General features: G+C 47.4%; 12 protein-coding genes and 1 pseudogene across 12 annotated transcripts; 4 read left to right on the top strand and 9 right to left on the bottom strand.

The window, feature by feature from the left end:
- Positions 1-330: 330 nt before the first annotated feature.
- On the top strand, positions 331-711 carry LOC117364988 (annotated as a pseudogene).
- Positions 712-2,746: 2,035 nt separating this feature from the next.
- LOC117364990 (histone H4) lies at positions 2,747-3,138 on the bottom strand. The gene has a single exon (XM_033954764.1). The coding sequence runs from the start codon at positions 3,111-3,113 to the stop codon at positions 2,802-2,804; it is 312 nt and encodes a 103-aa protein (XP_033810655.1). The 5' UTR covers positions 3,114-3,138; the 3' UTR covers positions 2,747-2,801.
- Positions 3,139-4,294: 1,156 nt separating this feature from the next.
- On the bottom strand, positions 4,295-5,062 carry LOC117364979 (histone H1.01-like). The gene has a single exon (XM_033954755.1). The coding sequence runs from the start codon at positions 5,004-5,006 to the stop codon at positions 4,392-4,394; it is 615 nt and encodes a 204-aa protein (XP_033810646.1). The 5' UTR covers positions 5,007-5,062; the 3' UTR covers positions 4,295-4,391.
- A 10,322-nt stretch (positions 5,063-15,384) lies between these two features.
- LOC117364984 (histone H2A type 1-like) lies at positions 15,385-15,859 on the bottom strand. Its single transcript, XM_033954759.1, has one exon. The coding sequence runs from the start codon at positions 15,818-15,820 to the stop codon at positions 15,428-15,430; it is 393 nt and encodes a 130-aa protein (XP_033810650.1). The 5' UTR covers positions 15,821-15,859; the 3' UTR covers positions 15,385-15,427.
- Positions 15,860-16,083: 224 nt separating this feature from the next.
- LOC117364986 (histone H2B 1.2-like) lies at positions 16,084-16,571 on the top strand. Its single transcript, XM_033954761.1, has one exon. It carries the CDS (start codon positions 16,133-16,135, stop codon positions 16,511-16,513), a length of 381 nt encoding a protein of 126 aa, XP_033810652.1. The 5' UTR covers positions 16,084-16,132; the 3' UTR covers positions 16,514-16,571.
- Positions 16,572-17,396: 825 nt separating this feature from the next.
- Positions 17,397-17,783, bottom strand: LOC117364993 (histone H4). The gene has a single exon (XM_033954766.1). The coding sequence runs from the start codon at positions 17,760-17,762 to the stop codon at positions 17,451-17,453; it is 312 nt and encodes a 103-aa protein (XP_033810657.1). The 5' UTR covers positions 17,763-17,783; the 3' UTR covers positions 17,397-17,450.
- A 24,399-nt stretch (positions 17,784-42,182) lies between these two features.
- On the bottom strand, positions 42,183-42,645 carry LOC117364983 (histone H2A type 1). The gene has a single exon (XM_033954758.1). It carries the CDS (start codon positions 42,632-42,634, stop codon positions 42,242-42,244), a length of 393 nt encoding a protein of 130 aa, XP_033810649.1. The 5' UTR covers positions 42,635-42,645; the 3' UTR covers positions 42,183-42,241.
- Positions 42,646-42,931: 286 nt separating this feature from the next.
- LOC117364987 (histone H2B 1.2-like) lies at positions 42,932-43,397 on the top strand. Its single transcript, XM_033954762.1, has one exon. The coding sequence runs from the start codon at positions 42,959-42,961 to the stop codon at positions 43,337-43,339; it is 381 nt and encodes a 126-aa protein (XP_033810653.1). The 5' UTR covers positions 42,932-42,958; the 3' UTR covers positions 43,340-43,397.
- An 848-nt stretch (positions 43,398-44,245) lies between these two features.
- LOC117364989 (histone H4) lies at positions 44,246-44,627 on the bottom strand. The gene has a single exon (XM_033954763.1). The coding sequence runs from the start codon at positions 44,610-44,612 to the stop codon at positions 44,301-44,303; it is 312 nt and encodes a 103-aa protein (XP_033810654.1). The 5' UTR covers positions 44,613-44,627; the 3' UTR covers positions 44,246-44,300.
- Positions 44,628-45,747: 1,120 nt separating this feature from the next.
- Positions 45,748-46,472, bottom strand: LOC117364981 (histone H1.01-like). Its single transcript, XM_033954756.1, has one exon. The coding sequence runs from the start codon at positions 46,414-46,416 to the stop codon at positions 45,817-45,819; it is 600 nt and encodes a 199-aa protein (XP_033810647.1). The 5' UTR covers positions 46,417-46,472; the 3' UTR covers positions 45,748-45,816.
- A 16,168-nt stretch (positions 46,473-62,640) lies between these two features.
- On the bottom strand, positions 62,641-63,119 carry LOC117364982 (histone H2A type 1). Its single transcript, XM_033954757.1, has one exon. It carries the CDS (start codon positions 63,082-63,084, stop codon positions 62,692-62,694), a length of 393 nt encoding a protein of 130 aa, XP_033810648.1. The 5' UTR covers positions 63,085-63,119; the 3' UTR covers positions 62,641-62,691.
- A 226-nt stretch (positions 63,120-63,345) lies between these two features.
- Positions 63,346-63,835, top strand: LOC117364985 (histone H2B 1.2-like). Its single transcript, XM_033954760.1, has one exon. It carries the CDS (start codon positions 63,397-63,399, stop codon positions 63,775-63,777), a length of 381 nt encoding a protein of 126 aa, XP_033810651.1. The 5' UTR covers positions 63,346-63,396; the 3' UTR covers positions 63,778-63,835.
- An 824-nt stretch (positions 63,836-64,659) lies between these two features.
- LOC117364992 (histone H4) lies at positions 64,660-65,046 on the bottom strand. Its single transcript, XM_033954765.1, has one exon. It carries the CDS (start codon positions 65,022-65,024, stop codon positions 64,713-64,715), a length of 312 nt encoding a protein of 103 aa, XP_033810656.1. The 5' UTR covers positions 65,025-65,046; the 3' UTR covers positions 64,660-64,712.
- Between the last annotated feature and the right edge of the window lie 3,851 nt (positions 65,047-68,897).

Genomic DNA, 68,897 nt, shown 5'->3' with positions numbered 1-68,897 from the left:
TTTCAAAATGGTTTTGTGAGAACAAAAGAATTTCAATCTCTTCAGTCCCGGAACTTTTATACGTTCCTAAAGCTTCACTACCTCGTTTTTGATTGGATAAACGAGTTCAGCCCCGCCTATGAGGCTAATTATCATCCAAGGTTTGCTCGCGGTCCAATCCCACTCTAGAAAGTAACCCGAGTATATCGCCAACAGTTAGCTAGATCTAAAAGCAAGGAAAGGCGCGCAGCAACACAAATTTGCATAAGTATACTATAAATAAAGTCTTCCGCCATTCTTCAGCATACTCTGTTTGCTTACTTTTGGAAAGCACTTAGGAACTATACTGAGATGCCCGAGCCAGCCAAATCAGCTCCCGCAGCCAAGAAAGGCTCCAAGAAAGCGGTGAGCAAGACTCAGAAAAAAGATGGGAAAAAACGCAAGCGACAAAGGAAGGAGAGCTACGCTATCTATGTGTACAAGGTATTGAAGCAAGCTCATCCCAACACCGGCATTTCCTCCAAGGCTATGGGCATCATGAACTCCTTCGTGAGTGACATCTTTGAGCGCATCGCCTGAGAAGCCTCCCGCCTCGCTCATTACAACAAGCGCTCCACCATCACCTCCAGGGAGATCCAGACCGCAGTGCGCCTCCTGCTGCCCGGTGAACTGGCCAAGCACGCCGTGTCCGAGGGCACCAAGGCAGTCACCAAGTACACTAGCTCCAAGTAATTGCGAGCTTAGCCTACAGCTCTACAAACCGAACCCAAAGGCTCTTTTCAGAGCCATCAAAGTAGTATAAGGCAAGAGAACAGATTAACCACTATTAACAAGATCCCCAAAAGGTTAATCTACCGAAAACTATAGACCATTAAATATAATGGTAGTTTTACAAATGAAGGAAAGATCTCAGAGTTGCCACTCCCAGGATAATATTGTTATTGTCCAGAAGGGAATTGTGGCTTGTGGTATCTTTCATTGATCAACCTTCATTGTTAATATGTAATAATATAATTATTCTTTAAATCTACTTTAAAAATTATTAAATGCTACCACTCTAAACTATTTTCTCATTTTCTTTATGGAGTATTTATCCTATATATTTTTTCTTAATTTTTTCTTATTTTTTTGTGCAAAAATGCAAATATTTCCTGAAGTGACTAGTGCAAATCTAGCTTAATATAAGGCAAACGGGTTATATCACAACAACAGCCCGGATTGCTATGTGATATAACCCGTTTGCCTTATATTACCCTGAGGAAGCCGCTCGAGTGCGGCGAAACGGGTTCCCGTTGGTTGGGATACACGGGTTTCTTACGGCTAGATGAATGTGCCGTTTTTCTGATACATCATGTTTAACAGATAAGTGCCAGTTTTAGGCCTCTCTCATGATGCTTTATCTTTGCTATTTTGCACAGCATATTTAGATAAATAAGCTAGATTTGCACTAGTCACTTCAGGAAATATTTGCATTTTTGCACAAAAAATAAGAAAAAATTAAGAAAAAATATATAGGATAAATACTCCCTAAAGAAAATGAGAAAATAGTTTAGAGTGGTAGCATTTAATAATTTTTAAAGTAGATTTAAAGAATAATTATATTATTACATATTAACAATGAAGGTTGATCAATGAAAGATACAAGCCACAATTCCCTTCTGGACAATAACAATATTATCCTGAGAGTGGCAACTCTGAGATCTTTCCTTCATTTGTAAAACTACCATTATATTTAATGGTCTATAGTTTTCGGTAGATTAACCTTTTGGGGATCTTTTCAGAGCCACCCATGTGCTACACATAAAGAGATGGATTTCTAGCTTATAGAGCTTCTCTTCAAAGTTCTGAGCGGTGTTTTCCTTTTCTCCTAGATGCCATGTTTCTTTTTCCCTCCCCTGTTTTTAAAACCTCGTTGCTGCTAGCCCCAATGTCCCGCATACCCTAAATAAGATAGCATAAAACATCCAGGAGCGCGCCTCCCCAGGAAGAGGTAAAACGCGGATTTCAGCCGCATGTCCTTAAAAATGTTCCGTTATTAAAAATTGTTTCAGGTTTCATGTCTGCATGCCCCTTATTCCAGCGCTGTAACTGTTGCCGTTTCTAACAATAAGGAAACACTTCAGCCAAGGGAGGTCCGGGCATGAAAAAGTATTTTTGCATGGTTCAACCTGGTCTTGAACCCAAATCAGCAGTGCCCAAGACAACTACTCTGCCACTTTTAGTCTCAGCATAGGGAGGGTGAAGCACTAGGGTCCATCTGAATCATGACCTACTAGTCATTAAGCCCATTACATTAACGGGTGCTAGAATACTGTTCACCCTCTATGTTGCCCCTTCCATTCACTGCCCTCTCTTCTCTTTCCATCCAGTGTCCGCCCCCTCTCTCTCTGTCCCATATGGCCTCTCTCCATCTCCTCTTTCCTTTTCCCTTGGTCTGGCATACCTTCCTCCTTCCCTCCATGCCCTGCCATCTGTTCTTCCCTCCAAGCCATTCTCTCCCCCTCTGCTCACTTTCCTCTTTCAACTACTTCACCGGGCAACAGCAGCATTCACAATTCATTGCTGTTGCTGGCTTCAGGTCTTCCTCTCTGGCCGGTCCTGTGTTCATGAGTGGAATGAGGGGCTAAAATGCAGTCCTGAAAGCATGAAATCTAAGTTGTGAATTAACATATTTAAGAAGGTGCGGTTGAGATCCCCGTGTCTAAGACAATTAGTTACAACAGATAGCTAAAAGGACACAGATTACAGCTCTGTTCTTGAAAGCGTGGGTGGCTCTTAAAAGAGCCTTTTGGTTTTGTGAACTGAAAAGTCAATGACACTCTTTAACCTCCAAAGCCGTACAGAGTGCGGCCCTGGCGTTTCAAGGCATATACCACATCCATAGCGGTTACGGTCTTTCGCTTGGCGTGCTCGGTGTAGGTGACGGCATCTCGGATGACATTCTCTAGGAAAACCTTCAGCACCCCACGAGTCTCTTCATAGATGAGGCCAGAAATACGCTTTACGCCACCTCTGCGCGCCAGGCGTCGGATTGCAGGCTTCGTGATGCCCTGGATGTTATCGCGCAGAACCTTCCTGTGCCGCTTAGCGCCCCCTTTACCCAGACCCTTTCCGCCTTTGCCACGTCCTGACATCTCGATCTAATAAAACTGAAAACACTCCAGTGACAAATCCGTTTATAAACATCCTTTAATATACAAGAGGAACCGACCTGAAGGAGAACTGAGTTTTCTCCAAACGCGGGAAAATCAAGGTACAATAAATGCCTCCATCAATCACCAACGACCATTGTTCTCGCAGAGAGAAAAGGACCAATCCCGGCAAAGGGCGGGCTTTTCATTTAGCGGAGGACAAGGCACAGCCTATAAAAGGAGGCGAGCAAGAGAGTTGATTTCTATCGTTATTTTTTTTTCTATGGTATAAGAAGAAAGGAGTTGTGTGTTCGATATGGCACGTACGAAGCAGACCGCCCGTAAGTCCACCGGAGGAAAAGCTCCTCGCAAGCAGCTAGCGACCAAGGCTGCCCGCAAAAGCGCCCCAGCCACAGGGGGTGTGAAGAAACCTCATCGCTACCGACCGGGCACTGTAGCGCTTAGAGAAATCCGCCGCTATCAGAAGTCCACCGAGCTGCTTATTCGCAAGCTGCCCTTCCAACGCCTGGTGCGAGAGATCGCGCAAGATTTCAAGACCGACTTGCGCTTCCAGAGCTCGGCTGTCATGGCCCTGCAGGAGGCTAGCGAGGCTTATCTGGTGGGGCTCTTCGAGGACACCAATCTCTGCGCTATCCACGCCAAGAGAGTCACCATCATGCCCAAAGATATCCAACTGGCCCGCCGCATTCGTGGGGAGAGGGCTTAGAAAGCGCCCTTGGTCAACAGGCATTTAACCCAAAGGCTCTTTTAAGAGCCACCAAATTCCCACGTGAAAGGGCTTAAATGAGTCTGTTTGTGGTGTAGTGAAGACAGCAGTTAGTGCTTGACACCTACTGCAAAAGGTTTACTCTAAACGGCTTCTAATAAAACACAATAAAATACTGCTCTCATGACTTCAGCTGTTCTCACGCATGGCTACTGGCCTGGAGCAAAGGGATGCCTTGCCCCAACGTCTAGTGTCCACTGGGTTAATCATATATCAAACGGGCTGAATTAATGTGTGCGGGGGTAGTTTTTCTATGAAGTAGAGGATAAAACACTTTCTTGGAAATTATTGCAGAACAAATAGGCTGAATTACTGACCCATCTTTTCTATGTAAATTATTGCAGAACAAATAGGCTGAATTACTGACCCATCTTTTCTATGTACTGTACCAGAGAATATTTTCTTTGAAACCATTTGCTCTTTCATTGATGTGTGAGGTGGCTCTGAAAAGAGCCTTTGGGTTTAATAAGCGTCGCCGGTTGTCGAGCAGAGCTTCACTTTTTCTTTGCGGCTTTTGCTGCCTTGGGCTTGGCAGCCTTGGCCGGGCTTTTCTTCACCTTCGCTTTCACCGCTTTGGCTTTAGCCGGGCTCTTCGCCGCTTTCTTGGCTTTAACCGCTTTGGCCTTTTTGGGGCTCTTGGCTGCTTTCTTGGTGGCGGTTGCCGACGGCTTCTTGGCCCTCTTCGGACTCTTTTTCACTCCGGCCCCTGCCGCCTTTTTCGCTTTCTTCACTGCCGCTTTCTTGCTTTTCGGAGGGCTCTTCTTCTTCGCCTCCGGCTGCTTCTTGTTCAGCTTGAAAGAGCCCGAAGCTCCGCTGCCCTTAGTCTGCAGCAGGCTGCCTTTACTCACCAGACTCTTGACGGCTAGCTTCACGCGACTGTTGTTCCTCTCTACATCGTAGCCGGCTGCCGCCAGAGCCTTCTTCAGGCCAGCCAAGGACACGCCGTTGCGCTCCTTTGAAGCCGAGACCGCCTGCACGATCAGCTCGGAGACGCTGGGGCCCGATGCCTTGCGCGCTTTCGCCGCTCCCGCCGGCTTCTTCGCCTTCTTCTTGGCCGCGCCTGGAGCAGGAGGCGGCGCAGCTGCTGCTGCTGGAGCGGTTTCGGCCATGCTCTGCTGTGTCGCACTCGCACCAAAGCCAAAAATTAAACCGATGAAGTTGCTTCTCGGCCCCAGCCGCTCCCACTATTTATAGCAGATGCTGCCCACTGATTGGCTGCGGGCTCAGCGCCTGCCTGCTTCAGACCAAGGCTCCTCTCCCCTTGTGTTTCTGAAGCCCTCTCAATTAACTTTTTATACTCAAATAACATTCGTTTGCACAATTATTCTCGTTCGGATCAGTAAAGAAGAGTTCATAGTTTGCCCTAAACTCGGTGTTTGCTTCTCATGCATATTAATAAAGTCTAAAAGAACCCTTCCATTGCTTCTTTCGGTCTTTCCCACCTTCCAAAGAGGTGCAACTGTTTTCTATTTGTTAAAATAATATCGCTGTCAGAATTTACATGGGCAGAAATTCCCTGCAACAGTTTTTAAGGAGGTGTAATACTGCTTTGTTCACAAATCAGCCTTTCCTCTTGGAAAATACTGACCGAGAACCCAAATCTAATGGGAAAGAAATAACACACACCATTCAGCACTGTCCTAAGTATCTACCACAGTTAGTCTATTCTCTTATGCAATAAAAACAAAAAATCTTTGGATTATAATTGATAATCTCAATATATTAAAGCTGAGGTATGAAAGAGGTTTAACAAAGAACAGTTTGGCAATCAGTTAATTAAGAGTTTGATACTAGCATACCTGTCTATTTTGTATTGGAGAGTCCCTGACAAGTGGTGTGGTAAGGGGAGGTTTCGTACTGGGCGATGTCTTGTTGAGGACGCAAATACCCGTCACTCCTGGACTCACGCATAGGAAGTGACATCAGAGGAAGAGCTGATGTTGGCGCAACAGCAGCTTGGAGGTTACAGCTCATACCAGGAATGTTACAGAGGTATAGGGGAAGGAAAGTGGCAGAAGGGAGTGGGGTAGGAGCATGTGTAGGCAAAGGAGTGGCACCGCTGCTCTGATGTCCCTCACCTTCGCTCAGGGCCGGATTAAAGGATAGGCCCAGTGGCACGGGCCTAGGGCCCGAAATGATCAATGGGGACCGCTGGTGCCATGCTTTAGGGTCTCACCCTTGCTGGATTCACCGGAGGCAGCAGTAGCGTCGTCATTGTCTCAGCCCATCCCAACATGACCCGACCCTTCCTCTCTCCATTTGCGAGACTCTAAACAGCACCGCAGTACTCTAAGCAGGCTGCTTGGCGGTTTGTCCTGCCAGTGATTCCCTCTGGCGCATCACTGTGTACTTTTGTGCCTAGGGGCCCTCAAAGTATTAATCCTGTCCTGCCTCCACTATGTCATTGTCCCTGAGTTTATTCTTCTAAATGCTGGTTGTGCCTACTACTATACTCCTTCTTTTCTTTTTCCTTAAAGTACCAAAGGTCAAGAAAGGGGAAAAAAATAGGCTGGGTCTTGACGGGTAATGATGCCTGATTTCAAGTTCTTTTTTTATTTTTTGGCAAATAACTTAGGGGTATATTTTTACTAAGCTGTATTAAGCACTAAAAAGCATGCTTACAGAAGGATAAAAACCAATAAAATAGGGCAAGCTCAAAAAACATACGGTAGTTTTTTTATATTTGTTGTGGCCTATCCACATGCTAAAGAATAGAAAATTGCTTTTGGCTTTAGGGGAGGATATTAGGTATACGCAGATCTTGTTTTGTTTTGTTTTTTAATTGGCAATGTTTATTGAAAAACTAAAACCAAAATACAACAAAACACAGCAAGTCAATGTGATGACAAGATACACAGGAGTACAGTAGTTCTTCAATACCCCTTGCATAGATCAAACAATGAGTGGTCCCAACCCCTCCCCTCACCCAAACCTCAAACTGCATGAAGTTCCCTCCAGTGGTCAAATCTATCCCATATTCCAGTAAATACCTCCATTTTATGGTTCTTTCGAGCAGTGAGAAACTACAGTGCATACCAAGTATTCAGTTTTTGAAGCAAAATAGAACAGACTGGGGAGTGCGTTTGCTTCCATACCGCAGCAGCAGTCAATAGTAATTTACTAAATGTCTCTTCCTCCACCTCAAAGTCCGCAGGAAATAGGAGTACAAGCACCAAAGTGGTCAAATATTCAACCCATCTGTTCAATATGGACGAGAGAAGGTCTAAAATATGTATCCAAAATACGCTCCCAATAGCCATTCACACATCAAAATAACACACACACAGGTAGGTATTCCTTAAGCTCAACAATGAAATACTCTTACGGCTAAAACAATCAAGCAAATCCATCCAATTTCCATAGTCACTCAAAATGATCCACACCATTTTTCCCTTCAAAACAAACCCCAAGACCAAGAAGAAAAAAAACAAACTTGAAACCAACTCTTACCGCTCTACCTCATTGCTATCAAAAATGGAACAATGCAATGTTCTGTGTCCGGAAACAGGAATCACAATGCATGGGTAACAGCACACCCAGGAAAGGTCAGCTCTTTCTCAACCATTGCTGGGGCTACTCCCTTCTCCAGCTCTGGATGATCTCCCACCTTGCTGAAAATGGAATCCAGGCAATAGTTGCTGTCCTGTAGGAGCACCCTTCAAAATGCCTGGCTCATCCACGATCTCGATACCCTTCATCAGCAGCAACAACTTGGCCTCAGATAGAGGATAATCTCCTTTTGGACTCTGTTGATAGTGATCAGTATCCTGAGCGAAAAGGTCCATCTATAGCGGATGTTAGTTTTAGAGAGAGCTCAGGTAACCGCTCTGAAAGAGCAACACTTCTGCAAAGTGCTGAACGCATAGTCCTGGTAAAGCTCACTCGACACTCGTGTCAGGTGATGGTCTCCAGCTCTCTAGCACAGCACAAAATGCACACTTTTAAGGTGAAACTCTGGAGGCACACTACTATGCCTCTAGAGTGGTGAGGGTTGCGGGAACCCAACAAGTGATGGGCCCGCTCAATGCCATGCTCGAGGTCTTCCATATTCAAGAGGAAACTACACAGGCCAGTGACCACCTCTCTGGCATCTCCAAAAGCACTAGTATCAGGCACCTCTCACATCTGGAAGTTATTCCTTCTAGCTCTGTTTTCCAAATCCTCCATTTTAGTGACCAATTCAAACAGTTCAGCCCGCACATTAAGAACATAAGAATTGCCACTGCTGGGTCAGACCAGTGGTCCATCATGCCCAGCAGTCCGCTCATGCGGTGGCCCTCAGGTCAAAGACCAGTACTCTAAATGAGTCCAGCCTCAACTGCGCACGTTCCAGTTTAGCACGAACTTGTCCAACTTTGTCTTGAAACCCTGGAGTGTGTTTTCCCCTATAACAGACTCCGGAAGAGCATTCCTGTTTTCCACCACTCTCTGGGTGAAGAAGAATTTCCTTACGTTTGTACGGAATCTATCCCCTTTTAACTTTAGAGAGTGCTCTCTCGTTCTCCCTACCTTAGAGAGGGTGAATAGTCTGTCTTCATCTACTAAATCTATTCTCTTCAGTATTTTGAATGTTTTGATCAAGTCCTCTCTCAGTCTCCTCTTTTCAAGGGAGAAGAGGCCCAGTTTCTCCAGTCTCTCACTGTACGGAAACTCCTCCAGTCCCTTAATCATTTTAGCGCTCTTCTCTGGACCATTTCGAGTAGTACAATGTCCTTTTTCGTGTACGGCGACCACTGCTGGACGCAGTACTCCAGATGAGGGCACGCCATGGCCCAGCACAGCGGCATGATAACCCTCTCCGATCTGTTCGTTATCCCCTTCTTAATCATTCCTAGCATTCTGTTCGCCCTTTTTACCTCCGCTGCGCATTGTGCAGACGGCTTTATTGACTTGTCGATCAGAACTCCCAAGTCTCTTTCCTGGGAGGTATCTCCAAGTATTGCCCCGGACATCCTGTATTCATGCATGAGATTTTTGTTACCGACATGCATCACTTTACACTTATCTACGATGAACCTCATTTGCCATGTCGATGCCCATTTCTCAAACTTGATTATGTCACGTTGCAGATCTTCACAATCGTCCTTTGTCTTCACTACTCTGAATAACTTTGTATCGTCCGCAAATTTAATTACCTCATTCGTTGTACCAATGTCCAGATCATTTATAAAGACCCGGTGAGTGTTACCCACGTGTAACCCGCCAAAATATGGAGGAAAAAACCTGGTCACCGTGGGTACAGGGACAAGGCCATTCACAGCATCGTGGAGCGGTGAATGGCCTTGTCCACAAAGTAAAGTATCTGCCATGTTGTTTCCCTTCCCAGACATCCTCGCTATCGCTGCACTCGCTCTTTTTCACCAGTGGCAAAAAAAATCAAACAAGCAGCCCATCCGGGCATCACTTCCCTTAACCTAGCCATATCCAGACGTTCTTCTCACCTTTGCGGGCACTCTTCATAGTTTTCTCTTTCTGAGAGCACCAGAAGCCTGAAACCATAACCGAGTTCTGTTAGCCAAAAGATTGGGCACTAGAAGCAAGAAACCATAAGCGAGTGCTGTTAGCCAACAGATTAAATAAAAACAAAACAAGCAGCTTGTGTTGCTAGCCTGTGCTCATCTAATCAGTGCATCCTGAGTGAGCGATTCCGTCGTCTTTTTCTCCTCCTCACTATTGCTTCCTGAGTGCACATCTCATAAACTGTGTGCCCATCGTAGAAGTGCAAGTTGCAAGAATGGCCCCTAAGAAGAAGCAGCATGAAAAGGAAGGCAATAAGAAGGAGATGATTACAGTGGCAGTTAAGAAGGAAATCTTCCAGAAACATGAACAAGGTATGCGAGTTGCCGACGTTGCAAGTTGTTATAATAAACCTACATCAACCATTTGCACAATATTAAAAAATAAAGAAACATTAAGAAGGCTAGATGCAGCAAAAGGAGTCACGAGAGTATCAAAGCAAAAGCCACGAGTTCTGGAAGATGTAGAAAAGATACTTCTCCTATGGATTAATGAGAAGCAACTCGCAGGTGATACTGTGAGCGAGAGCATTATCTGTGAGAAGGCAAAGGCATTGCACACCGACCTTGTAAGGAAACTGCCAGGTACGTCAACAGACAATGAAGAAGGCTTCAAGGCGAGCAGGGGATGGTTTGATAACTTTAAGAGGAGAAATGGCATCCGTGAGGTAAGGAGAGGCTGCAAGTTTGGATGCTCGGGCAAGTTGCCGCAGCAAGTTTTTAACTGCGATGAAACGGGCTTTTTTGGAAAAAGATGCTTAGGAGGACCTACATTACAGCAGAAGAGAATGCAATGCCCAGTCACAAGCCCATGAAAGACCGTCTCACCCTCTTGTTCTGTGCTTATGTAAGTGGGGATCTCAAAGTCAAGCCCTTGCTTATGTATCATTCTAAGAATCCATGAGCCTTCAAGAAATGCAAGATGCGGAAAAGCCAGTTAAACGTTGTGTGAAGGTCCAACGGCAGGGCTTGGGTCACTCGGATCATGTTCATTGAGTGGGTCAATGAAATCTTTGGTTCTGCAGTGAAGAAATGCCTTTTAGAAAAGAATCTGCCACTCAAAGTCTTGCTAATTATGGATAATGCTCCTGCTCATCCTCCAGGCCTAGAGGATGACTTACTGGAGATATTCCAGTTCATTATGGTCAAGTTCCTTCTTCCAAATACAATTCCACTAATCCAGCCCATGAACCAGCAGGTCATTTCAAACTTCTAAAAACTTTACACCAAAGCATTCTTTCAGCGATGCTTTGAGGTAACTGATGGAACAAATCTTACCCTCCAAGAGTTTTGGAAAAATCATTTTCACATTGTTAACTGCCTCAAGATCATCGATAAAGCTTGGGATGGGGTCACCAAGAGAACCCTCAATTCTGCTTGGAGAAAACTCTGGTCTGATTGCGTTCTTGACTATGGCTTGGAGAGGTTTGTTCAAGAACATGAGACTCCGCTTGTCAATGAGATTGTGTCCTTTGGGACGACCATGAGACTGGAGATGAATGAGGATGACATCCAGGAGCTGGTGGAAGAACATGGCCAGGAGCTAACCACCAATGAACTGATGGATCTGCATTGTGCGCAACAACAAGAGGTGAAGGAGGAGATCTCATCTGAGGAGGAGGATAACAAAACGGAGGAATCTCTCACTTCAAATGAGATTAGGGAGATATTTAAAATGTGAGAAAAAGTGCAAAATTTTGTAGAAAAGTACCACCCAAATAAGGCTGTAGCAGTGCGAGCGATGAATCTGTTTAACGACAATGCATTGTCACATTTCTGAGAAATCCTCAAAAGGAGGCAGAAGCAACTATCACTGGATAGGTTCCTTGTTAAAGTCTCACAGAAAGAAACAGATTCCACTGAGCCAACAGATAGCAATGATTAAGTTGTCCTACACAATAACCCTCATCCTCTCCTCTCCTGCCTCACACCAGCCACGATTTGTGCCATCTCATCAGGGCCTCCATTGTGCCTATCAGTGCATTTTGTGTGCCCATCTCATCAGTGCCTCCTGTGTGTCCATCTTAGAAGCAGAAGCAGCATGAAAAAGGTGGCGGTAAGAAGGAAATGAATATTTTTACTTTAAACAGTACAGTTTAGTACAAAGTTTTTGGGATGTGGAACAAATCATTCGAGTCTACATTATTTCCTATGGGGAAGCTCGCTTTGATATAAGAGCGCTTTGGATTGAGAGCATGCTTCTGTAACGAATTATGCTCTCAAAACAAGGTTCCACTGTATTACCAAGGAATTTCTTCCTTCGACTCAAAACCCTATTCCCCACAGCCCACCTCTCATAACCCCGGCAGCAGCCGCTAACTGTAACCCCTACCCTAGCATCCCATACTTAATCCTAAAAAAAATATCTCTCAAAATAACAAAAATGTGCCTAAAGGTGACTTTGTTGTGCCTCTTTGAAATACCAGCATCTTTACAAAACAATATTTCAAATAATCAGTTCACAGTCATATAAACATGACGGCAGATAAAGGCCCAAATGGCCTATTCAGTGTGTCCATCGGCAGCATCCACTACCCTCTGTCGCCTTCCAATTAACCAGTTCCTGATCCAGTCCATTGTTTTTGGGGCCATAGCAAGTGTACTCAGTTTATTAAATGCCTGTGTGGAGCACTGTCAAAGGCTTTACTAAATTCCAAATACGCCACTATTGAAGTGGTTTTATGTACAAGTTCTGGTGGAATTCTGCGAAACTGTGCAGAATTTTGCACAATTCTTCCAAACTGCCACATCTCTTCCTTCTCCCTACATAGGCCTGGCCTCATTCCCTCCTTTTGACCTCCCCCCTCCTTCATGAAACAGCAGTGGTGGGACCCGGCTGACAGAGGCACAAAATTATCAAAATGTTTACGCAGAATTCCGCCAGGAGTTACTTAGATACTATAATTGCACAAATCTGCATAGCTTGGACTTCCCTCATACACTTCCACACACATTTGCCCCATATTCCTTGCCGTTACCTCACCCATACGTTGACATCATTAAATCCTTCTGCCAAACTGCTCTCTTCTCCCCCCCACTCCAGCAGCAGATGAATGAATAAATAAACATATTTTACAAACTTTGAAAAGTAGGCCTTTTATCCTGCCATCCTGAGTGAGCGGCAAAGGCAATAATAGAGGGCCAGCAATCAGAGTAGAAGGGTTGACCTGAAAGAGAACAACATGGAGAAGGAGGAAGGCACAAATATGATTAACCACTGCAGCCTTTAGGAATATCGTGGTGCTAATTGTTTACTTCTTGTCTGTATTTTTCATACTCTGTTATTTCCTTGAAAATATTTAATGAAGGTCAGTTTGCTTTCTATTCTAAATGTCAATCTGGGATCAAATGACCTAACTTTTGCTTGCACACACTCTCTTTTTATACATCTATAATAATAAAATGCTAGCCACGCATGCGCACTCTCACCGCGTGTTCCCTGATATCTGATCTGTCGCACTGTGCCAGCGAGAGTGCGCATACGCGCATACTACGTCACCAGGATCGACTCCACAAGCCGGGACCGCAGCCAGCCGCTGATCGCCTCCACAGCGCGGAATTACTTCTATGGTCTTCATCGCCGGTCCTAAAAGAGAGACCCGAATCGTAAAAAAGAGAAACGGAGCGAGTGTGACCGGGAGGAAGATGCTCGCAGAACGTTTCTCCGGTAGTTTTAGTGCCCTTTCTTTCGTCGGGGCCGGGGGGGGGCGGCCGTCGAAGAAACGAGATGAAGCGGGCGCGCTTTCCTTGACTACGCGGCTCGCGGCTCTATCCTTCCATCAATGGCGCCGAAGCCCTGGGTCGAGGATAGCCCCGTGCATGTGCGCGTCCGACCCTTGCTGCCCAAGGAGGTACTGCACGGCCACCAGTCGTGCCTGCGGGCGGACCCCCTGGGGCCGGCGGGTTGAGCCTACCATCCAACCCTCCCACTGCGAGACAAACACAAACCTCCGGCCTGCAGCAGCTACACAGCTGCCAATTGCCTCCACAAGCCTGCGAGGGGAGGAGGGAGAGGGCTGGGGCTGTCCCGCTGGCAGCATGGCCCCGATCCCCTTGCGCCCGCTCTCCGCCCCACTGACGAGCTCTGGAGCGAAGAAGCCACGGTCCGGCATGGCCCGCTGAGAGGGAGAGCGGCGCTGGCACCGGGGATGGAGGGGGGGATACACACGAGAGCTCTGCCGCCAGCTCAGCTCGGCCGCTCCGTCTCTTCCGGGGCTAACAGCAGCAGCCCCCGAAGTTCCTCACCAGCCTGTCCCGCCCCCTCGAGAAGGGCTCCCGCAGTGTCCGCTCATGCTAACGACCAACCCCAGGTCTAGGCCGAGCAGCTGCCATCAGCGCTGCTGCTCGGAGGCCGCCGGGACAGAGCTGCGGGCCTGGAGCCGCTCGGCCCTCCTCGGCCACCCGTGAAGCATGAGCAAAGAACGGCCCGGCCTCGCTCCGACGAGGCAGGACATGGCACCGCCGGTTAGAGAGACAGAGAGACCACCCGCTTCACCCCCAGCATTCCATGATGTGTATGTATTGCCTGGGCTCGACTAGCACATTGAGTCACGCAGCACTAGAGTGTCACACGCTGTTAAAGTGAAATTCTGGCCTGGGCAGACATGTAACGAAGCACTCTTATGCTTCATGGGGGATCCGATCTGGGAAGGGAAGAAGAGAATTGGCTTGGGGGTAATAATGATGATGAGGTAAGGAAAGGGGGAGAGGAATAAGATGGGGAAAAAGGAAAAATAAATGAAGTAGGGGAAAGGAAAGATCAAGATAAAGGATCAGATAAGGAGAAATGAAGAAGCCTGGTAAGAAGAAGGGATGAGAAATTAGATGGTGAGGCTGAAGGAAAAGGCAGAAACGGAACTAGGAGACAACAATGGAAAACCTAGGAGGGGGAAAAATTGAATAGGATAGTGGAAGAAAACGGTCTGGTAAGAATATTAAAAGAATAGAGAGAGGCAACAGGAAATGCATTTTTAGAAGGAGAAAAGAATGTAATCGCAGAAAGCATGGGAGGAGAAGAAAGAATGGAAACTAAGAGTTGAACCCAGAAACAGAAACAAGAATGAAATAAAAACATAAAAAGATCAATTAAAGGGGTGCTGCTGGATAAGGTGAGCAGTGATGGGGTGGTGGAGGACACAGGGGAGGTAAAAGGAAGGGAGAAAGGGTGGTGGTGGACAGCCAAGGAAAAAAAAAGAAAGACAGAAATACAGAAAGCGGCTAAGGAGAGAGAAAAAGAAATAAAACCACACACACATATTCTAGCCCGTTAATGTAACGGGCTATAAGACGTGTGTATATATATATATATATATATATATATATATATATATATATATATATATATATATATATACACACTCCGATTCATGTGCGCTCTAGAAAACGATAAACCATCAATAAGTGCTTTAAAAAAAAAAGCTAACAGAAGTCTTTAAAAGAGTGTTCAGGACACAGCTCTCGTTGGCAAGGTTTGAAAAGCCCGCCCTGTGAAGTGATTGGTCGGGCCAAGAATTCCTTCCCTGCCTAGACCGGAAGAGAAGCCTTAACAAATCGCTCTTGCTATGGTGGTGTTCGTGGGAGGGAATTATTTTATTCCTAACCCTGTTTTCCCTGGACGGCTCAAAGCTGTCACCTACCCATTGTTACTTTCTTTTCTAAAACCCCATTGATATAGCTATCCTTTTGGCTGTGTCATGTTTTTTTCTCGCTTTTCTTTGACATCTTTCTACTGCTAACAGGTAAGATACTGCACACTTTGCCTCATTTACGTATAACCTTCAGGTGTGCCAAAACACTGCAGCGGTGATCAATGCCATCTCCGATCCCAGAAGCAAGGCTAGCTCAGTTAACACACCCACTCCCATATAGTACATTTAAGTCTTGCCAAGTTTACAACTAGTATTTACAAAACAAAACCGGGTTCATTCAGCAAACTGGCTCTTTACATGATAAGAGTGGGTGGCTCTGAAAAGAGCCTTTGGGTTTCTGGTTGACGTCCTCTCAACGGGACAGCTTTATTTGCCTTTGGCCCCTTTGTGGCTCTCGGTTTTCTTGGGCAGTAGCACAGCCTGGATGTTAGGCAGGACGCCGCCCTGCGCGATGGTGACTTTCCCCAGCAGCTTATTCAGTTCTTCATCGTTGCGGATGGCCAGCTGCAAGTGCCTAGGGATGATCCGAGTCTTCTTGTTATCGCGCGCGGCATTGCCGGCCAGCTCTAAGATCTCAGCGGTCAGATACTCCAGCACCGCTGCCAGATAGACCGGGGCGCCGGCACCCACCCGCTCAGCATAGTTGCCCTTCCTCAGCAGCCTGTGCACGCGCCCTACGGGAAACTGCAGCCCTGCTCGGGACGAGCGAGTCTTGGCTTTAGCTCGAGCCTTCCCTCCTTGTTTGCCGCGCCCAGACATTTTATTTTCAAATCGGCTTTCTGAGAATAAAAGAATCTCAATCGCTTCAGGCTCTGAAATTTTATACGTTCCTAAAGCTTCACTACCTCGTTTTTGATTGGATAAACCAGTTTAGCCCCGCCTATGAGGCTCGCGGACCAATCCCACTCTAGAATTTAAACCGAGGCTATCCCAACACTTAGCTAAGTCCAATAGTAAGGAAAGGCGCGCAGAAAAACGAATTTGCATAAACATACTATAAATAAAGCCATCGGCCTTTCTTCAGCATACTCTGTTTGCTTATTTTTCAAAGCGCTTAGGAAATATACCGAGATGCCCGAGCCGGCCAAATCAGCTCCTGCAGCCAAGAAAGGCTCCAAGAAAGCGGTGAGCAAGACTCCGAAAAAAGATGGTAGAAAATACAAGCGACGAAGGAAGGAAAGCTACGCTATTTATATCTATAAAGTGCTGAAGCAGGTTCATCCCGACACCGGCATTTCCTCCAAGGCTATGGGCATCATGAACTCCTTCGTGAGTGACATCTTTGAGCGCATCGCCGGAGAAGCCTCCCGCCTCGCTCATTACAACAAGCGCTCCACCATCACCTCCAGGGAGATCCAGACCGCAGTGCGCCTCCTGCTGCCCGGTGAACTGGCCAAACACGCCGTGTCCGAGGGCACCAAGGCAGTCACCAAGTACACCAGCTCCAAGTAATTGCGGGCTTAGCCTACAGCTCTACAAACCAAACCCAAAGGCTCTTTTCAGAGCCACCCACGTGCTACACATAAAGAGATGGATTTCTAGTTTATACAGCACTTCTCTTCAAAGTTCTGAGCGAGGTGTTTTCCTTTTCCCCTCACCTGTTTTTAAAACCTCGTTGTTGCTAGCCCCCATGTCCCGCATACCCTAAATAAGATAGCATAAAACACCCAAGAGCGCGTCTTCCCAGGAAGGGGTAAAACGCGGATCTCAGCCTCATATCCTTAAAAATGTTCATTTATTAATTATTTCAGGTTTCATGTCTGCATGCCCCTCATTCCAGCGCTGTAACTGTTGCAGTTTCTAACACTACGGGTGTGTGCTGACAGTCTTAAGAATAATAAATTTTAGAAAACGCTTCAGCTAAGGGAGGTCTGGGCATAAAAAAGTATTTTTGCCTGGTTCAACCTGGTCTTGAACCCAGATCAGCAGGGCCCAAGGCAGCTACCCTGCCACTTTTAGTCTCAGCATAAATGAGAAGCACTAGTGTCCATCAGAGCCTAAAAGTATCGAGACTAAAGAGTGATAAAACTTGATTATTTTACAAGCTAAGAAAGTAGCCTAGAGGTTAGGGCAGCTGTCTTGGGCCCTGCTGAAGTGTTTCCTCAAATTTATTAATAAGACTGTGAGTGCAGAGCGGTGGGTTAGAAAACGATACCATTTACAGAAATGGGAAGAGGGTCTAAAATGCGGTCCTGAAAGCATGAAATCTGAGCTGTGAATTAACATATTTAAGGAGGTACGGTTGAGATCTCCGTGGCTAAGACATTTGTTGCAAGAGATAGCAAAAAAAAAAAAAAAAGACACTGAGATTACAGCTCTGTTCTTGAAAGCGTAGGTGGCTCTTAAAAGAGCCTTTGGGTTTTGTGAACTGAAAAGTCGATGACACTCTTTAACCTCCAAAGCCGTACAGCGTGCGGCCCTGGCGTTTCAAGGCATATACCACATCCATAGCGGTTACGGTCTTTCGCTTGGCGTGCTCGGTGTAGGTGACGGCATCTCGGATGACATTCTCTAGGAAAACCTTCAGCACCCCACGAGTCTCTTCATAGATGAGACCAGAAATACGTTTTACGCCACCTCTGCGCGCCAGGCGTCGGATTGCAGGCTTCGTGATGCCCTGGATGTTATCGCGCAGAACCTTCCTGTGCCGCTTGGCGCCCCCTTTACCCAGACCTTTTCCGCCTTTGCCACGTCCAGACATCTCGTGCTAGCAAAGCTGAAAACACTAAAGTGATAAATCCGAAGACGAAGTGCTCTTAATATACAAGAGAGACCGACCTGAAGGAGAACTGAGTTTTCTGCAAACGCGGGAATATCAAGCTACAATGCATGATTCCAAATCTGTGTCCATTCTGCAAATTCTCCAAGATCGTATTCAAAAGACAGAGAACTGAACTGATCCTTTGCCTTGCTCCACACACATGTTGGCGTTGTTAAAGTGCTGTGAATGATATATAAATATGGAATATAAGCACCAATGGGGATATAAAGTATCATCTACCCTGCCCAGCTCAAACCTCCACTCACTCCCATCTTAAAGCTACTTTCCTTTTTCTTGAGTTCCCTTGGTTGGTTGGTTGGTTGGTTCTATCATAGCTGCTTTAAACTGAGTTATTGTCTCAGTATTTTCAGTGCATTGTCATTACACCATGTTCTGTATTAAGGATAAATGTGGAACAGAAATGAATAATACCATTCTAAATCAAATGAGCAGTCCATAGGGCAGGGGAAAAATGAGTAGTGATCTAAGGAAACTTGAAGAGAGAGCAAAATATAAGATTTTGTGTCAAAAAGGGGTAGGACTTTGTATATTGAGGTGCAGTACATGACATGGGAGTGAAGCAGAAATGTTGCACTTCAGAGCAGACAGGATAACCATGTCCAGTGACCCTGCTTCATCCTTATTCTGCAGCCATCTTAAATGCCACAAAATTTGAACTTTGTACGACAAAGGGAACAGTCTTATCGCCAAGCACTGCCTTCTCCGCAATCCTTTTCGCCTTCTATCACCTATGGGGCTCAGAGGCAGGATATTTGGGCCCGAGTAGCAGGGGAGAAGGAGAAGAAATATGCAGCAAAGGCCTTGTACCGCTCCTATCCTACTAACAGTCGTGGAGGGTGAATGATGATGTCCAGGACCGAATGAAGGTCGCTAAATCAAGGATGAAGAAAAATGGAAAGTGATCGGGGCTTAATCCACGGTGGGAATTGTAAGGGGGAAATGAGTGGGAGGATCAGAGGGCAAGCCAGAGGAGTGGAGAGAGACTGAACGGATTCCAGGGTGGAGGAAGGATGAGGATAGAAACTAGCTGACTGGGAGTGGGGTTGGGGGCAATAGAAACATAAGAACTGAAGCATTACTATACTGGGACAGACCGAAGTTCCATCAAAACTAGTATTCTGTTTCTAACAGTGGCCAACCTAGATCACAAGTTCCTGTCAAGATCTTAATGCCTAAAACAGATTTTATGCTGTGTATCCTAGAAATAAGCAGTAGATTTTCCCAAGACCATCTTAATAATGGCTTAGGAATTTCCTTTTATAAAGTTAACCAAACCTTTTTTTGAAATACTGCTAAGCTAACTGCAATCACCCCCATTCTCTGGAAACAAACTCAGGAGTTTAATCACACCTTTAGTGATGAAAAGTTTTCATCTCTGTTTTAAATCTACTCATTTCCTTCATAGTATGTCCCCTAGTCCTAGTGTTTTTGGAAGGTGTAAACAAGAGATTCACAGGTATAAGCAGCAGATTTTCCTAATTCCATCTTAATAACGACTTATGGACTTTACTTTTAGGAACTTGTACAAACCTTTCTTAAACCCTACTATGCTAATACTCTTACAACATTCTCTGGCAACACACTCCAGAATGTAATAACACATTCAATGAAGAAATGTTTTCTCAGCATGAACGTGGAGGGAGAGATATTCTAGATATGTCTCTTGAGGAGGGGATTTAGGAGCTGTAATATGAGTCAAACAGCACAGGAACAGTCTAAACATTACATAAGTAACAAGAGTGCAGATAATAATAAAGATTATAACAATAAGAAGGTCTTTCACCCACCCCTGCATCCAACTAAAATACAGATCCCAAGGATTAGATAAACCAGAATTACGTTTAAGTTCAGCAGAGAGGTCTTCTAATTTTTTAATGGCCATAGTAACCTTACCCGTGGGACCTGTATTGTCAGGAATAGTAACCTTACCCAGTGGGACCTGTACTTGTCAGGAATAAAGGTGCAACAGGATAAAGTACTGGGGATAATTTTACAGACACCCCCCTTCTCTGCAAGGATCATATCCAGGGCCATGTGATTTTGGAAAGCCATTTGAGAAGTGGGGCCTAACTGATCAGCAATACTTTGTAAGGCGTCCCTAGAGTAATTCACAAGGTATTGCTGATAAATGTAATTAATCTAATCAACATTCTTATTGATAGTAATAAGGGGAATAAGGGACTCAAACCCAGTCTTAACCTGATCTCGGGCCTTGAATTCATTTGGGACCCCTCTTGGGACCCATAGAGCATCTATGTATACATACGGATCAAAACTACCAAGGAGATCACGTTTATGTCGAGGCAAAGTGGAGGAGGAACCATGCGAATAGGAAGGGTGTCCTTCAGAAAGGATATGCAGGGGCATGATAACCTTAGCTAAAGCGCACTGGCCTATCCACTGGCTGGGTAGTTTAACACGGAGCAGAAGACATCAACATATTAACACCTTTTAGCTAAGCACTCAGGGTCTATCTGCATCTACATTCCAGAGTCAGATTGATATAATTTTCCATAGGCCCTTGCCGACATTAGCTATGCCAACCAAAAATGCTAATTGCTAGCAATAGCTATGCTGACATCTCCCATACTTTGTTTAATTTTATTTTTATTCTTTGAAATGAAGGCAAGCTTGTGGTACCCTTCTATAAACAGCCAGTCTGCATTTTGCAGATGCCTCGCTTACCTCCAACATTATAGCAGCACGTCCCCTGTCCTGCAGAATCTCCAAGCTATGAAGATAAACAGTTCCCATTATGAGTTCAAACCTCTGTCTTAGGTTGTACAGTATGCTATATCTTACCCGTCATTGAGTGAATGAACGGTGCATAAGGGATGCAGGAAACTTTCTCAGGAGATTCAGGCATAAAGGTACCAAGATGTCATGAGAGGGTATGCAAGTATGGGATATGAGATAATTATGTCTGATCCTGGTATGCAATGCAATATGCCAAATTAAAACCAAATTAGCCAAATTGGCAAGTGCCAGAGAAGATACTGGAAATATATGTATAACTGTCTTAAAAGCTAGAAGGAACGTTGTGGGATAAAGAAATGTACATGTGTTTCACTTCACAGCAAAGGAGAATCATAACAATACATAGCAAAATTTGTAGAATAATTAAGGTAATGATAGGGTGAATTAAAACATTAAATACGTGGTTTGCAGTGGGCAAATACTCAAAGAAAAGTTCCCAAACTAGAGGCATGAGCATCTCGGAGCAAATTTTCTACAGTTTGTGCAATCTGTCCATTTTTAAAAGTGATAGTATGATTCACTTCTTTGCAGGTTTTCTTAAGTTGTTCAATGTAAGTATGGAGTTCAGTAAAATTCAGCAGCTTGTGAAATGTCTCGTTCCCCATACCAAGAGGTAGTGGATGTACAGCATATGAAATAAAGTTTGGAATATCCATAGAATCATTATTTACCAGAGGTGTGCAGTAGTTTCTATTGTTCAGTAAATAGGTTTAAATGTACAGCAGAGCGTTCTTAGGAATGTGGATATCATGAATCCGTAGATCCAACGAACAGGAAACAATGAACAGGAAACATTGCATACAGCATGTGTGAGAAGGTAGAGAAGTCTTTGCATTCAGGGTGCAGGAAGATGAATTAGTCCAGCAGGAACCGACAGTCTCTTTAAACTGGAGAGATGCATACTTGGGATGAAATGATGTCTGCACAGGATCTGTGAATCACTGGAAACTGGTGATATTCACCCTTGGGATTAAATGATGTCTGTGTCTACAGGGAGGGATACACCGGCTTGAAAAGAGTCCAGATATCATTCAGCAGCTGTACTCCAGTGTGATTCAAATAAGAGATAGAAAACGAGAGATAAACCATGTTGCCTGTACTGAATGTAGAGAGAGAGAGAGATCAGGTTGCCTGTACTGAATGTGGCAACATGTGACAATATTACTTGGTATAGTTATGGCAAAAGAGAGACAATATTCAGTTACTTAAGGTTCTTAATCGGACATTCCAAAAGATATGTTTTTGTGTGCTGCATATAACTATTATGACATTTCAGAGAGACCATAATTCTGTACTGAATGTATTCGGAAATGTATACTGAATGGTTCATATCTAGTGAGCACCATAGAATAAACACTGTATAACCTTTTCTTAAACATAGAACCCCTAACTAAGCTACATTTAGAATATGAAAGCTATAAGTAAAAAGATCATTGCGCAATTAGGCTAGTAAAAAGTGGAAAAAGAGCTCTAGAAATGGCCAATGTTATGTATCCTGGGGTACCTACTAAACTAAAATAGTAGACAAAACACAGACCACATGGCACAGACAAAACATAAAATACAAAGTTTTTTTAGGCGTGAAGCTATTTTTCCATCTGTCAAGTGTGCAGGGCTGAATTTAACTCTGCAAATAAACACATTGTTATAGAAAACCAAAATAAAGATGAACACATGAGTAATACAAATAATGCATATCATAACCATCTCATAATCGGAAAAGGCATAAGGCTAATATCTTCTTTGGAACGTCTTTATCTCTGCAGTGATAAAGAGGATCCTTGGAAAACACTGGAAATATCTTTGTGCCAAAACTGGTCTGGGATGGCTATGTATATATCCGAACTGCTGCTAAGAAAAAGAAAAAAAAAAACATTTTAAATTGGCAACATCCTAATTTCAGCTAAAACAATAGGAAGGAATTTTTTTTTTTCAATTCAGAAACTTGCCAGCTGTGCTTTAAAGTAAATCTGTAAGTGTGTAAAAGGAGAAGTGGGGTAAGTAAGGTGTCGAGCTATATATTTCTGTAGCAGGGAGCAAAGGTCAAGAATGAAAAAATCACTGGCAAGAAGTTGAAATGTCGAGCGAGCACTGCGGTGACAAATGCCATGATATTGGACAATGAATAAGGGAGAGCTAGCAGCTGGTATACAAGGTTTCCCCTCTTTGCACCAAAGTCATTCCGAAGGGCGGCTTTGGGCACCTGCCAGATGCCAGGCATCAAGTTCAGAGGTGGTAACAAAGGACTGCTGTAGTGAGCTGGATGAGAAGAGGGAAGAAAAGATCACGACCAAGAAGGCTGACAGGGCAATGGGGAATAATAATGATTTTCCCAGTTAAGGATGGTTTCTCCTCTTCCGTCCCTATTACAATAAACTCTGTTCCTGTTCAAATAGTTACTTCTATTAAACTTCTTGGAGTTATTCTTGATGGAAAATTCTCGTTCCATGATCATATAAGTTCAGTAGTCAAGAAATGTTTTTACCGCCTCCGAATGATTAGACATCTTTCTACTTTATTATACCAAACTTCTTTAAATACTCTTATTCATTCGCTAGTCATTTCATGTCTAAACTATAGCAATGCATTATATAAAGGCATCACTAAGAAAGAAATAAAACGCCTCCAAATTATTCAAAATACTACCATTAAAATCATTTCAAAAGCTCAAAAATTTGATCATGTCACACCGCTTTTGATTAACGCCCATTGGCTTCCCATAGATCATCGAATTACTTATAAAATAATGTTACTGATACATAAAACTATAGCTTCCGGTCTACCTGATTTCATCAACAGGTTATTAATCCCCCACACACCCCATTGCACATTACGTTCTTCTTATCAAAACCTGTTATCCATTCCCTCTTTAAGACACATTGGCACCATACATACTAATATCTTTTCTGTTACGGCCCCTACCATCTGGAACTCAGCACCAAATTATATAAGAGAAATTTCATCACTTGATAAATTTAAAAGTAGCTTGAAGGCCTTTCTTTTTAAAGACGCATTTGGAGTATAATAGTCCTTTTAAGGACTATAATGGAACTTCGCTCCTTGCTTTTCTTATTCATTTTAATCTTTTCTACATAGTGCTAGATTATTTATTTTTTGTTCCCTCCCTTTTGTTTTTATCCTTCTCCCTCTCTTTTTCATTACACAAATGTATTTCTACCCTTTTTCATTTTGTTTCGGCAAGTTAATGTTCGTCTATGTGTCTGACTTTCTGTTTTAATAATTATAATTTGTTTTTTAATGTATGCCTTTCTACTCTTTGTTTTTATATATTATGTAAAACCGCTCTGAACCTTGACAAGGCGGTATATCAAATCCCCAAACAAACCTGAAACCTAAAACGGAATTTTTTCTTTCCGGAAACACAGCACAAGAAACAGCAGAAGTTTCCTTCTTCGGCAAAAGGATAGCAGCCAAAGAAGGAACTCAAAACATGAGTCAAAGTCAAACTATTGTACGTTCGAGAGGGAGACAAGAAACAGTTCTTGTGTACAAGCTGCGAAGAAAAAAATCTTAAACTGAATACAGCTATCAAAATTCAGGACTGGTGACACAGAGAGATGTTAGCTGGAGGGAGAGTGTCACACACACGAGCAACATAAGCCTTACAAGTCTCATCTGTCTAGGAGGGGGGGGGGGAATCCTAAGTGTCTTTATGACCCATAACAAGAACAATATAACAATGCAGAAATTTTCGCTTACCTTACCTTATAAGTGAGGTACATTAATAATATACAATAAAATCTTATACTCTATAAAATCTTATCTAAGCAATAGAAAAGAAAAAGCACATGCAAAAGACACAGGCGACAGAATGGGCAGGCGATTATATAAATCCACAATAGAGAGACTTCCCAAAAGTCTTCACTTAATTTCGTTCTTTCCGAAAGAACGGCAGCTGCTTATTTTCACGGCGGGAGCTTCCCAAAAACTCCATGCAATAGAAATAGGTTTCCCAAAAGCCTTACTTAATAAATAAAGGGTTGGAACAGGACGCCAATACCAGTGAGTATTAAAGAACAGAAAAAATTCAGAAATACTCACAAGATATTGGTGATGTCCAGTCCATCCCGGACACAAGCCCCCAACTGAAGCGAACTGGGTCCGTTTCTTGGTCCCGAAACCGCCCTGCACACACCCTGTCATCTGTCCAGATATCTGGAGGCATTCCCCTTAGAAAGGAAAGATACTCAGACAGTGTCCTAAAGAGATTGCCTGTATTTTATTAGTTTACATCCATTTTTATATCTTTTTACATGGGTCAGTGGTAACCAACACAGGAAAAGGGGGTTGGACAAACAAAAGGGGGTGGGTGAGTGAGCAGGATATGTGCTTCATTGTCTAAATCTAAAGGTGTTAAAGCTTCCCTTATCTCTCTCAACTGGTACATGGCAGTGGGGGGTCGAACCTCCATTGTCTCAAACAGCTAACTTCATTAACAATATTAAATGGCCTTTTCCCAGAACATCAAGAGAACAAACACAAACACTGTCTGTGTTTGAGCACCTCCAGCACAGACAGAGACAGAAAACTTATAAGATATATGTGTCCTTTCAACCATACGTCCCGTTTTGAACGGGACCGTCCTGTTTTTAGATCCCATGTCCCGTTATCCCCATGCACAGCTTCAGGACGCCGAAATGTCCAGTTTTCAGAGACAGCATCCCGAAGCTGTGCTTGGGGATAACAGGACAGGCAATCACTTCCCCTCTCTTCCTCCCTCCCTGCTGCGCTAAAGCCAGTCTGCCTGTCTGCCTCCCTCTCTCTATCGCCGATGCCTGCCCCCTTTGAACCGGCCCTCGCTGCAGCTTGCTACCCGCCGAAGCCTACCGCCCCTTCAACCCCCCCCCCCCCGAGTCCGCTGCCACCCGCTGCAACTAAAAATAAGGAAGGTCCAGGCGCCGGTAGAGAGAAGTTCCAGGTTAGTCAATCGCTGCCTGGCTGGCCCGAAACTTCATCTCCAACGTCCGAATTGACGTCGGGAAGGTTTGTGGGCCGTGCCTGGACCTTCCTTATTTTTTAGTTGCGGTGGGGGGCGGCGGACCAGAGAGAGTTGAGTTGAAGCAGAGGTAGGCTTCTTGGTTGAGTACCTGATTGTAAAAAAAACCACTTAGATAACCTTGATAGGCGGTATATAAAATCCTAATAATAATAAACTTGATAGCAAGCCGCAGCAGGGGCCGGTTCAGGGAGGGGGGCAGGCTTCAGCGCTGGAGGGAGGCAGACAGGTAGGCTGGCTTTAGTGCAGCAGGAAGGGAGGGAGGGAGGCTGGCTGGAAGGCAGTGAGGGTGGCTGGCTGACTGGCAGGTAGTGAGGATAGCTGGCTGGAAGGCAGTGAGGCTGGCTGGCTGTGAGGGTGGCTGGATGGCTGGCTGGAAGGCAGTGAAGGTGGGTGGGTGGGTTACTGGCTGGCTGGAAGGCAGTGAGGGTGACCAAGGTACAAAGGAGAACTGATACTGGATCTGGGTGCTCTAAGGACATAGGAAGGAGGCATTGGGGGCACTAAGAACACAGGAAGGGACACTATGGACATAGGTAGGAGGCACTGGGGGCACTAAAGACATAGGAAGGAAGGAGGGAGGGAATAGAAAGGGACAATTGTTGGGCCTGAGTGCAGAAAGAAAGAAAGGATCCACAGTCAGAAGGAAACACAACCAGAGACTCATGAAATCACCAGACAGCAAAGGTAGGGAAAATGATTTTCTTTTCAATTTAGTAATCAAAATGTGTCCGTTTTGAGAATTTATTACTGCTGTCTATATTTTGTACTATATTTGTTTATTTTTCTATAGTTACTAAGGTGACATTGCATATTTTAAAGTCATCTGCCTTGACATCTTTGAAACACCACCCCCCAAAAAAATATATATAAATGATAATTAACATTTTCTCGTGTATAGTGTGCTTTGTGTTTTTTAACAATTTTATGGATACCATTATGAATTAATAAGATATTATGTGTACATGAAAAATGAATTGAAGAAATTGGGGGCGGGATTGGGGTGGTGCTAGGGCAGGATTGGGGGCAGGACTGAATATTAATAATGGTCACCTTATCTGTGACTGAATTTGGCCACAACAAGCTGCATGTGTACAGGTGTATGATGTCATCATAAATGTTAGTTTGGCTGCAGCTGGCTTTGCTGTATTGGCTGCTGTTAACTTTGCTGATTAAAAAAGAAAAAAAAAATTCAGAAGTACAAAATGAGGAACTAATGAGTTGTCTCCTTCTGCAACTACAAACTTCATCTGTAGCAGTCTATTACATAAAAGTTTCAGTTGATTCCACTCGTTAATTCTCTGCCAAACCGCTTTCTTCTCCCACAACAGCATGGGTGGAAGAGATTATTGAAAGGTTCAAACACATAGTCATATATAGAAAAGGTGGGGGTTTATTGAAATTGGAATATGTTTATTTTATTATGTATATTATCTTATTATATTTGATGCATTATAGTTGTAATCAGTGACTTGATGTTGTATTTGATGATGTTTGCATCAATAAAACTGTTTGAATCCTAAATATACATATTTTACAAACTTTGAAAAGTACGCCTTTTCTCCTGCCATTCTGAGTGAGCGGCGGAAAGGCAATAATAGAAGGCCAGCAATCAGAATAGAAGGGTTGACATGAAAGAGAGGAACAGGGAGGAGGGCACGGATATGATTAAACACTGCAGCCTTTAGGAATATTGGGGTTTTTTTTTTAATCTTTATTGATTTTCAAACTTTGACAGTGCATTACAATTAATTGAACATAAAATACTGCATAAAACGCACTATTATTACACACCTAATACATAAAACAAATAATTTTCTCCCACCTTCCTCCCAATTATCTAATATAATAAAACGGTAAGCCGCGCATGCACACTTCCTATGCGTGCGCCGGTTTTCCGTGAGTTGTAGCGACCCATAGGAAGTGCGCATGTGCGTGAATCTATCTCTCTCCCTCCCCCGAGGCGGATGACACCGAACCAGTTCTGAGACCGCGCTGGAGGGGGGAGGCTAAATATTTATTCCGCTGGCCCTCTCAGCTCTTACCGCGTCTGCCAGAGAGTTGGGATATAGGACGCTGTCATGTCACCGTCTCCAAACTTCAGCACGGGACCGCAGCCACCTGCTGATCGTCTCCAGAAGCCCGCTCCGCTCCTGCAACAGCGGAAGGCCCCGTGCCCGAGTCAGCTCACGCCGCCTTCAAAATTAAAAATAAATGGCCCCACACCACCTCTCTGCTCGCCCAGACCTCCATCAAGGAAACACAGCACTACTGGCCAAAGTTTATTTTAAAGTTTAAAGCCACTGTGGCGGCTCCTCTCATGAGGCTTCCGACGCAGGCAGTGATAGTGCAAGGAGCTGCCGCAGCGGCTTTAAACTTTAAAATAAACTTTGGCCGGTAGTGCTGTTTTTCCTTGATGGAGGTCTGCGCGAGCTCTCCCAGAGCCTGGCCCGCACCAAGACGCGCTCCTACGGCAGTACGGCTAACGTGAAGGCGCCTCTGGCCGAGATCTACGTGGCGCACCGGGTGGGCGACGGCGATACGCTGCAGGGCATCGCGCTCAAGTACGGAGTTACAGTAAGGCGCGTTAGACCAAATACCCCACCCGGAAGCACTTCCCCCGCGGTGAGGGAGCCCTGTGGAGGTCCTAGACAGCCCACCTTCTAATTATTGACAGCGGTATTTTGAAGGGCCACAGAGGCTTCCTAGCACTCTACAAACACACCGAAGTGGCCTGTTAACAGAGAGAGATGCTGGCTTTCTCCATGGACAAGCAGTATAAGTCAGCCCCACGTTTGGTGACGTCATCTATGTCCCCAATTCGGATTTGCTCTCCCAGAGCTCAGGTGAGGCTTTGGGAGCCTCATCTGAGCATGTGCAGGTAGCCCTATATATACCTGTGCTGTCCCTCATTTAATCCAGTTTACTTCATCCACCCTCCCAACGGCCGGATCACAGCTCTCCACAAAAAAAAAAAAAAAACCAAAAACGAAAAACAGAAAGAAAGAAGAAGAAGACAAAGAAACCAGAAGAAAAGGGCAAATGGAAGCAGAAAAAACCACTGCAAAACCGGGATTCAAGAAGTGCCCGACATGCAAGAGGAAAATGAGCTCCACAGACCCCCACGAGGTGTGTGTCCGATGCCTAGGAGAGGCTCACCTCATGGCCGCCTGCCCTCAGTGCCTCAAGATGTCCCCGAGAGCCCGCAAAAATCGCCTGCACACGCTTCAGAACCCGGGGGAAGACAAGCAGAAGGGGAAAATAATCCCCACCAGCAGCAGGGAAAACACTATCGGCACACCCGACGCTGGAAAAGCCCCCCGGGGAGCCCAATCGGCAGCTACAGAAACCATGCTTACCTGCTAACTAAAGAAACCCAGCAACAGCAGAGCAGGCTGCTTTTAAAACTCTCTGGCCTAATGAGACATTCCCCATCGGCTGCTCCATGGCCCGGGTCGAATGCAGAGGCACAGACAGTGGCAGAAACGTCCGAGGGTCTCCTATCCCCTCCGCCTGCTTGCCCCAGTGCTCCGACAGTGCCATGCGTCGATACAGCACGGCGCCATGTTGCCTGCAGCCCAGGATCACTCTCTGCTCCGATTCCAGCTCCCGATGACGTCAGCACGTCAGGATCTGCCCCCTTAAAGGCACAGCTACACCTAAAAGCTGTACAGCCTAAAGACAGTGCTTTTTCAAGCATGAGCACTGACTCTGCCCAGCAAACCAGCCAAGATGCAAAAAACAACAATCACCAAAGCTGCAAACAGGGAAAAAGAAGGAAACGATACAGGACAACTTCATCTTCTTCCTCCACCTCCTCCTCCTCTGCCTCTTCGCCGAGACGGCACAGACACCACCACGGAGCCAGAAGCAGGGGCAGGTCCCGCCAACACAGCGCCAGTGCCCCCGACCAACCAGCCGCCACCATGGACCACCAACTATTTAATCTATTCAGTAGATTCATCTCACAACAGCTGACGGGAAGTCCAGCACAAAATGCAGAACAAGTGCGGCAACCATCACCGGCAGGGAGGCATGGAGCACAGACAGCGGCATCTCACTCACCGACCACAGGCGGCTACGCCTCCGACCAGAGTGAGTGCTACCAGCCAAGCTATGCCTCAACAAAAAGCAGCCCACATGCATCAGCAACTGGGGAGACTCCAGACACTGAGCCTGCAAATGGGACAGCACAATCTGACACTCCCGCAGAAGACCTCACCTATCCCAAGTTCCTCCAGAAGGTGGCCACCCGCCTAGCACTTGCTCCAACACCGGAGCGAGAGGCGACAAACGAAGTGCCGAGACTGCTAAAATACCTGCAAGTGCAAAAGGCCACAGCGATACTACCAGCCCACAAGTTGCTACTAGATCGCCGGGACAAGATCTGGAAGACCCCAATGTCAGGCACCGCTGTGTCCAAGAAACTGGACCAAAAATACCAGATCAGTGAGGCACCAGGCTTTGACAAACCACAGCTCCCTCACCATTCTATCATATTGGAATCTGTACTCAAAAAAGCGAAGAGCAACCGCCCTCATGCCAACGATCCCCCGGGCAAGGAACACAGGACCCTGGATTCCACTGCAAAAAAGGTCTACCATGGCTCTATGCTCAATGCAAAAATTGATACCCACTTATTCCACCTGACCCTGTATAACGATGCCCTCCGGAGGAGAGTAGAGGAAACCCTGGACACTCTACACCCGGAGGGAAAAGCCTGCATAGCTTCCATACTGCAGGACATGGAAGAATGCAGAAAACATATGATAAGAGCGACCTTCGACGCATTCGATACCTCGACCCGCACAGCTGGAGTAGCCATAGCAGCCAGACGCCTGGCATGGCTACGAGCTTCGGGACTCCGAGAGGACACCCATGAGCGTATTGCAGACGCGCCATGCTCAGGGGAGAACTTATTCGGAGACAAAGTGACGGAAGCAGTGGACAAAATGAAGGAGCATTGCACTACTCTCCAAACCCTCTCCTCAGATGGCCTGGTAAAAGCCGCAACAATAAGACGGCACATCAACCAGTATCGCCGACAGAACACCAATGGAAGGCGGTATGACAGCCAGACCAGATGGCCGCCACACAGACAGAAAGCACATCAACCCAGCGCCCCTTACCAGCAAAGGCAGCGCCAGAGGGAACGAAAACAACACAAGCCAGCCACTTCCACCGGCACAAAAGCGGGGCCCAGTTTTTGACTCATCAACAACGCCCCCCACCCCAGTAGGGGGCCGCCTCTCCCTTTTCCACAAGGCCCGGGAGAGGATAACCACAGACAAATGGGTGCTGCGAATCACAAAAAATGGATACCGCATCAGATTCCCCACCCACCCACCATCCAACCCACCAAAAAGAAACTACATGGAACCGCAGCCAGAACTCATCTCCAGAGAAATAAAAGCTCTCCTCCAAGCGTGAGCAATAGAGCCAGTACCCAGGTCACAGCACAACCAGGGATTCTACTCTCGTTATTTTCTCATCCCCAAGAAGACGGGAGGGTTCAGACCCATCCTAGACCTACGAGGCCTGAACGAGCACGTAGTCAGGAAAAAATTTTGGATGCACTCCCTAGTGACAATCCTACCATTAATTCAAAAAGACGACTGGCTGGCCTACCTGGACCTTCAAGATGCATATTCCCACATCCCTATGCATCACTCCCAAGGAAAATTTCTACGATTCAGGACCCTAAACCAGCACTTCCAATACCGGGTCCTGCCCTTCGGACTCTCATCCGCACCGAGAGTCTTTACAAAATGTGTCGCCGTAGCAGCGGCCCATCTCCGCAAGAGCGCCATATGCGTGTTCCCCTACCTGGACGACTGGCTACTGGTGGGTCCATCGGCCCAGGCAACAGCAACAGTAGTAAAGACAACGATGTCACTCCTGCAATCCCTGGGTTTCCTCGTAAACATCAAAAAATCCATAATACAACCAACACAATCAATAGAGTTTATAGGGGCAAGAATTTGCACACCCCAGAATGCAGCCTTCCTGCCCCACTCAAGGGGAACAGCAATACGAAAACTAACTCAGAGTATATCAGAGACACGTACAGTCACAGCCAGAACGATACTACGTCTCCTGGGTCATCAAGCTGCCACCATACACGTCGTCCCGCTTGCCAACCTCCTCATGCGACCCCTGCAATGGTTCCTCAGAAAAAATTGGAACCAACACACACAACCTCTGTCACACAGAGTCATAATGGACCAGAAAATCTGCAACAGCCTCGAGTGGTGGACACAGCAGCAGAATTTGTTCAAGGGCAGGCTCTTCCAGCAGCCACAACACCAACTGACACTCACCACAGATGCCTCAAAGCAGGGGTGGGGAGCCCATCTCCTCCACCTGAGAACCAAGGGCCCCTGGTCCCCATCCGAGGCCAAACAACACATCAACCTGCTAGAACTCAGGGCAATTGGGAATGCCCTACAAGCCTTTGCCCCCTGGATCTCCAACAAGACCTTACTGATTCAGACAAACAACCAGGTGGCAATGTTCTATATCAACAAGCAGGGAGGCACGGGCTCACTCACCCTCTGCAGAGAGGCCCACAAAATCTGGACATTCGCTTTAGCAATCAACACTCTCATTCAGGCCACCTACCTCCTGGGCCAGAACAACGCCCTGGCGGACAGCCTCAGCAGAAAGCTGGACCCCCACGAATGGTCCCTCCACCCGGAAGTAATCCAGGAACTCTTCCACAAGTGGGGCCTCCCACCAAGAGACCTCTTTGCAACGGAGGACAACAAAAAGTGCCCACAATTCTGCTCCAAAAGACCAGCACAATACAGCCAAACCAGGGACGCTTTTGCCATACATTGGGGAAAACACCTACTCTATGCCTTTCCCCCCATACCACTTATCCACAGAGCGCTCCAGAAGATCAGGCAAGAGGAAGCCTCAGTGATTTTCATCGCGCCCTACTGGCCGAGACAAGTGTGGTTCCCCTTCCTACATCAGCTGTCGACACAGCCGCCGATCAGCCTACCACTGCGACCGGACCTGATCACCCAGGACCAGGGACAAACTCTGCATCCCAGTCTGAAAACTCTAGCACTTACAGCATGGATGTTGAAAGGCTAATCCTGGACCCTTTCCACATGTCAACAGGGGTGACTGAGGTACTACTAGCAGCCAGACGCCCGTCCACTAGAAAATCATACAGGCTCAAGTGGAAAAGATTCCACATATGGTGTGTTTCGAAAGAAGAAGACCCACTGAACTGCCAGGTCCCAACTGTACTCCGATACCTACTTAACCTATCCAAGACGGGCCTCAGAACATCCTCCATACGGGTCCACCTGAGCGCTATATCAGCGTTCCACAGCCACATTGAGGACAGGACCCTAGCCACACACCCGCTAGTGTCCAAGTTCATGAAAGGGCTTACAAACCTGCACCCCCCGGTCCGCCGCCCGCGTGGGACCTGGGCATCATCCTCCACAGGCTAACAGCGCACCCCTTCAAGCCTTTGGAGGAGGCGCCAATCAAATTCCTCACCTGGAAAGTAGTTTTTCTCATCGCCATCACATCAGCAAGATTCATTAGTGAGCTACAGGCCCTGGTGACATACTCACCATACACACAGATCCTTCATGATCATGCAGTGCTGAGAGCTCACCCGAAGTTCCTACCAAAGGTAGTCTCACCTTTCCACATAAACCAAGCAATAGTACTTCCCTCCTTCTACCCGGGACCACATAACAACAGCACGGAACAACTCCTACACACTTTGGACTGCACCCGTGCACTCCGCCTATACATTCAACAAACACAATCCTGGCGAAAGGCAGTACAACTGTTCGTCTCCTTTGATCCCAACAAACCAGGATCACCAGTGGGAAAATGCACTATTTCCAACTGGATCTCAAACTGCATCGCCTTCTGCTATGAGCAGGAGGGAGCGTCCCTTGAAGAAAAGGCCATAGCACACCAACTAAGAGCCATGGCCACTACATTGGCAAACCTCAGCAACACGCCACTCCAGGACATTTGCAGAGCAGTCACATGGTCTACCCCACACACCTTCACCAGACACTATTGCCTGGATCGCCCACTGCAGACCTCCAATGACTTTGGCCTCAACATATTACGATTGGTGACCAAAACAGACACAGCAAAGGACACCAACACCTGAACTAGCTGATCAGGACTATTAGTCAAATCAGATAGAACAGACTGTCAGCAGATTATATTCTGCCATGTTGGCACAATTTGCACTGTTTGCACATGTTAGCGCAATTTGCACTGTTTGCACATGTTAGCACAATTTGCACTGTTTGCACATGTTAGCACAAATTTGCACAGTTACTTGTTATAATCGCATCTGTTATTGAGATACATATTCTACCATGTTGGTAAGAAAGAAAGTGTTGGTCCAGTTCTGAGGACCAAAATAAAGTTCCTATTGTTTACAACACATAACCTCTGACTGGTCTCAGTAATTGGGGGTTTATCTCTGTCCCTCACCTGACCTTTATGCAGCCTCACCCTACCGCAGCAAGGTAGCGGAGACGCAGAGGGGACCATCCCCTGATGGGGACCCTGTCCTCTTACACCCTCTGCCCCCCGCAGCTGGAGAGTCACCAAAAGTGGGGCTGACTTATACTGCTTGTCCATGGAGAAAGCGAAGTTACTTACCTGTAACGGGAGTTCTCCGTGGACAGCAGGATAAGTCAGCCACACTGACCCTCCCTCCTCCCCTAAGGGGTGACACTGCAATAAGACTCAAGCTATGGAAATCACTGGATTAAATGAGGGACAGCACAGGTATATATAGGGCTACCTGCACATGCTCAGATGAGGCTCCCAAAGCCTCACCTGAGCTCTGGGAGAGCAAATCCGAATTGGGGACGTAGATGACGTCACCAAAAGTGTGGCTGCCTTATCCTGCTGTCCACGGAGAACTCCCGTTACAGGTAAGTAACTTTGCTTTGCCTGTGGGTTTTACTTTATTTAAGATGCTTATAAACAGTCTTCCAGGGTAACTACAAAGATAGAAGTAGACTTGGTTATCCAAGTGATCACCCCCCCCAACTCCTCCCCCCGCACAAAAAGGCTGGTGTTAACTTTTGTCAGATCAATCTGTTTCTTGAAACATTGCCTTTCAATGGCAGGAGTCATATACCTCAGATGTAGGATGTCAGAGCTAATTTGCTTTAGTTAGGTTGGGGGAAGAAAAATAGACCAGTGACTGGATAACTGGGGGGCAAAACTATTCTCTGAAAATATAATGGAAAGGTACCAAATTTGATGTGGTTAAAGCTGCTGCCTCAGCACTGTGAGGTTCTAGAGAATGACACGGTGACAGAATTTGTCCCCATCCCTGCGGATAACCGCTATAAACCTTCTGCATTCTTTCAGGAGAGAGGGAAGAATCAAAAGTATGAATGGACACAACCACTGACCCTCAAGCCTTGCATTGAAGAATGCTGGTGTAAAAGGACTGAAGTTGAGATAAACACTAAAGAATGGCATGGGATGGTTTCCCACGGTTATGTGTGGAGGCGGTGGCAGTGACGGATTCTGTCACCGTGTCATTCTCTAGAACCTCATAGTGCTGAGGCAGAGAGAAACAATGACAGATGGGGGCCAGAGAGACAGACAGAAAGAAAGACAGACATCTATTCTAGCACCCGTTAATGTAACGGGCTTTGAAGGAGGTGGTGATGGACAGGGGGGAGGTAAAACAAAGGGAGAAGAGCTGCTGCTGGATAAGGTGAGCAGTGATGGGATGGTGGAGGACACGGGAGGTAAAAGGAAGGGATAATGGACGGGGAGTAGAATACAGAAAGCGCTAAGGAGAGAGAAAAAGAAATAAAGACAGACACACACACTTATATTCTAGCACCCGTTAATGTAACGGGCTATACTAGTTAATACAATAAGACATATTAAGTGACTACAATATTATAATTAAGTAACTTTAATCCTCAAAAAACATTTCACTCCCCCACCCACCTACCCTGGATGTGTAAGGAAATCTAAGAAAAGAGATGCATGACCATTATTTCAGGTAACAAATGTAGTCAATGGGCTCCACACTTTATTAAATGAATTACTAACCCCCAAACATTCCGCATTCATTCTCTCATATTTATATATGGTACACACATTTGCCTAACAAAAGGTAAAATTATGTTCTTACCTGTTAATTTTCTTTCCTTTAGAAGCAGCAGATGAATCCAGAGACTAGTGGGTATAGCTCACATCGACCAGCAGGTGGAGATAGAGAACTGATTAACAGTTGGCCTTAAAGCCTGGTGCTCCTCTTGTTGATTCAGTTATGCACCTTGCCCAAGCATCCCGAAAGGAGAATGAGCATCCACAAAACTTCATTCCAGTAGAAAATGTGTAAGTCAGAAATGCAATAATACAATTACCAACCATACCCCAACTGAAACAAATAGACAAACACCCTGACAGACAGTCCACTGGGGAGGGGCTCTGGATTCATCTGCTGCTTCTAAAGGAAAGAAAATTAACAGGTAAGAACATAATTTTACCTTCCTTAGCAAAGCAGCAGATGAATCCAGAGACTAGTGGGATGTAGCAAAGCAAAATCAAACTGGGTGAGACGCCAATGCCGCCTCCGCCAGCACTGAAGCGCCAAAACATGCCTCCGTACGGGCCGCTACGTCTAAACGGTAATGCTTCGAAAAGGTATTCCCAGACGACCAAGTGGCCGCCCGGCAAATTTCCTCCAAAGACATACCACCAGACTCCGCCCAAGACGTAGCCAATGCTCGAGTCGAATGAGCATGAAGGTGCTCCGGTACTTGCTTCCCCGTCAACAAATAAGCCGAAGCAATCGCCTCTTTGACCCAATGAGCAATGGACGCTTTAGACGCAGCCATACCCTTGTTTTTGCCTGCGAATAACACGAAGAGATGGTCCGACCGACGAAAATCGTTCGTCACTCCCAAATAATGTAGAATCATTCGTCGTACATCCAGTAGACGCAAGGAAGAAAATCTGTGTCCCCAATCCTCCTTCCGGAAGGATGGTAGGAACAAACTCTGGTTCACATGGAATGAAGAAATCACCTTAGGTAGGAAGGACGGCACAGTTCGCACCGACACCCCAGCCTCCGAAAAATGTAAAAAGGGTTCCCTGCAAGAAAGCGCCTGTAGTTCCGACACTCGTCTTGCAGAAGCCATAGCCACCAAAAACACTGTTTTCAACGTCACATCCTTCAACGTTGCCGCCGACAGAGGCTCAAAAGGCGCCGCCTGTAACCTCCCAAGGACAAGTTTAAGATTCCATGTTGGACATATTCGCTTTACCGGAGGGCGGATATGGTGAACCCCCTTGAGGAAACGGACCACGTCAGGGTGTGAAGCGAGCGTCGAGCGAGCCACCCGGCCCCTGTAGCAGGCAATGGCCGCCACCTGAACCTTTAAAGAGTTATAGGCTAAACCTTTAGCTACGCCCTCCTGCAGAAAAGCGAGAATAGCCGACAGAGAAGCTTGGAAGGGCGCAATCCCCTGCCGTCCGCACCATGACTCAAAAATTCTCCAGACTCTCGCATAGGAGGTAGAAGTCGAAATTTTCTTAGCTTGAAGTAGAGTGGCAATCACCTGTTCCGAATAGCCCCTCTTTCTCAGCCTCGTCCTTTCAATAGCCAGGCCGTAAGATCAAATCGGGCCGGATTTTCCATCGAGATTGGTCCCTGAGTCAGTAAGTCCGGAGTCACCTGGAACGTTACCCGATCTCCTGCTGATAGCTGAATCAGATCCGCGTACCATGGCCGACGTGGCCAATCCGGAGCCACCAGGATCACTCTGCCCTGAAAGAGAGAGATGCGTTGTATGGGCCAAGGCGGAAACACATACAGAAGGGAATTTGGGGGCCACGGGAGAGCCAACGCGTCCACCCCTTCCGAGCCCCTCTCTTTGCGTCTGCTGAAGAACCGAGGCAGCTTTGCATTGCGGGATGAGGCCATGAGATCCATCTCTGGCAGCCCCCAGCGAAGGACTAGCAGGTCGAAAGCTCGAGCCGACAACTCCCATTCGCCTGGATCTAGAAGATTTCTGCTGAGGAAGTCCGCTTGTACGTTCTCGTGATCCGCAATGTGTGCTGCTGACAGAAGCGGAACGTGCACCTCCGCCCACCGAAACAGCCTCATTGCCTCTTCGGCCAACTGAGGACTCCGGGTACCTCCCTGCCGATTGATATATGCCACCGCCGTGACACTGTCCGAAAAGATCCTGGTCGGCCGGTCCTGAATCAGGGACTGAAAAGCCCACAGCGCCAGTCTGATCGCTCTTAACTCCAGCAAATTGATTGACCACTGGGCCTCCTCCAAGGACCACACCCCCTGCACTGAAGCTTGCAGGCACTGGGCCCCCCAGCCCAGAAGACTGGCATCCGTTGTAACCATGACCCAGTCCGGCGTAGCTAGCGGCATGCCCCGCCAAAGATGCAACCCGTGTAGCCACCACTGCATGCTGCGCGCCGCCCGAGGACTCCATTGGAGACGTAACTCGTAGTCTAGAGATGCTGGGGACCAACGAGATTGAAGAGACTGTTGTAGGGGCCTCATGTGGAACCGAGCCCAGGGAACCACCTCCAGAGTCGCCACCATTGAGCCCAGAACTTGTACATAATCCCAAACCCGAGGTCTGGGTGACCCGAGAAGTAGCCGAATCTGAGACTGCAATTTCTCTCCCCGGTCTCGGGGTAGAAACACTTTCCCCAGAGAAGTGTCGAAACTGACCCCCAGATGCAGCAAGGACTGCGACGAGGACAGAAAACTCTTGGGAAAGTTGACGACCCACCCCAACGACTGAAGGAGAGCGATTACTCTCTGAGTTACCGACAAACTCTCCTGTCTGGACGAGGCGCGGATTAACCAGTCGTCTAAATAAAGGTGTACCCGAATTCCTTCCTTGCGGAGAAAAGCTGCCACAACCACCATCACTTTGGAAAAGGTGCGGGGAGCCGTTGCCAGGCCAAAGGGCATTGCCCGAAATTGATAATGCTGGCCGAGAATCGCAAACCACAGATACCGCTGATGCGGAGGCCAGATCGGGATATGGAGGTACGCCTCCTTGAGATCGAGGGACGTGAGGAACTCTTCCGGTCTTACTGCCGCAATTACAGAGTGAACCGTCTCCATCCGGAAATGGCGAACACTGCGAAATCTGTTGACCCCTTTGAGATCCAGCACCGGTCTGAATGACCCCCCCTTCTTTGGTACAATGAAGTAAAGGGAATATATCCCGCGCCCCACCTCTTCCGGGGGCACCGGTACCACCGCCCCCAGGTCCAGAAGCCCCTGAAGAGTAATGCGGACTGCGTCTCCCTTGGCCGCCCCATTGCACGGGGACACCAAGAAAGAATCTACGACGGGAGAGGCGAACTCCAACTTGTACCCTTCTTGAATAATGTCCAAAACCCATTGATCTGACGTGATTTTGGCCCACTCCGCCCAGAACGACGACAGCCGTCCCCCTAAGGGAAAGGCGGAGGGAGCCAAGACCCCGTCATTGTGGAGTGCGACTTGCTGTGGCACGCGCTGGCTGACCTGAAGAGGGTTTCGTCGTACGAAAGGAACTTCTCTGCTGAAACCTAGGTCTCGAAGAAGAGAAAGAACCAGATGCGGATCTAAAGAACGGTTTACCAGACCTGTATCTCCTAACATCCCTGAAGCGTGGCCTAGACGATGAGGACTTCACAGGGGGCCTAGCCCTATCTTCCGGTAAACGCTGTGTTTTGGTATCTCCAAAATCCTTCACCAATCTATCTAAATCTTCCCCAAACAATAAACCTCCTTTAAAAGGGAGTTTCACGAGCCGAAGCTTGGATGCAGCATCTGCCGCCCAATGACGGAGCCATAATGATCTGCGAGAAACAACCGAAAGAGACATCTGCTTCGCAGAAGCCCGAATAATATCATATAAGGAGTCTGCTAAGTAAGCCAAACCTGACTCCAAATCAGCCAGCTCTGAAGGGACAGAACCCCCGGCCTCCAATAAATTATCCGCCATCCCTTGCGACCACTGCAGACACGCTCGCGCCGCATAAGAGCTGCAAATTGCGGCCTGTAAGGTAACCGCAGCTACTTCAAAGGACATTTTCAGTGAAGATTCAATCTTCCTATCCTGTGCATCCTTCAGTGTAACCCCCCCTTCCACCAGCAAGGTAGTCTTTTTAGTTACCGCTGCCACCAATGCGTCCACCCTGGGCAACCTAAACTTCTCGAGTTCGGTCGGGTCGACCGGATACAAGAGCTGCATGGCCTTTGCCACTCTTAGACTAGACTCCGGCGTATCCCATTGCGCCGAGATCAGCTCCTGCATGGCTTCATGCACCGGGAAGGACTTAGGCGGCCTACGTGTTCCTGCCATCAGGGGGTTACCCGACACCTTGGCATCTTCCTGAGAGATATTCAACCCCTGCAATGCCTTTGAAATTAAGGAAGAAAGTTCCTCTCTATGAAACAGACGGAGAGCGGAAGGGTCATCCACTTCCCTACCCGGAGGATCCTCTGCTTCCCAATCTAAGACCTCACCTTCCTCCAAAGATTCAGGAAGAGAAAAAGGGGACAATGGAAAATTATCCTCCGCGTCCGCGGTCGCGAGTCTGCGTTTCTTCGCTACCTGCGACCGCCCTGGCGACAGAATATTACCCGCAGTCGGTCTGGCACTAGTACCATGCAAAACGGAAGAGGTCGAAGGCCCAAGAAGGGACGGACAGGTCACAGGCACCGGCTGGGCAGGCTGCGAGCCTTGCAACATAAATGCCCGGTGCAACAGCATAATAAATTCAGGCGAAAACGAGCTCACTCTAAGTGACGCTGAACCGCCCTGATCCGTGCCTGGGAGCGGAGCCGCGACTTCTCCTAGCGCTCCCGACTTCCCGACCGGCGCCGAACTCCCCTCAGCCATGGAGGAGTCCTGCAGCAACCCCGAGTCGACCTCGAGAGCCGGGGACCCCGAACGGGCCTCCCTTACACGGGAAATGGCTACATCACATGCCTGCAGAAAGGCATCTTCTGCTGGTGTGTCCAAACAACCGGCAGAGCAGAAGCCCGACAGTGTTCTGCGCTTCCCACAGCGCGAACACCGCTGACTAGCCTCTGCTGCCATCCCTCGTTCCGGCAAACAAAAACCCTTCTCTCTTTTTTTTTTTCACACACGCGGAGAACGCCGCAAGCAACCGAGACAAAGAACCACGAACGAGCAACGAGTACGCAACCCTCACTCACCCAATTCTTCTCCCGCTCCACCGGAAGCCAGGTTACAGCTGGTAAGTGTACTGCAAGCCGATTCAAACACGGCACGGCTCAGCACAAGCAGGAAATGTTCTTCTTTTTTTTTTTTTTTATACTGGAATGAAGAAAGAACTCCTGCAGCATCAAAGGAAACCCCTCAATCAATCGGAGGGGAGGGTGGAGAAGGGACCTGGGAGGGCCCAGGTGTAACTCCCAAAGCCGGCACCGCTCAGCCAGGCACCCCCGTCCTGCTGAAGAGAGCTAGTCTCAACAGAGGAATCCAAAGGAACACCAATTTACTCGGCCCCAGCCAGAATCCAGGAGCTAGAGAGCTAGCTCAACCCCTGCTGGGAGATAGAGCAAAACTAAATCAACAGGAGGAACACCAGGCTTTAAGGCCAACTGTTAATCAGTTCTCTATCTCCACCTGCTGGTCAATGTGAGCTATACCCACTAGTCTCTGGATTCATCTGCTGCTTTGCTAAGGAATGTGTAATTAAGTCTGTCCTGGCTCTTCCAGTTATGTGTGACCATTTGGACAGCTAGTCCCGTCATGATCAAGAAAAGACGGCTTTTTTAATGAGCCTTTAGGAATATTGTGGTGCTAATTGTTTACTTCTTGTCTGTATGTTTCTTACTCTGGTATTTCCTTTAAAATGTTTAATCAATCTGGGATCAAAGGACCTAACTTTTGGAAAGGTTATCAGATTCACTGTTCAACAGAAAGTCTTTCATATATTAAAGCCCCATGTGCGCTCTAGGAAACGATAAACCATCAGTGCTTTAAAAAAAAAAAAAGCTAACTGAAGTCTTTGAAAGGAAGTGTTCAGGCCTCATCTCTCGTTGGCAAGGTTTGAAAAGGCGCCCTGTGAAGTGATTGGTCAGATAAGAATTCCATCACTGCCCAGACAGGACGAGAAACCTTTACAAATCGCTCTTTCTAAGGTGGTGTTCATGGGAGGAAAAGTTTTTATTCCTAACCCTGTTTTCCCAGGACGGCTCAAACCTGTCACTGTTTCCTTCTGTTTTAAAACCCCATTGATATTCCTATCCTTTTGGCTCTGTCATGTCTTTTTCTCGCTTTTCTTCGACATCTTTCTATTGCTAACAGGTAAGCCACTGTACACTTTGCCTCGTCTCCTTACAAGCTTGAGGTGTGCAAAAACACTGCAGCGGTGATCAATGCCATCCCCGATCCCAAAAGCAAGGCTAGCTCACAGTTAACACACCCACTTCCATATTGTACATTTAAGTCTTGCCAAGTTTACAACTAGTGTTTACAAAACAAAAACGGGTTCATTCAGCAAACTGGCTCTTTACATGATAAGAGTGGGTGGCTCTGAAAAGAGCCTTTGGGTTTCTGGTTGACGTCCTCTCAACGGGACAGCTTTATTTGCCTTTGGCCGCTTTGTGGCTCTCGGTTTTCTTGGGCAGTAGCACAGCCTGGATGTTAGGCAGGACGCCGCCCTGCGCGATGGTGACTTTCCCCAGCAGCTTATTCAGTTCTTCATCGTTGCGGATGGCCAGCTGCAAGTGCCTGGGGATGATCCGAGTCTTCTTGTTATCGCGCGCGGCATTGCCGGCCAGCTCTAAGATCTCAGCGGTCAGATACTCCAGCACCGCTGCCAGATAGACCGGGGCGCCGGCACCCACCCGCTCAGCATAGTTGCCCTTCCTCAGCAGTCTGTGCACGCGCCCTACGGGAAACTGCAGCCCTGCTCGGGACGAGCGAGTCTTGGCTTTAGCTCGAGCCTTCCCTCCTTGTTTGCCGCGCCCAGACATCTTATTTTCAAACTGGCTTTGTAAGAATTCTAATTGCTTCAGTCCCGGAACTTTTATACCTTCCTAAAGCTTCACTACCTCGTTTTTGATTGGTTAGACGATTTCAGCTCCGCCTATGAGGCTTATTATCATCCAAGGTTTGCTCGCGGACCAATCCCGCTCTAGAAAGTAACCCGAGAATATCGCTAACACTTATCCAGGTCCAATAGCAAGGAAAGACGTAGTAACACGAATTTGCATAAGAGTACTATAAATAAAGCCATCGGCCTTTCTTCAGCATACTCTGTTTGCTTATTTTTCAAAGCGCTTAGGAAATATACTGAGATGCCCGAGCCAGCCAAATCAGCTCCCGCAGCCAAGAAGGGCTCCAAGAAAGCGGTGAGCAAGACTCCGAAAAAAGATGGGAGAAAATACAAGCGACGAAGGAAGGAGAGCTACGCTATTTATATCTATAAAGTGCTGAAGCAGGTTCATCCCGACACCGGCATTTCCTCCAAGGCTATGGGCATCATGAACTCCTTCGTGAGTGACATCTTTGAGCGCATCGCCGGAGAAGCCTCCCGCCTCGCTCATTACAACAAGCGCTCCACCATCACCTCCAGGGAGATCCAGACCGCAGTGCGCCTCCTGCTGCCCGGTGAACTGGCCAAACACGCCGTGTCCGAGGGCACCAAGGCAGTCACCAAGTACACCAGCTCCAAGTAATTGCGGGCTTAGCCTATAGCTCTACAAACCGAACCCAAAGGCTCTTTTCAGAGCCACCCACGTGCTACACATAAAGAGATGGATTTCTAGTTTATACAACACTTCTCTTCAAAGATCTGAGCGAGGTTCATATATCTGTTTTCCTTTTCTCCTAGATGCCATGTTTCTTTTTCCCTCCTCTGTTTTTAAAACCTCGTTGCTGCTAGCCCCAATATCCCGCATACCCTAAATAAGATAGCATAAAACACCCAGGAGCGCGTCTCCCCAGGAAGGGTAAAACGCGGATCTCAACCGCATGTCCTTAATGTTCCGTTATTAAAAATTGTTTCAGATTTCATGTCTGCATGCCCCTTATTCCAGCGCTGTAACTGTTGCCGTTTCTAACACTAAGGATGTGTGCTGACAGTCTTATCAAGAATTGAGGAAACACCAGCTCAGGGAGGTCTGGGCATAAAAAAGTATTTTTGCCTGGTTCAACCTGGTCTTGAACCCAGATTAGCAGAGCCCAAGACAACTACTCTGCCACTTTTAGTTTCAGCATAGGGAGGGTGAAGCAGTAGGGTCCATCTGAATCATGATCTATGCAGAGACTAAAAGTGACAAAACTTGATTATTTTACAAGCTAAGAAAGTAGCCCAGAGGTTAGGGCAACTATCTTGAGCACTGCTGATCTGGCTAAAGTGTTTCCTCAAATTTATTAAGACTGTCAATACAGAGCCGTGGTTTAGAAAACAATACCATTTAAAGGAGTGGAATTAGGGGCTAAAATGCAGTTCTGAAAGCATGAAATCTAAGTTGTGAATTAACATATTTAAGAAGGTGCGGTTGAGATCCCCGTGACTAAGACAATTAGTTACAATAGATAGCTAAAAAGACACAGATTACAGCTCTGTTCTTGAAAGCGTGGGTGGCTCTTAAAAGAGCCTTTTGGTTTTGTGAACTGAAAAGTCAATGACACTCTTTAACCTCCAAAGCCGTACAGAGTGCGGCCCTGGCGTTTCAAGGCATATACCACATCCATAGCGGTTACGGTCTTTCGCTTGGCGTGCTCGGTGTAGGTGACGGCATCTCGGATGACATTCTCTAGGAAAACCTTCAGCACCCCACGAGTCTCTTCATAGATGAGACCAGAAATACGTTTTACGCCACCTCTGCGCGCCAGGCGTCGGATTGCAGGCTTCGTGATGCCCTGGATGTTATCGCGCAGAACCTTCCTGTGCCGCTTGGCGCCCCCTTTACCCAGACCTTTTCCGCCTTTGCCACGTCCTGACATCTCTATAATAAAACTGAAAACACTCCAGTAACAAATCCGTTTATAAACATCCTTTAATATACAAGAGGGACCGACCTGAAGGAGAACTGAGTTTTCTCCAAACGCGGGAAAATCAAGGTACAATAAATGCCTCCATCAATCACCAACGACCATTGTTCTCTTAGAGAGAAAAGGACCAATCCCGGCAAAGGGCGGGCTTTTCATATTTAGTGGAGGACAAGCACAGCCTATAAAAGGAGGCGAGCAAGCGAGTTGATTTCTATCGTTATTTTTTTTTTCTGTGGTATAAGAAGATAGGAGTCGTGTGTTCGATATGGCACGTACCAAGCAGACCGCCCGTAAGTCTACCGGAGGAAAAGCTCCTCGTAAGCAGCTAGCGACCAAAGCTGCCCGCAAAAGCGCCCCAGCCACAGGGGGTGTGAAGAAACCTCATCGCTACCGACCGGGCACTGTAGCGCTTAGAGAAATCCGCCGCTATCAGAAGTCCACCGAGCTGCTTATTCGCAAGCTGCCCTTCCAACGCCTGGTGCGAGAGATCGCGCAAGATTTCAAGACCGACTTGCGCTTCCAGAGCTCGGCTGTCATGGCCCTGCAGGAGGCTAGCGAGGCTTATCTGGTGGGGCTCTTCGAGGACACCAATCTCTGCGCTATCCACGCCAAGAGAGTCACCATCATGCCCAAAGATATCCAACTGGCCCGCCGCATTCGTGGGGAGAGGGCTTAGAAAGCGTCCTTGAACAGGCATTTAACCCAAAGGCTCTTTTAAGAGCCACCAAATTCCCACGTGAAAGGGCTTAAATGAGTCTTTGTGGTGTAGTGAAGACAGCAGTTAGTGCTTGACACCTACTGCAAAAGGTTTACTCTAAACGGCTTCTAATAAAACACAATAAAATACTGCTCTGTTCTCACGCATGGCTACTGGCCTGGAGCAAAGGGATGCCTTGCCCCAACGTCTAGTGTCCACTGGGTTAATCATATATCAAACGGGCTGAATAATGTGTGTGGGGGTAGTTTTTCTATGAAGTAGAGGATAAAACACTTTCTTGGAAATTATTGCAGAACGAGAGGGAGGGCAGCGGAACTGACCCATCTATGTACTGTTCCAGAGAATATTATCTTTGAAACCGCTCTTTCATTGATGTGTGAGGTGGCTCTGAAAAGAGCCTTTGGGTTTAATAAGCGTCGCCGGTTGTCGAGCAGAGCTTCACTTTTTCTTTGCGGCTTTTGCTGCCTTGGGCTTGGCAGCCTTGGCCGGGCTTTTCTTCACCTTCGCTTTCACCGCTTTGGCTTTAGCCGGGCTCTTCGCCGCTTTCTTGGCTTTAACCGCTTTGGCCTTTTTGGGGCTCTTGGCTGCTTTCTTGGTGGCGGTTGCCGACGGCTTCTTGGCCCTCTTCGGACTCTTTTTCACTCCGGCCCCTGCCGACTTTTTCGCTTTCTTGCTTTTCGGAGGGCTCTTCTTCTTCGCCTCCGGCTGCTTCTTGTTCAGCTTGAAAGAGCCCGAAGCTCCGCTGCCCTTAGTCTGCAGCAGGCTGCCTTTACTCACCAGACTCTTGACGGCTAGCTTCACGCGACTGTTGTTCCTCTCTACATCGTAGCCGGCTGCCGCCAGAGCCTTCTTCAGGCCAGCCAAGGACACGCCGTTGCGCTCCTTTGAAGCCGAGACCGCCTGCACGATCAGCTCGGAGACGCTGGGGCCCGATGCCTTGCGCGCTTTCGCCGCTCCTGCCGGCTTCTTCGCCTTCTTCTTGGCCGCGCCTGGAGCAGGAGGCGGCGCAGCTGCTGCTGCTGGAGCGGTTTCGGCCATGCTCTGCTGTGTCGCACTCGCACCAAAGCCAAAAATTAAACCGATGAAGTTGCTTCTCGGCCCCAGCCGCTCCCACTATTTATAGCAGATGCTGCCCACTGATTGGCTGCGGGCTCAGCGCCTGCCTGCTTCAGACAAAGGCTCCTCTCGCCCTTGTGTTTCTGAAGCCCTCTCAATTAACTTTTTATACTCAAATAACATTCGTTTGCACAATTATTCTCGTTCGGATCAGTAAAGAAGAGTTCATAGTTTGGCCTAAACTCGGTGTTTGCTTCTCATGCATATTAATAAAGTCTAAAAGAACCCTTTCATTGCTTCTTTCGGTCTTTCCCACCTTCCAAAGAGGTGCAACTGTTTTCTATTTGTTAAAATAATATCGCTGTCAGAATTTACATGGGCAGAAATTCCCTGCAACAGTTTTTAAGGAGGTGTAATACTGCTTTGTTCACAAATCAGCCTTTCCTCTTGGAAAATACTGACCGAGAACCCAAATCTAATGGGAAAGAAATAACACACACCATTCAGCACTGTCCTAAGTATCTACCACAGTTAGTCTATTCTCTTATGCAATAAAAACAAAAATCTTTGGATTATAATTGATAATATCAATATATTAAAGCTGAGGTATGAAAGAGGTTTAACAAAGAACAGTTTGGCAATCAGTTAATTAAGAGTTTGATACTAGCATACCTGTCTATTTTGTATTGGAGAGTCCCTGACAAGTGGTGTGGTAAGGGGAGGTTTCGTACTGGGCGATGTCTTGTTGAGGACGCAAATACCCGTCACTCCTGGACTCACGCATAGGAAGTGACATCAGAGGAAGAGCTGATGTTGGCGCGACAGCAGCTTGGAGGTTACAGCTCATACCAGGAATGTTACAGAGATATAGGGGAAGGAAAGTGGCAGAAGGGAGTGGGGTAGGAGCATGTGTAGGCAAAGGAGTGGCACCGCTGCTCTGATGTCCCTCACCTTCGCTCAGGGCCGGATTAAAGGATAGGCCCAGTGGCACGGGCCTAGGGCCCGAAATGATCAATGGGGACCGCTGGTGCCATGCTTTAGGGTCTCACCCTTGCTGGATTCACCGGAGGCAGCAGTAGCGTCGTCATTGTCTCAGCCCATCCCAACATGACCCGACCCTTCCTCTCTCCATTTGCGAGACTCTAAAACAGCACCGCAGTACTCTAAGCAGGCTGCTTGGCGGTTTGTCCTGCCAGTGATTCCCTCTGGCGCATCACTGTGTACTTTTGTGCCTAGGGGCCCTCAAAGTATTAATCCTGTCCTGCCTCCACTATGTCATTGTCCCTGAGTTTATTCTTCTAAATGCTGGTTGTGCCTACTACTATACTCCTTCTTTTCTTTTTCCTTAAAGTACCAAAGGTCAAGAAAGGGGAAAAAAAATAGGCTGGGTCTTGACGGGTAATGATGCCTGATTTCAAGTTCTTTTTTTATTTTTTGGCAAATAACTTAGGGGTATATTTTTACTAAGCTGTATTAAGCACTAAAAAGCATGCTTACAGAAGGATAAAAACCAATAAAATAGGGCAAGCTCAAAAAACATACGGTAGTTTTTTTATATTTGTTGTGGCCTATCCACATGCTAAAGAATAGAAAATTGCTTTTGGCTTTAGGGGAGGATATTAGGTATACGCAGATCTTGTTTTGTTTTGTTTTTTAATTGGCAATGTTTATTGAAAAACTAAAACCAAAATACAACAAAACACAGCAAGTCAATGTGATGACAAGATACACAGGAGTACAGTAGTTCTTCAATACCCCTTGCATAGATCAAACAATGAGTGGTCCCAACCCCTCCCCTCACCCAAACCTCAAACTGCATGAAGTTCCCTCCAGTGGTCAAATCTATCCCATATTCCAGTAAATACCTCCATTTTATGGTTCTTTCGAGCAGTGAGAAACTACAGTGCATACCAAGTATTCAGTTTTTGAAGCAAAATAGAACAGACTGGGGAGTGCGTTTGCTTCCATACCGCAGCAGCAGTCAATAGTAATTTACTAAATGTCTCTTCCTCCACCTCAAAGTCCGCAGGAAATAGGAGTACAAGCACCAAAGTGGTCAAATATTCAACCCATCTGTTCAATATGGACGAGAGAAGGTCTAAAATATGTATCCAAAATACGCTCCCAAAAGCCATTCACACATCAAAATAACACACACACAGGTAGGTGTTCCTTAAGCTCAACAATGAAATACTCTTACGGCTAAAACAATCAAGCAAATCCATCCAATTTCCATAGTCACTCAAAGTGATCCACACCATTTTTCCCTTCAAAACAAACCCCAAGACCAAGAAGAAAAAAAACCAAACTTGAAACGAACTCTTACCGCTCTACCTCATTGCTATCAAAAATGGAACAATGCATTGTTCTGTGTCCGGAAACAGGAATCACAATGCATGGGTAACAGCACACCCAGGAAAGGTCAGCTCTTTCTCAACCATTGCTGGGGCTACTCCCTTCTCCAGCTCTGGATGATCTCCCACCTTGCTGAAAATGGAATCCAGGCAATAGTTGCTGTACTGTAGGAGCACCCTTCAAAATGCCTGGCTCATCCACGATCTCGATACCCTTCATCAGCAGCAACAACTTGGCCTCAGATAGAGGATAATCTCCTTTTGGACTCTGTTGATAGTGATCAGTATCCTGAGCGAAAAGGTCCATCTATAGCGGATGTTAGTTTTAGAGAGAGCTCAGGTAACCGCTCTGAAAGAGCAACACTTCTGCAAAGTGCTGAACGCATAGTCCTGGTAAAGCTCACTCGACACTCGTGTCAGGTGATGGTCTCCAGCTCTCTAGCACAGCACAAAATGCACACTTTTAAGGTGAAACTCTGGAGGCACACTACTATGCCTCTAGAGTGGTGAGGGTTGCGGGAACCCAACAAGTGATGGGCCCGCTCAATGCCATGCTCGAGGTCTTCCATATTCAAGAGGAAACTACACAGGCCAGTGACCACCTCTCTGGCATCTCCAAAAGCACTAGTATCAGGCACCTCTCACATCTGGAAGTTATTCCTTCTAGCTCTGTTTTCCAAATCCTCCATTTTAGTGACCAATTCAAACAGTTCAGCCCGCACATTAAGAACATAAGAATTGCCACTGCTGGGTCAGACCAGTGGTCCATCATGCCCAGCAGTCCGCTCACGCGGTGGCCCTCAGGTCAAAGACCAGTACTCTAAATGAGTCCAGCCTCAACTGCGCACGTTCCAGTTTAGCACGAACTTGTCCAACTTTGTCTTGAAACCCTGGAGTGTGTTTTCCCCTATAACAGACTCCGGAAGAGCATTCCTGTTTTCCACCACTCTCTGGGTGAAGAAGAATTTCCTTACGTTTGTACGGAATCTATCCCCTTTTAACTTTAGAGAGTGCTCTCTCGTTCTCCCTACCTTAGAGAGGGTGAATAGTCTGTCTTCATCTACTAAATCTATTCTCTTCAGTATTTTGAATGTTTTGATCAAGTCCTCTCTCAGTCTCCTCTTTTCAAGGGAGAAGAGGCCCAGTTTCTCCAGTCTCTCACTGTACGGAAACTCCTCCAGTCCCTTAATCATTTTAGCGCTCTTCTCTGGACCATTTCGAGTAGTACAATGTCCTTTTTCGTGTACAGCGACCACTGCTGGACGCAGTACTCCAGATGAGGGCGCGCCATGGCCCAGCACAGCGGCATGATAACCCTCTCCGATCTGTTCGTTATCCCCTTCTTAATCATTCCTAGCATTCTGTTCGCCCTTTTTACCTCCTCTGCGCATTGTGCAGACGGCTTTATTGACTTGTCGATCAGAACTCCCAAGTCTCTTTCCTGGGAGGTATCTCCAAGTACTGCCCCGGACATCCTGTATTCATGCATGAGATTTTTGTTACCGACATGCATCACTTTACACTTATCTACGATGAACCTCATTTGCCATGTCGATGCCCATTTCTCAAACTTGATTATGTCACGTTGCAGATCTTCACAATCGTCCTTTGTCTTCACTACTCTGAATAACTTTGTATCGTCCGCAAATTTAATTACCTCATTCGTTGTACCAATGTCCAGATCGTTTATAAAGACCCGGTGAGTGTTACCCACGTGTAACCCGCCAAAATATGGAGGAAAAAACCTGGTCACCGTGGGTACAGGGACAAGGCCATTCACAGCATCGTGGAGCGGTGAATGGCCTTGTCCACAAAGTAAAGTATCTGCCATGTTGTTTCCCTTCCCAGACATCCTCGCTATCGCTGCACTCGCTCTTTTTCACCAGTGGCAAAAAAAATCAAACAAGCAGCCCATCCGGGCATCACTTCCCTTAACCTAGCCATATCCAGACGTTCTTCTCACCTTTGCGGGCACTCTTCATAGTTTTCTCTTTCTGAGAGCACCAGAAGCCTGAAACCATAACCGAGTTCTGTTAGCCAAAAAATTGGGCACCAGAAGCAAGAAACCATAAGCGAGTGCTGTTAGCCAACAGATTAAATAAAAACAAAACAAGCAGCTTGTGTTGCTAGCCTGTGCTCATCTAATCAGTGCATCCTGAGTGAGCGATTCCGTCGTCTTTTTCTCCTCCTCACTATTGCTTCCTGAGTGCACATCTCATAAACTGTGTGCCCATCGTAGAAGTGCAAGTTGCAAGAATGGCCCCTAAGAAGAAGCAGCATGAAAAGGAAGGCAATAAGAAGGAGATGATTACAGTGGCAGTTAAGAAGGAAATCTTCCAGAAACATGAACAAGGTATGCGAGTGGCCGACGTTGCAAGTTGTTATAATAAACCTACATCAACCATTTGCACAATATTAAAAAATAAAGAAACATTAAGAAGGCTAGATGCAGCAAAAGGAGTCACGAGAGTATCAAAGCAAAGGCCACGAGTTCTGGAAGATGTAGAAAAGATGCTTCTCCTATGGATTAATGAGAAGCAACTCGCAGGTGATACTGTGAGCGAGAGCATTATCTGTGAGAAGGCAAAGGCATTGCACACCGACCTTGTAAGGAAACTGCCAGGTACGTCAACAGACAATGAAGAAGGCTTCAAGGCGAGCAGGGGATGGTTTGATAACTTTAAGAGGAGAAGTGGCATCCGTGAGGTAAGGAGAGGCTGCAAGTTTGGATGCTCGGGCAAGTTGCCGCAGCAAGTTTTTAACTGCGATGAAACGGGCTTTTTTGGAAAAAGATGCTTAGGAGGACCTACATTACAGCAGAAGAGAATGCAATGCCCAGTCACAAGCCCATGAAAGACCGTCTCACCCTCTTGTTCTGTGCTTATGTAAGTGGGGATCTCAAAGTCAAGCCCTTGCTTGTGTATCATTCTAAGAATCCATGAGCCTTCAAGAAATGCAAGATGCGGAAAAGCCAGTTAAACGTTGTGTGAAGGTCCAACAGCAGGGCTTGGGTCACTCGGATCATGTTCATTGAGTGGGTCAATGAAATCTTTGGTTCTGCAGTGAAGAAATGCTTTTTAGAAAAGAATCTGCCACTCAAAGTCTTGCTAATTATGGATAATGCTCCTGCTCATCCTCCAGGCCTAGAGGATGACTTACTGGAGATATTCCAGTTCATTATGGTCAAGTTCCTTCTTCCAAATACAATTCCACTAATCCAGCCCATGAACCAGCAGGTCATTTCAAACTTTTAAAAACTTTACACCAAAGCATTCTTTCAGCGATGCTTTGAGGTAACTGATGGAACAAATCTTACCCTCCAAGAGTTTTGGAAAAATCATTTTCACATTGTTAACTGCCTCAAGATCATCGATAAAGCTTGGGATGGGGTCACCAAGAGAACCCTCAATTCTGCTTGGAGAAAACTCTGGTCTGATTGCGTTCTTGACTATGGCTTGGAGAGGTTTGTTCAAGAACATGAGACTCCGCTTGTCAATGAGATTGTGTCCTTTGGGACGACCATGGGACTGGAGATGAATGAGGATGACATCCAGGAGCTGGTGGAGGAACATGGCCAGGAGCTAACCACCAATGAACTGATGGATCTGCATTGTGCGCAACAACAAGAGGTGAAGGAGGAGATCTCATCTGAGGAGGAGGATAACAAAACGGAGGAATCTCTCACTTCAAATGAGATTAGGGAGATATTTAAAATGTGGGAAAAAGTGCAAAATTTTGTAGAAAAGTACCACCCAAATAAGGCTGTAGCAGTGCGAGCGATGAATCTGTTTAACGACAATGCATTGTCACATTTCTGAGAAATCCTCAAAAGGAGGCAGAAGCAACTATCACTGGATAGGTTCCTTGTTAAAGTCTCACAGAAAGAAACAGATTCCACTGAGCCAACAGATAGCAATGATTAAGTTGTCCTACACAATAACCCTCATCCTCTCCTCTCCTGCCTCACACCAGCCACGATTTGTGCCATCTCATCAGTGCCTCCTGTGTGTCCATCTTAGAAGCAGAAGCAGCATGAAAAAGGTGGCGGTAAGAAGGAAATGAATATTTTTACTTTAAACAGTACAGTTTAGTACAAAGTTTTTGGGATGTGGAACAAATCATTCGAGTCTACATTATTTCCTATGGGGAAGCTCGCTTTGATATAAGAGCGCTTTGGATTGAGAGCATGCTTCTGTAACGAATTATGCTCTCAAAACAAGGTTCCACTGTATTACCAAGGAATTTCTTCCTTCGACTCAAAACCCTATTCCCCACAGCCCACCTCTCATAACCCCGGCAGCAGCCGCTAACTGTAACCCCTACCTAAGCATCCCATACTTAATCCTAAAAAAAATATCTCTCAAAATAACAAAAATGTGCCTAAAGGTGACTTTGTTGTGCCTCTTTGAAATACCAGCATCTTTACAAAACAATATTTCAAATAATCAGTTCACAGTCATATAAACATGACGGCAGATAAAGGCCCAAATGGCCTATTCAGTGTGTCCATCGGCAGCATCCACTACCCTCTGTCGCCTTCCAATTAACCAGTTCCTGATCCAGTCCATTGTTTTTGGGGCCATAGCAAGTGTACTCAGTTTATTAAATGCCTGTGTGGAGCACTGTCAAAGGCTTTACTAAATTCCAAATACACCACTATTGAAGTGGTTTTATGTACAAGTTCTGGTGGAATTCTGCGCAACTGTGCAGAATTTTGCACAATTCTTCCAAACTGCCACATCTCTTCCTTCTCCCTACATAGGCCTGGCCTCATTCCCTCCTTTTGACCTCCCCCCTCCTTCATGAAACAGCAGTGGTGGGACCCGGCTGACAGAGGCACAAAATTATCAAAATGTTTACGCAGAATTCCGCCAGGAGTTACTTAGATACTATAATTGCACAAATCTGCATAGCTTGGACTTCCCTCATACACTTCCACACACATTTGCCCCATATTCCTTGCCGTTACCTCACCCATACGTTGACATCATTAAATCCTTCTGCCAAACTGCTCTCTTCTCCCCCCCACTCCAGCAGCAGATGAATGAATAAATAAACATATTTTACAAACTTTGAAAAGTAGGCCTTTTATCCTGCCATCCTGAGTGAGCGGCAAAGGCAATAATAGAGGGCCAGCAATCAGAGTAGAAGGGTTGACTTGAAAGAGAACAACATGGAGAAGGAGGAAGATACAAATATGATTAACCACTGCAGCCTTTAGGAATATCGTGGTGCTAATTGTTTACTTCTTGTCTGTATTTTTCATACTCTGTTATTTCCTTGAAAATATTTAATGAAGGTCAGTTTGCTTTCTATTCTAAATGTCAATCTGGGATCAAATGACCTAACTTTTGCTTGCACACACTCTCTTTTTATACATCTATAATAATAAAATGCTAGCCACGCATGCGCACTCTCACCGCGTGTTCCCTGATATCTGATCTGTCGCACTGTGCCAGCGAGAGTGCGCATACGCGCATACTACGTCACCAGGATCGACTCCACAAGCCGGGACCGCAGCCAGCCGCTGATCGCCTCCACAGCGCGGAATTACTTCTATGGTCTTCATCGCCGGTCCTAAAAGAGAGACCCGAATCGTAAAAAAGAGAAACGGAGCGAGTGTGACCGGGAGGAAGATGCTCGCAGAACGTTTCTCCGGTAGTTTTAGTGCCCTTTCTTTCGTCGGGGCCGGGGGGGGGGGGCGGCCGTCGAAGAAACGAGATGAAGCGGGCGCGCTTTCCTTGACTACGCGGCTCGCGGCTCTATCCTTCCATCAATGGCGCCGAAGCCCTGGGTCGAGGATAGCCCCGTGCATGTGCGCGTCCGACCCTTGCTGCCCAAGGAGGTACTGCACGGCCACCAGTCGTGCCTGCGGGCGGACCCCCTGGGGCCGGCGGGTTGAGCCTACCTTCCAACCCTCCCACTGCGAGACAAACACAAACCTCCGGCCTGCAGCAGCTACACAGCTGCCAATTGCCTCCACAAGCCTGCGAGGGGAGGAGGGAGAGGGCTGGGGCTGTCCCGCTGGCAGCATGGCCCCGATCCCCTTGCGCCCGCTCTCCGCCCCACTGACGAGCTCTGGAGCGAAGAAGCCACGGTCCGGCATGGCCCGCTGAGAGGGAGAGCGGCGCTGGCACCGGGGATGGAGGGGGGGATACACACGAGAGCTCTGCCGCCAGCTCAGCTCGGCCGCTCCGTCTCTTCCGGGGCTAACAGCAGCAGCCCCCGAAGTTCCTCACCAGCCTGTCCCGCCCCCTCGAGAAGGGCTCCCGCAGTGTCCGCTCATGCTAACGACCAACCCCAGGTCTAGGCCGAGCAGCTGCCATCAGCGCTGCTGCTCGGAGGCCGCCGGGACAGAGCTGCGGGCCTGGAGCCGCTCGGCCCTCCTCGGCCACCCGTGAAGCATGAGCAAAGAACGGCCCGGCCTCGCTCCGACGAGGCAGGACATGGCACCGCCGGTTAGAGAGACAGAGAGACCACCCGCTTCACCCCCAGCATTCCATGACGTGTATGTATTGCCTGGGCTCGACTAGCACATTGAGTCACGCAGCACTACAGTGTCACACGCTGTTAAAGTGAAATTCTGGCCTGGGCAGACATGTAACGAAGCACTCTTATGCTTCATGGGGGATCCGATCTGGGAAGGGAAGAAGAGAATTGGCTTGGGGGTAATAATGATGATGAGGTAAGGAAAGGGGGAGAGGAATAAGATGGGGAAAAAGGAAAAATAAATGAAGTAGGGGAAAGGAAAGATCAAGATAAAGGATCAGATAAGGAGAAATGAAGAAGCCTGGTAAGAAGAATTCTGGTAAGAAGAAGGGATGAGAAATTAGATGGTGAGGCTGAAGGAAAAGGCAGAAACGGAACTAGGAGACAACAATGGAAAACCTAGGAGGGGGAAAAATTGAATAGGATAGTGGAAGAAAACGGTCTGGTAAGAATATTAAAAGAATAGAGAGAGGCAACAGGAAATGCATTTTTAGAAGGAGAAAAGAATGTAATCGCAGAAAGCATGGGAGGAGAAGAAAGAATGGAAACTAAGAGTTGAACCCAGAAACAGAGACAAGAATGAAATAAAAACATAAAAAGATCAATTAAAGGGGTGCTGCTGGATAAGGTGAGCAGTGATGGGGTGGTGGAGGACACAGGGGAGGTAAAAGGAAGGGAGAAAGGGTGGTGGTGGACAGCCAAGGAAAAAAAAAGAAAGACAGAAAGAGGCTAAGGAGAGAGAAAAAGAAATAAAACCACACACACATATTCTAGCCCGTTAATGTAACGGGCTATAAGACGTGTATATATATATATATATATATATATATATATATATATATATATATATACACACTCCGATTCATGTGCGCTCTAGAAAACGATAAACCATCAATATGTGCTTTAAAAAAAAAAGCTAACAGAAGTCTTTAAAAGAGTGTTCAGGACACAGCTCTCGTTGGCAAGGTTTGAAAAGCCCGCCCTGTGAAGTGATTGGTCGGGCCAAGAATTCCTTCCCTGCCTAGACCGGAAGAGAAGCCTTAACAAATCGCTCTTGCTATGGTGGTGTTCGTGGGAGGGAATTATTTTTTATCCCAGGACAAGCAGGCATGATATTCTCACATGTGGGTGACGTCATCTACGGAGCCCTGGCGCGGACAGCTTTTCAAGCAAACTTGATTGAAGTTTCAAGTTTGCACACTGCACCACGCATGTGCATGCCTTCTCGCCCACTAGAGGGCGCATCCCACCTCGTGGTCCTCAGTTCAAATTTTTCCGCGGAGCAAGAAAGCCCTGTGGATCTGAGCTCCAGTGTTTTTGCCTTCTAGCTGCCGCGTTTAGTTTGTTTTCCTTCGAATTAGTTCGCGGTGCTGTTTTTTTCTTTTCGTTTCCCTTCAAAAAAAAAAAAAAAGTCTTTCGTTTTTCATCGGACTCCGGGGGCTCCCGGAATCCGTGGCCGCGGGACGTCGGTACGTTCCCGGCCTTCTTCTTTTTCTTCGTGGATGTCCCGTCCTGTTACGGGATTCAAAAAGTGCAGCCGGTGCGAGAGGTTGCTTTCCATCACTGACCCTCACCGGTGGTGCATCGTCTGTCTTGGGCCCGAACATCCGACAGACTCGTGTGATCGCTGTGCTACCTTCCAAAACAGGGCCCTCCGTCGCCGTAAGGCAAGAATGGCCGAATTGTTCGCCGTCGACGCACCGCCTAAGGCCTCGACGTCGGCCTCGGCTTCGGCCCCGGCCTTGACCTCGGCCTCGGCGTCCTCGGGGGCCTCGTCCTCGCCTCGGCCCTCTTCCTCGAAGGCGTCGTCAGTGAAGCAAGCTTCGGGTAAGTCCTCTGTTCCATCCCCTTCAGCAAAGAAGCCATCCTCGAGTCAGGCCAAGGCGGGTGGGTCGACCCCGGCCCCGCATCGGACCTCGACTCCGCACACCCCGAGGGAATACTCGAAACCGAGGTCGCCCTCCAGGGAGTGTGCCCCGGACTCGGAACTCCCCACCTTCGTGGGGATTCCGGCCTTCCAGGATCTCCTCCGAGCTCTGATCTCATCGGAGCTGTCGGGAGCCCTGGAAGTGTTGCAGCGTGCTGCGGTTCCGGCGGCCTCGGCCGGGACGCCTTCGGTCTCGGAGGCCCCGGCCTGGGCTCGCTCGGGAGCCCCGACCTCGGCGACCTCGGTCTCGGGTACGGTGGCCCCGTTCACCTCGGTCTCGGCCCCGCCCCGGACCTCGACCTCGGGGGAACCCCCTGAGCGGAGTGTAAGGCCCAAGGAAAAGTTGCGCAGAGTGCGCCGTCTTTCCTCCTCTTCCTCCGGGTCTTCCAGACACGCCTCGCCCTCGACGCGACCTCGGACGGGGCGTCGATCGAGGAAGTCTAAGCGGCCCCGAGGCTCGCCTCGGCGCGACCGTTCCTCGTCGTTCGGGGGCGAGGCGCTGCAGGTGTCGGAGTTGCGCCTCGACAACCCGAGGCTCCTCCGCTCACCTCATGGGAAGTCTTCCCGGTCCGCCTCGCCGAGGAAACGGGAGAGTGTCCCACGAACCCCGGGGTCCTCACCCAAGGGTTCTGCGAGGAGGACAACTTCCCCTTCCCCCTCGAGGGCCCTCGAGAGGGGATCCTGGGATTCGGGATCGGTTAGGGATCCTCATTATTCCCATGAAGCCTCCCCCCTCTCCTCGGTGGGGCGATCGAGAACCCCGTCCCCCCAGGCTAGGCCGTCCTCATTTTCATCCTTCGTTCAGGACATGGCCCAAGCCCTGGGGATTGACCTCATGGTAGGCTCTCGGTATTCCAAAGAATTTTTGGAGGAACAGGACCTCCCTACTCTTCCTAGGGAGGTGCCTAGACTCCCTCTCAACAGTGTCCTTCTGCAAACCTGGCTGAATAACTTGTCAAGCCCTCTTACAGTCACGTCTGTGCCTTCAAAAATGGAATCGAAGTATAGGACGATTCCCCCTAAAGGGTTCGATAAGGCGCAGCTCTCCCACCAGTCTCTTCTGGTGGAGTCTGCTCTTAAAAAATCACAACCCTCACGGGTTTCTGCGGCGGTTCCACCAGGCAGGGAGGGGCGGACCCTGGACAAATTTGGCCGTCGCCTCTATTCAAATTCCCTGATGGCCACCAGGGTTCTAAATTACGCCTTCACCTTTTCCTCCTATTTGCGTGGTATGGTGAAGGATCTTCCTCAATATCGAAACTCGTTACCGGACTCCCAAAGAGCAGGATTCGATAAGTTTATGTCCAACCTGTCTCAATTGCGGTTGTACCTATTCCACGCAGTGTACGACGCCTTTGAGCTGGTTTCGAGGGTGTCGGCCCTCTCGGTGGCCATGCGCCGCTTGGCCTGGCTTCGCACCCTCGACATGGACCCAAACCTGCAGGAACGCCTGGCTGACTTGCCTTGTGTGGGGTCCGAGTTATTCGACAAGTCATTGGATGCGGCGACCAAACGCTTGTCGGAACAGGAGCGCTCTCTAGCATCCCTGGTCCGCCCCAAACCTAGACCCCCGCCGCAGAAACCCTTTCGGCCTCCGCCGCGCCGATACCCTCAGAAGTCGACCCCGGCTTTCTCGAGACCGCCTCCGAGACGTCCGTCTCAGCGAGGCAGAGGGGGACAAACCCAAGCCCAGGCGCAGGGCCCTTCTAAGCCCGCGCCTTCCTTTTGACGGGCTGAGCGGACGGGGCGGGTTCCCCTCCGCACTTTCACAGGAACCCCTTCCTATCGGGGGCCGTCTGCGGTCCTTCCGGGAGGCATGGACCGGGATTACCTCAGACGCTTGGGTGCTCCGGATCGTCTCCGAGGGCTACTCGCTCAACTTTGTGTCCTCGCCGCCGGACAGTCCCCCAAGTCTAGTCCCCTGCAACCGGTCGCAGCTACCGACCCTTATAACCGAAGCCAAAGCTCTCTTGAAGCTTCGGGCGGTCGAGCCGGTCCCCAAGGACCAGTGGGGTACGGGGTTTTACTCCCGCTACTTTTTGGTCCCAAAAAAGACCGGGGACCTGCGCCCCATACTGGACCTCAGGAAGCTCAACAAATTCCTAGCCCGGGAGAAGTTTCGAATGCTATCTCTCCCGGTTTTGTACCCCCTCTTGGGGGAAGGGGACTGGATGTGCTCCCTCGACCTGAAGGAAGCATACACCCATGTTCCGGTGCACCCCGCCTGTCGAAGATTCTTACGATTCCAGGTGGGGGACCTCCACCTCCAGTACAGGGTACTGCCCTTCGGCCTGGCCGCATCCCCACGAGTATTCACGAAGTGCATGGTGGTGGTTGCAGCAGCCCTCAGGTCACGTGGACTCCACGTGTTCCCTTACCTGGACGATTGGCTCATCAAAGCCCCGACCAGGGAGGGGGTTATCTCAGCGACCCGACAGTCTATTGCCTTCCTGCAAACTCTCGGGTTCGAGATAAACTTTCCAAAGTCTCAGTTGAGGCCGTCGCAGTCTCTTCAATTCATAGGTGCGGTGCTGGACACGGTGCGCCTACGCTCCTACCTGCCGACCCAGCGGTTGGAAACCTTGGTACGGATGAGCCGCCAGGTCTCTCAACTATCGAGGGTATCGGCCAAGCGCATGATGATGCTGCTGAGCCATATGGCCTCGACGGTACATGTCACGCCGTTTGCGAGGCTACATCTGAGGATCCCCCAGTGGACCCTCGCGTCCCAGTGGCGTCAGGAGTGCGACCCGGTGTCTCGCCTCATTTCGGTAACTCCGCCCTTGCGGAAATCGCTGCGTTGGTGGACAGACTCTTCAAATCTGTCCATGGGGCTATTGTTCCACACTCCGCCTTTTCGCAAGGTCCTGACCACGGACTCCTCGGAGTACGCGTGGGGAGCCCATCTCGACGGTCTTCGCACGCAGGGCCTGTGGTCGACAGAAGACCGTCAGTGTCACATCAACGTGCTAGAGCTGCGAGCCATCTTCCTAGCACTTCGAGCCTTCGTTCACATATTGCAGGACCAGGTGGTCCTCGTCCGCACGGACAATCAGGTGGCAATGTATTATGTGAACAAGCAGGGAGGAACGGGGTCATGGCCCCTCTGCTCCAAAGCTCTTCGCCTCTGGGAGTGGGCGGCCTCCCGGAACATCTTCCTCCGGGCGGTCTACATCCAAGGAGAACGGAATTGCCTGGCGGACAAACTGAGTCGACTTCTGCAACCGCACGAGTGGACTCTACACTCAGCAGTTCTACACGAGATTTTCGCTCGCTGGGGAACGCCACAGGTGGATCTGTTTGCCTCTCCGGAGACACACAAACTACCACTATATTGTTCTCGGATGTACTCGGACCGTCTGGAAGCGGATGCCTTCCTACTCAACTGGGAAGGGAGGTTCCTGTATGCATTCCCTCCGTTCCCTCTGATCATGCGAACGTTGGTACACCTAAAATCGTCCACGGCCACGATGATTCTCATAGCACCTCGATGGCCGCGTCAGCACTGGTTCTCCCTGCTGCTCCAGCTCAGTGCCAGAGAGCCTCTTCCCCTGCCTGTCTCTCCTTCTCTGCTGTCTCAGAGTCAAGGATCCATGTTACATCCCAATCTGCAGTCATTGCACCTGACAGCCTGGTTTCTTGTTCCCTGACTCCTCCGGACCTGTCTCAATCGGTGAAGGAGGTGTTGGAAGCCTCCCGCAAGATCTCGACGAGGCTTTGCTATGCGCAGAAATGGACCAGGTTTTCCACCTGGTGCTCGTCTTTCCACCTGGATCCGGTATCAGTTCCGGTATCCTCGGTTTTAGAATATTTGTTTCATTTGTCGCGCTCCGGCTTGAAAACCACTTCGGTGCGGGTTCATCTCAGTGCGATTTCTGCTTTCCACCAACCTCTGGAGGGACGCCCTCTGTCACTCCATCCCTTGGTGACACGCTTCATGAAAGGGTTACTCAGGGTTTGTCCCCCTCTTAAGCCTCCGTCCGTCGTGTGGAATTTGAATGTGGTTCTGGCTCAACTGATGAAACCCCTGTTTGAGCCACTCAACAAGTCCCCCTTGAAATTTCTGACTTGGAAGGCGGTGTTTCTAATTGCCCTCACCTCTGCCAGGCGGATTGGGGAGTTGCAAGCCTTGGTTGCGGACCCTCCTTTCACTGTCTTTCATCACGACAAGGTGGTCCTCCGCACCCATCCTAAGTTTTTACCTAAAGTTGTTTCTGACTTCCACCTCAATCAGTCCATTGTCCTTCCTGTGTTCTTCCCGAAGCCCCACTCCCATCCGGGCGAGACGGCGCTTCACACGCTTGACTGTAAGAGGGCGTTGGCATTTTATCTTCAACGCACCAAGCCTCATCGGAAGGTTCCTCAATTGTTTTTGTCCTTCGATCCCAATCGATTAGGGCATCCAGTTTCCAAGCGCACTCTGTCTAACTGGTTGGCCGCTTGCATTTCCTTTTGCTACGCTCAGGCCGGCCTTCCTCCCCCGGGTCGAGTCACGGGGCACAAGGTCCGAGCGATGGCAGCTTCGATAGCTTTCCTCCGATCCACTCCGATGGAGGACATATGTAAGGCTGCCACTTGGTCTTCGGTTCATACATTCACCTCTCATTACTGCCTGGACACTTTATCCAGGAGTGACGGCCGGTTTGGCCAGTCAGTTTTGCAAAATCTGTTTTCCTAAATTGCCATCCTCCCACCTGCCCTTTTTTGGTTAGCTTGGAGGTCACCCACATGTGAGAATATCATGCCTGCTTGTCCTGGGATAAAGCACAGTTACTTACCGTAACAGGTGTTATCCAGGGACAGCAGGCATATATTCTCACAACCCGCCCGCCTCCCCGGGGATGGCTTCCTTGCTAGTTATGGAACTGAGGACCACGAGGTGGGATGCGCCCTCTAGTGGGCGAGAAGGCATGCACATGCGTGGTGCAGTGTGCAAACTTGAAACTTCAATCAAGTTTGCTTGAAAAGCTGTCCGCGCCGGGGCTCCGTAGATGACGTCACCCACATGTGAGAATATATGCCTGCTGTCCCTGGATAACACCTGTTACGGTAAGTAACTGTGCTATTCCTAACCCTGTTTTCCCTGGACGGCTCAAAGCTGTCACCTACCCATTGTTACTTTCTTTTCTAAAACCCCATTGATATAGCTATCCTTTTGGCTGTGTCATGTTTTTTTCTCGCTTTTCTTTGACATCTTTCTACTGCTAACAGGTAAGATACTGCACACTTTGCCTCATTTACGTATAACTTTCAGGTGTGCCAAAACACTGCAGCGGTGATCAATGCCATCTCCGATCCCAGAAGCAAGGCTAGCTCAGTTAACACACCCACTCCCAAATAGTACATTTAAGTCTTGCCAAGTTTACAACTAGTATTTACAAAACAAAACCGGGTTCATTCAGCAAACTGGCTCTTTACATGATAAGAGTGGGTGGCTCTGAAAAGAGCCTTTGGGTTTCTGGTTGACGTCCTCTCAACGGGACAGCTTTATTTGCCTTTGGCCGCTTTGTGGCTCTCGGTTTTCTTGGGCAGTAGCACAGCCTGGATGTTAGGCAGGACGCCGCCCTGCGCGATGGTGACTTTCCCCAGCAGCTTATTCAGTTCTTCATCGTTGCGGATGGCCAGCTGCAAGTGCCTGGGGATGATCCGAGTCTTCTTGTTATCGCGCGCGGCATTGCCGGCCAGCTCTAAGATCTCAGCGGTCAGATACTCCAGCACCGCTGCCAGATAGACCGGGGCGCCGGCACCCACCCGCTCAGCATAGTTGCCCTTCCTCAGCAGCCTGTGCACGCGCCCTACGGGAAACTGCAGCCCTGCTCGGGACGAGCGAGTCTTGGCTTTAGCTCGAGCCTTCCCTCCTTGTTTGCCGCGCCCAGACATTTTATTTTCAAATCGGCTTTCTGAGAATAAAAGAATCTCAATCGCTTCAGGCTCTGAAATTTTATACGTTCCTAAAGCTTCACTACCTCGTTTTTGATTGGATAAACCAGTTCAGCCCCGCCTATGAGGCTCGCGGACCAATCCCACTCTAGAATTTAAACCGAGGCTATCCCAACACTTAGCTAAGTCCAATAGCAAGGAAAGGCGCGCAGAAAAACGAATTTGCATAAACATACTATAAATAAAGCCATCGGCCTTTCTTCAGCATACTCTGTTTGCTTATTTTTCAAAGCGCTTAGGAAATATACCGAGATGCCCGAGCCGGCCAAATCAGCTCCTGCAGCCAAGAAAGGCTCCAAGAAAGCGGTGAGCAAGACTCCGAAAAAAGATGGTAGAAAATACAAGCGACGAAGGAAGGAAAGCTACGCTATTTATATCTATAAAGTGCTGAAGCAGGTTCATCCCGACACCGGCATTTCCTCCAAGGCTATGGGCATCATGAACTCCTTCGTGAGTGACATCTTTGAGCGCATCGCCGGAGAAGCCTCCCGCCTCGCTCATTACAACAAGCGCTCCACCATCACCTCCAGGGAGATCCAGACCGCAGTGCGCCTCCTGCTGCCCGGTGAACTGGCCAAACACGCCGTGTCCGAGGGCACCAAGGCAGTCACCAAGTACACCAGCTCCAAGTAATTGCGGGCTTAGCCTACAGCTCTACAAACCAAACCCAAAGGCTCTTTTCAGAGCCACCCACGTGCTACACATAAAGAGATGGATTTCTAGTTTATACAGCACTTCTCTTCAAAGTTCTGAGCGAGGTGTTTTCCTTTTCCCCTCACCTGTTTTTAAAACCTCGTTGTTGCTAGCCCCCATGTCCCGCATACCCTAAATAAGATAGCATAAAACACCCAAGAGCGCGTCTTCCCAGGAAGGGGTAAAACGCGGATCTCAGCCTCATATCCTTAAAAATGTTCATTTATTAATTATTTCAGGTTTCATGTCTGCATGCCCCTCATTCCAGCGCTGTAACTGTTGCAGTTTCTAACACTACGGGTGTGTGCTGACAGTCTTAAGAATAATAAATTTTAGAAAACGCTTCAGCTAAGGGAGGTCTGGGCATAAAAAAGTATTTTTGCCTGGTTCAACCTGGTCTTGAACCCAGATCAGCAGGGCCCAAGGCAGCTACCCTGCCACTTTTAGTCTCAGCATAAATGAGAAGCACTAGTGTCCATCAGAGCCTAAAAGTGTCGAAACTAAAGAGTGATAAAACTTGATTATTTTACAAGCTAAGAAAGTAGCCTAGAGGTTAGGGCAGCTGTCTTGGGCCCTGCTGAAGTGTTTCCTCAAATTTATTAATAAGACTGTGAGTGCAGAGCGGTGGGTTAGAAAACGATACCATTTACAGAAGTGGAAAGAGGGTCTAAAATGCGGTCCTGAAAGCATGAAATCTGAGCTGTGAATTAACATATTTAAGGAGGTACGGTTGAGATCTCCGTGGCTAAGACATTTGTTACAAAAGATAGCAAAAAAAAAAAAAAGACACTGAGATTACAGCTCTGTTCTTGAAAGCGTAGGTGGCTCTTAAAAGAGCCTTTGGGTTTTGTGAACTGAAAAGTCGATGACACTCTTTAACCTCCAAAGCCGTACAGAGTGCGGCCCTGGCGTTTCAAGGCATATACCACATCCATAGCGGTTACGGTCTTTCGCTTGGCGTGCTCGGTGTAGGTGACGGCATCTCGGATGACATTCTCTAGGAAAACCTTCAGCACCCCACGAGTCTCTTCATAGATGAGACCAGAAATACGCTTTACGCCACCTCTGCGCGCCAGGCGTCGGATTGCAGGCTTCGTGATGCCCTGGATGTTATCGCGCAGAACCTTCCTGTGCCGCTTGGCGCCCCCTTTACCCAGACCTTTTCCGCCTTTGCCACGTCCAGACATCTCGTGCTAGCAAAGCTGAAAACACTAAAGTGATAAATCCGCAGACGAAGTGCTCTTAATATACTAGAGAGACCGACCTGAAGGAGAACTGAGTTTTCTGCAAACGCGGGAAAATCAAGCTACAATGCATGCCTCCAAATCTGTGTCCATTCTGCAAATTCTCCAAGATCGTATTCAAAAGACAGAGAACTGAACTGATCCTTTGCCTTGCTCCACACACATGTTGGCGTTGTTAAAGTGCTGTGAATGATATATAAATATGGAATATAAGCACCAATGGGGATATAAAGTATCATCTACCCTGCCCAGCTCAAACCTCCACTCACTCCCATCTTAAAGCTACTTTCCTTTTTCTTGAGTTCCCTTGGTTGGTTGGTTGGTTCTATCATAGCTGCTTTAAACTGAGTTATTGTCTCAGTATTTTCAGTGCATTGTCATTACACCATGTTCTGTATTAAGGATAAATGTGGAACAGAAATGAATAATACCATTCTAAATCAAATGAGCAGTCCATAGGGCAGGGGAAAAATGAGTAGTGATCTAAGGAAACTTGAAGAGAGAGCAAAATATAAGATTTTGTGTCAAAAAGGGGTAGGACTTTGTATATTGAGGTGCAGTACATGACATGGGAGTGAAGCAGAAATGTTGCACTTCAGAGCAGACAGGATAACCATGTCCAGTGACCCTGCTTCATCCTTATTCTGCAGCCATCTTAAATGCCACAAAATTTGAACTTTGTACGACAAAGGGAACAGTCTTATCGCCAAGCACTGCCTTCTCCGCAATCCTTTTCGCCTTCTATCACCTATGGGGCTCAGAGGCAGGATATTTGGGCCCGAGTAGCAGGGGAGAAGGAGAAGAAATATGCAGCAAAGGCCTTGTACCGCTCCTATCCTACTAACAGTCGTGGAGGGTGAATGATGATGTCCAGGACCGAATGAAGGTCGCTAAATCAAGGATGAAGAAAAATGGAAAGTGATCGGGGCTTAATCCACGGTGGGAATTGTAAGGGGGAAATGAGTGGGAGGATCAGAGGGCAAGCCAGAGGAGTGGAGAGAGACTGAACGGATTCCAGGGTGGAGGAAGGATGAGGATAGAAACTAGCTGACTGGGAGTGGGGTTGGGGGCAATAGAAACATAAGAACCGAAGCATTACTATACTGGGACAGACCGAAGTTCCATCAAACCTAGTATTCTGTTTCTAACAGTGGCCAACCTAGATCACAAGTTCCTGTCAAGATCTTAATGCCTAAAACAGATTTTATGCTGTGTATCCTAGAAATAAGCAGTAGATTTTCCCAAGACCATCTTAATAATGGCTTAGGAATTTCCTTTTATAAAGTTAACCAAACCTTTTTTTGAAATACTGCTAAGCTAACTGCAATCACCCCCATTCTCTGGAAACAAACTCAGGAGTTTAATCACACCTTTAGTGATGAAAAGTTTTCACCTCTGTTTTAAATCTACTCATTTCCTTCATAGTATGTCCCCTAGTCCTAGTGTTTTTGGAAGGTGTAAACAAGAGATTCACAGGTATAAGCAGCAGATTTTCCTAATTCCATCTTAATAACGACTTATGGACTTTACTTTTAGGAACTTGTACAAACCTTTCTTAAACCCTACTATGCTAATACTCTTACCACATTCTCTGGCAACACACTCCAGAATGTAATAACACATTCAATGAAGAAATGTTTTCTCAGCATGAACGTGGAGGGAGAGATATTCTAGATATGTCTCTTGAGGAGGGGATTTAGGAGCTGTAATATGAGTCAAACAGCACAGGAACAGTCTAAACATTACATAAGTAACAAGAGTGCAGATAATAATAAAGATTATAACAATAAGAAGGTCTTTCACCCACCCCTGCATCCAACTAAAATACAGATCCCAAGGATTAGATAAACCAGAATTACGTTTAAGTTCAGCAGAGAGGTCTTCTAATTTTTTAATGGCCATAGTAACCTTACCCGTGGGACCTGTATTGTCAGGAATAGTAACCTTACCCGTGGGACCTGTATTGTCAGGAATAAAGGTGCAACAGGATAAAGTACTGGGGATAATTTTACAGACGACCCCCTTCTCTGCAAGGATCATATCCAGGGCCATGTGATTTTGGAAAGCCATTTGAGAAGTGGGGCCTAACTGATCAGCAATACTTTGTAAGGCGTCCCTAGAGTAATTCACAAGGCATTGCTGATAAATGTAATTAATCTAATCAACATTCTTATTGATAGTAATAAGGGGAATAAGGGACTCAAACCCAGTCTTAACCTGATCTCGGGCCTTGAATTCATTTGGGACCCCTCTTGGGACCCATAGAGCATCTATGTATACATACGGATCAAAACTAACAAGGAGATCACGTTTATGTCGAGGCAAAGTGGAGGAGGAACCATGCGAATAGGAAGGGTGTCCTTCAGAAAGGATATGCAGGGGCATGATAACCTTAGCTAAAGCGCACTGGCCTATCCACTGGCTGGGTAGTTTAACACGGAGCAGAAGACATCAACATATTAACACCTTTTAGCTAAGCACTCAGGGTCTATCTGCATCTACATTCCAGAGTCAGATTGATATAATTTTCCATAGGCCCTTGCCGACATTAGCTATGCCAACCAAAAATGCTAATTGCTAGCAATAGCTATGCTGACATCTCCCATACTTTGTTTAATTTTATTTTTATTCTTTGAAATGAAGGCAAGCTTGTGGTACCCTTCTATAAACAGCCAGTCTGCATTTTGCAGATGCCTCGCTTACCTCCAACATTATAGCAGCACGTCCCCTGTCCTGCAGAATCTCCAAGCTATGAAGATAAACAGTTCCCATTATGAGTTCAAACCTCTGTCTTAGGTTGTACAGTATGCTATATCTTACCCGTCATTGAGCGAATGAACGGTGCATAAGGGATGCAGGAAACTTTCTCAGGAGGTTCAGGCATAAAGGTACCAAGATGTCAAGAGAGGGTATGCAAGTATGGGATATGAGATAATTATGTCTGACTCTGGTATGCAATGCAATATGCCAAATAAAAAACCAAATTAGCCAAATTAGCAAGTGTCAGAGAAGATACTGGAAATATATGTATAACTGTCTTAAAAGCTAGAAATAACGTTGTGGGATAAAGAAATATACATGTGTTTCACTTCACAGCAAAGGAGGAGTGTGTGGCGCAGTGGTTGGATCTACAGCCTCAGCACCCTGGGGTTGTGGGTTCAAACCCCGCGCTGCTCCTTGTGACCCTGGGCAAGTCACTCAGTCCTCCATAGCCCCAGGTACGTTAGATAGATTATGAGCCCACCGGGACAGAGAGGGAAAATGCTTGAGTACCTGATTGTAAAAACTGCTTAGATAACCTTGATAAGCGGTATATCAAATCCTAATAAACTTGAAACTTGATAACAATACATAGCAAAATTTGTAGAATAATTAAGATAATGATAGGGTGAATTAAAACATTAAATACGTGGTTTGCAGTGGGCAAATACTCAAAGAAAAGTTCCCAAACTAGAGGCATGAGCATTAGAGAATGACACGGTGAAAAAATTGGTCCCCGTCACCGCCCCGTCCCCGTCTCACCATCCCCGTCACCGCCCCGTCCCCGTCTCACCATCCCCGTCACCGCCCCGTCCCCGCCACTGCCACCCCATTCACCGCCCCGTCACCGCCACTGCAATCCCATTCACTTTTCTTTATTTACGTATAAAGGAAACATTCTTTAAAACTTTAAAACTTAGTTAAATATTAGTTAATAACTATACAAAAACAAAACACGCAGAGAAAAAATTAATTAATAAAAATTCTCAAAACTGACACATTTTGATCACTAAATTTAAAATAGTTATTTTTCATACAGTTTTTCAATCACTAATC

This window comes from Geotrypetes seraphini, chromosome 8 (assembly GCF_902459505.1).
Source record: "Geotrypetes seraphini chromosome 8, aGeoSer1.1, whole genome shotgun sequence".
NCBI lineage: Eukaryota > Metazoa > Chordata > Amphibia > Gymnophiona > Dermophiidae > Geotrypetes > Geotrypetes seraphini.
This window is presented reverse-complemented; position numbering and strand designations above follow the sequence as displayed.

Coding starts and splice junctions, on each gene's coding strand:
- LOC117364990 (XM_033954764.1), bottom strand. CDS start 3,113: ATGTCAGGACGTGGCAAAGGCGGAAAGGGTCTGGGTAAAGGGGGCGCT.
- LOC117364979 (XM_033954755.1), bottom strand. CDS start 5,006: ATGGCCGAAACCGCTCCAGCAGCAGCAGCTGCGCCGCCTCCTGCTCCA.
- LOC117364984 (XM_033954759.1), bottom strand. CDS start 15,820: ATGTCTGGGCGCGGCAAACAAGGAGGGAAGGCTCGAGCTAAAGCCAAG.
- LOC117364986 (XM_033954761.1), top strand. CDS start 16,133: ATGCCCGAGCCGGCCAAATCAGCTCCTGCAGCCAAGAAAGGCTCCAAG.
- LOC117364993 (XM_033954766.1), bottom strand. CDS start 17,762: ATGTCTGGACGTGGCAAAGGCGGAAAAGGTCTGGGTAAAGGGGGCGCC.
- LOC117364983 (XM_033954758.1), bottom strand. CDS start 42,634: ATGTCTGGGCGCGGCAAACAAGGAGGGAAGGCTCGAGCTAAAGCCAAG.
- LOC117364987 (XM_033954762.1), top strand. CDS start 42,959: ATGCCCGAGCCAGCCAAATCAGCTCCCGCAGCCAAGAAGGGCTCCAAG.
- LOC117364989 (XM_033954763.1), bottom strand. CDS start 44,612: ATGTCAGGACGTGGCAAAGGCGGAAAAGGTCTGGGTAAAGGGGGCGCC.
- LOC117364981 (XM_033954756.1), bottom strand. CDS start 46,416: ATGGCCGAAACCGCTCCAGCAGCAGCAGCTGCGCCGCCTCCTGCTCCA.
- LOC117364982 (XM_033954757.1), bottom strand. CDS start 63,084: ATGTCTGGGCGCGGCAAACAAGGAGGGAAGGCTCGAGCTAAAGCCAAG.
- LOC117364985 (XM_033954760.1), top strand. CDS start 63,397: ATGCCCGAGCCGGCCAAATCAGCTCCTGCAGCCAAGAAAGGCTCCAAG.
- LOC117364992 (XM_033954765.1), bottom strand. CDS start 65,024: ATGTCTGGACGTGGCAAAGGCGGAAAAGGTCTGGGTAAAGGGGGCGCC.